This window comes from Athene noctua, chromosome 17 (genome assembly GCF_965140245.1).
Source record: "Athene noctua chromosome 17, bAthNoc1.hap1.1, whole genome shotgun sequence".
Classification (NCBI taxonomy): Eukaryota; Metazoa; Chordata; class Aves; order Strigiformes; family Strigidae; genus Athene; species Athene noctua.
In genome coordinates, this window is record NC_134053.1 from 13,008,878 (window position 1) to 13,080,966 (window position 72,089).

Consider the following 72,089-nt stretch of genomic DNA (forward strand, 5'->3'; position numbering starts at 1 on the left):
CCACGGCTGCCCCAAGGAGGGCACGGGGCACTGATGGGGCAGAGAACAGCCCCACTTTTGCAGCATCAGACCCCAGACCGAGAACTCAGGGACTCCCCTACACCCCAGAGGGTTCCTCTGCCCCTGCCAGGCTGCACAAGCCCCTTCCGCCTGGAGATGGTGGCAAAGGGGGACCTTTCTCCAACTATTTCTATCCTTCAGCAAGAGCCAACGCAGCAGTTGAAGTCGTTGGTGTCTGACTTGTTTCTCATCTTATTCTAAGCTAGAAGTGAGCTCTCTTTGCCAGAAGGAAGCCACAGACAAGGCTGTATCTGCAGTGCCTGGCTGATTTTGGACAGCTTGGCGGGGCTGCCAGACATGCCAGATAGAAACCAGGTCATGCAAGCGGTGGAGCCAGGGCTTGGCAAGACTGCTTCTGCCCAGGGAGCTGTTGCATCTCCTCAAGAAGTCAGCTATGATCTGCACCTCCAGGAGCTCATAGACCACAGGGATGTCCCCTTGAGGCACTCACACCTGAAATCGAAGGGAATAGCGGTGCTAGCAATTCAGCAGGAGGAAGGAGGAAGGCTGTTTGTCAGAGACAGCACGCAGCCAGCCTGGATGAGATGGGAGCTCCTGGCTCCCACAGCTGTCTGAGCTCTGGGGAAGGTGCTACCACTGACAAGGATCTCTGAACCAAAGCTCCCAGCCCAGCTTAGTCCTGCTCAGATGCCACAGGCTACTGCTCCATGGGTGACAGCACAGGGAGCACCATGTGCTGGGAACATGCCCCCCTGCTCTATCCTAAATGGCACCAAATACCAGATGATCTTTCTCACATGGGACACAGCTCAGTAAAGCAACCTTGTACTCACTAAAGTTGTAGTCCATCAAAAGTCAGTGTTTCAGTGCTGAGCTTTGCAATACTTGATGTGCAGTTCAATGGCTCAGCCTCTGGTCAGGGAAAGGACAACAGGGCCCTTGGTTCACAAAATTACAGCAAAATTCTACCCCTCCAAGCTGGTGAGAATCTTGAATCTCAGCCCCCAAAGTGCTGAAGAAGCCCAGGGGCTGCCAAGGCAGGCTGCGTGAGAGCTCTGGTAGTTCCATGGTTTTTAAGCAGCCCTTGAGGCTGTTTCAAGCACCTGTTATTGAGAACCCTGCGAGCAGCTCCTGAGCATAAGCTCTGCTCTCCCCTAAACAGCACACCCATGTAGCGGGTCTGGCCTACTCACTGGGCTTGGCCATCCCAGGGGGAGCAGGTTTATCAGCAGGACTGACAATAAAGATAATGGTGCTGGTGATGATTCCTTAAGCCAAATTGCTCACCGTGCACTGGGAGGGGACATCTGGTGCAAGACACCTACAAAGTTTCGTGGAATAAATACAACCTGATTCAATTTATAGAAACCATCTCTGCAGAAACATTAAAAACCAACAGTAGAGGACTAACAGGGAGGAAACAGGAGGAGCCAGGATATCTGAATTGCCTTTGCAGCGAGGATGCAGCCTGCTGGAGGCACCACCATATATAGAGCACGCGAAGGCCGCACACACACCCTCGCACATCGGTGGTACATCACGCGGTGGATGTAGCAGCTTTAGCACCACGAGGTGATACTGTCGCCTGTGTAGGCTCAGCACCCCGCTGACACAGCCCAGCAGCACCCCAGAACGAGTCACTGAAGCCCCATTTTACCCGTGAGGACAGTGCCCGGCCCCAGCTCACCACACTGCATGAAGCAAACCGAACGCAGCTCTTTTTGCTGGCACGGCCACGCAGAAACACAGCTCCCACTTCCTTCTGAGAAGTGGTACAAAGCAGGCAGTTGTGCACCAGGCCATCAGGAAGAGATTCCCACTGCATGTGAATGAGCAGCGCGTACAAGCAAGCCTCCTCCCTTCGAGACAGGAGCAGCGACCCTGCGCAGGAGGAGGGAGCCACACCTGCCTCATTCTTCTCTTCTGAAAAGCAGGTACAACAGTGTTTTATCTGCTGAAGGCACGCCATCCCCAGTCCTTCAACAGCAGCACTAAGCAAGATGCTCAGAAACAGAGGTGATTTCTAAATCTGCTTGGGCTGTTGCTAGCTATTTCAAGTTGGGCTGATTTGGCAGCATTTTTGGGGAGGCTTTTTTGTGTTTGAAGCTCTCTGTTTCCTTCAGCTGACACCCCCCCCCCCCCCCAGCCCCCCTTTCCTGTACACCCCAAGGAAAAGGCAAGGAAAATCTTTAAGGAAAATAACTTCCAAAGCTCTCGGAGATGAAAAGGTCTTAATAGATTAATTTTTAGGAGAGCATGGGATGCAGGGAGAAAAAGACTTTAGCTAGACAAACTATAGTGGAAAAATTGATCTATTAAAGCAGTGGATGCTATCAGAGAAGCGAGCAATTTCCTGCAAGCCAGCAAAGCCAGATGCATTTCTGCTAAAGCAGATCTGTCTTGACTTCTCCACAGCTTTCCCCTCTACCTGCCTGGCTCCTGGCAGCCCAGCTCGACAGCTCTAATGGTGCGATTCACTTTATTGACCTATTAGCTGCCACCTGCTTAGGACGCAGCCACGGCAGATTTGCCATTGTGTAAGCAGCAACAGCAGCGAACATAAAACCCTAAATAAATTTTCGGAGGCTGCGCAGCAGTATAATTAATCACAGGGTCTTTCACAAGGCAGCAGCAGCAGGCAGGCAGGGGAATGCAGAAGGCAAGGCTGCGGGAGCAGGGGGACATCAGGACCCCTTCTCCTGCCTGTCCCCACCCTGCCCTGCCAGAGATGACAAGGAGCCAAGGCAGGAGCTGAAGTCGGAGTCGAGGTCAAACTCCATTTCACTGCTCACTCATTTCATGAGTCCAAGCAAGTGATTGTCTCCCCAGTGTGCTTCGTTCGGGTACATCCTTGATCAGCAAATAAGGAGCACTCGCTGCCAGTGTTTGCAGAAGTGTAAAGTTAAGACTGCTCCAAGCCCACTCCCTGTCATGCTGAACTCGCATCTTCCCTTTCCCACATTACCTCTGAATCTGGCCCAGACCTGCTAACACATAGTGAGAGCAGAGAAGAGATGTCAAAGGAAGAAACAGAAGGAAAAGCTTTAAAACACCCTGATCTGGTTCCCTCCAGCTCTTCACTTGGCAAACGCACAGACCTCGGTTCTCCCTCCCTGCTGTATCTCACAGCCACTTCTTCTCTTGCTCTCCCTGCAGGTGTACCCGTCTGGGGTGCTGGTTCCTGCAGCCCACCCAATGGCTGAATTCCTGGACGAAGGCACAGGCTGACTTCTGGTGAAGTCTGATGACTGCTTGGGAAAAAAAATCAGGATGTCTCAGATTTCGCTGAGTTTAGGACACAGCACATCTCTGTGTCAGTGCGCTTTGCTGCCCAACGGCAATGCTCTCCCTCAACAGCCTGCCCCTTGGCTCCTCCACAGAGCAAATGACATAGCTTGGCCCTGGGAGAAACCTCATACCATCAGAAAGTCATCAAGGAGTCTTAGGGACACGGACTCACCAGGATGCCAGAAGTGGCAAGTTGGGAGCCAGCAGGAGTTCTCTGGAGGCAGCTGACAGACACCTCGGCTAAGCCCTCTGCTCCTGTCTTGCCCCCTCCCTAATCCGCGGACAGGGGTCAGCGTGAAGGTGTCCTCCTACTTCAGAGGGGCACTGCCCTCATCTGCAGGGACAGAGACAGGAACGGAGGGTTTATTCCCTGCTGTGAAACTGGAGTCAAACAAGACTAAAACACAAGTCCTAAAGGCTACGATGGAGCTGAAGTGTCAGCATCTACCCTGAGCCCCAGGATCAGCCCACCCGAGACGTGCCTCTTCCTCCCTTACTTCAGCCCCACTCCCTGCTCTCTCTGGACGGCTGCACCCCTCCTGCTCTGACCAGCTGCTGTCTCTCCCAGCAACACCAAAGCACTGCTGAGCAGGAGCCCTCCCTCTTTAGAAAGGGAAAAATATATATATACACACACCAGCCTTTGAGCCATGCTTTTAATATTTCATCTTGCTTTTTCTGCCAGGAGAAAGTAAATTCCTTATGCCAACAAGGCTGCAGCTGCACTACCACCTCTCTCTGCCTCAGACAGCCCCGGCTGCCAGCCCCTCCAGGCAGATGGCAAACGCAAGGCTCACATCCTCTCCACACAACCCCTGCCGCTCCCCACCCCTCAGCAGCGGTCAGGCGGTGGGTGGCCACAGAGCCCGCAGCACGGCAGGGACAGGGCACGGTGGGGCTGGGCAGGCCGCCTTGGAGCAACAACATTTAAGACAGACCCAAGTACTGCAGAGGAGCCCTGCACTGAGCTCCACAGAGCCACCCGGACGCCTCAACGGACCCACTCTTGTGCGAGAACTTGTTTGGGAAAGGTGACAGGTCAGCAGCCGCTAGGTCACACTGGATGACATCTGTCAATCACCACCGTCAGGTTCTGTCTTAAAGCCAGCTGCCATCCCACCCCCACACAAACTATCCATCAAGTATGATCTGTGTCAAGCCAGGTTTTATTTAAAATTTAATGTCTGTAAAGTATTTTGGCTTTAAATTATTCTGCAGACTCACTCGGTTCAGCAGCGCTTCCCCGTCTAGACAGAACAATCTTGTTGTCAGTGAAACAGATTCGCCCTGACATCCCTGTGGCACACAGTGATGCGGTTGCTATTTAGTAGAAAGGAAGAGAGCTAAAAAGCTCTTTCTCTTACAGTTTTGAAACGTGATTCCTGTCCATTCAATTTCAAACAAACACCTCAATAAATAATCCTGCTGCCTTTGATTTGATCTCTATCTCTTTGTTAGGAAGCGGCATGGATGGGGAAAGGGGGAATGGCTCAGCATCTGTGGGATCCGACATCTCCCAGGGCTGCTCGCAGAGTGACTGCCCCCCTGGAAGGGAGGGATTCCCTCCTGTCCTGCTCTGGCTTTTAAACCTGCCTGCTTTGGCTCTCTCCTCCAGGCTGCAGACCGAGGACTGGAATTTGGAAATCTCACGGTACCCCTCCGTGACACCGAGGTCCCTGCTCCTGAACACAGACCCGGTTCATCCTGCATGGCTGCAGGACAAGCCTCGGAGGACTGGCAGGAGATGCAGGGGAGGCTCAGCAGCCCTGAAGACACGTTAAACCAAATCAAAATACATTTTGTATACCAGCTTTGCTTCCAGGTCTCTGCCAGCATGAGAGACTACAAACACTTCCTTTATAATTAAAAAAGCACTTCTTCCCCTCGTGAATAACCTGCACCAAGGCAAAGGTAAATCAGAGCACGTGTTTGGCAGCACTTTGTGTCTAGCAAGCGCCGCTGTAGCCCGCAGTACTTGGAGAGGAAAAACAGCCTGATCAAACCAAAAATAATATTGTTCCCCTTTTGGTCTGCCAGTGACAGATCCTTGATGTCTGCAGTAAGAAGTAACAGATACCATTTGGGGATCTTTTCATCTCCTCTCCTGTTAACACAGCCACCTGCCCATCCAACCCACGGCATGGCAGCAGGGAGGAGATCTCTGCCTTGTGTGAGCCAACCCCCACTTGGGCATCAGCCAGGGGAAATGCACAGCCCCCAAAAATAAGCCCACAAAAAGCTGGACAGACATACACAATCACAGAGGAACAGGGGGCTCCTCCATCACAGCAAGCTGAAGGTCAAGAGCTCAGCCCCAAGGATGCCTCTTGAGGGTGCCTGTGGCAAGGTGGGGATGGAACTGAGTCTGAATACACCAACAGGCACATCTACTGGGTGGCAAAGGGCCATATAACACAGCTGATTTTGTTCTCCAAATGTCTACAGACCTCCAGGAGCTGCCCAGTTCAAAGCAGACTGTATCAGCACACCTGTATTAACATTCAATCCCATGCTAGAGCATCACACAGTAAATCAACTGCAAATGTATTTACTATACAGAGAAAGAGACACTTGCCTCTAAATATTCAAGCAGAAAAATGCCTCCGTATATTCAAACAGCAAAAATGAAATCGGGAAGCAAGAAGGACTTGCTCTTTGCACAGGCACTGCCATCCAGCAGCGCAATAGGAAGAGCTACACAAGAAAGGGAGCTGCTGCAGGCCGCCGCACACTGATTTCCCACCCTCCACGTGATTTATAACCTCGTGGATTCATCCCTGTTCTGATTTCCATGGCTGTATTAACCCACTCACAAGAGCGATCAGAAATTCACCTGCCCCAGGAGCAAACTGGCTCTGCCCCGCTGGGCAATCCTGCCTGCGTGCCTGCTTCTGCTGGTGCAGTCCTGGGTGTGCGAGCGCCAGCAAAGCTGCTCTGCTGGAGCCGCCACCAGTACGTCCACCACCAGCCAGGAACAGCGGTGCAGCAGACGGCCCGGGGATCCAGAGAGGCAAAGCAAGGCGGTGGAAGATTTCCAAGGCCAGGTTGGACGAGGCTTTGAGCAGCCTGATCTAGGGGAAGGTGTCCCTGCCCATGGCAGCAGAGTTGGAACTAGATGGTCTTTAATGTCCCTTCCAACCCAAACCACTCTGTGATTCACCATCCAAGAAACGGGCCACACAGAATCAAACCAAAGGCCTGACCGTACCGAGGAAAACAGCATCAGGAGAGTATAGGAAACAGCATATGGATAGTTGGCCTTCCCTGGGTACACTGAGATCATCTTACACAAGATTCTCTACTAGCACATCACCTGATGCCCACAGCTGGCTGGAAAGCATCCCTCCACAGCAAGGTCTGCCTTGTGTCTCCTCCTTTACCCCATATTATTATTTTACCAGCTCACTAGTTCAGCAAGAATGTTTTGCCCCAGGTCTGGGGGGTCAGCATTTGCTCTTTTGATCAAACCTGTATCTTGAGTATCTGTTGATGGAGAACTGAGCCAGCTTTCTGGGAAGGCATCTTCTGTCCTCACCCCCTCCACCTGTGCACACACCAGCTCCGTTGCTCTGTTGATGCCCACACACATAATAAATAGACTTGCAGCACCAGCAGTGTCCTCCTGGAAGGGAGAGTGTTAATGCATGGGCTGAACTGGGGGTGGGGGAGTGAAGTTCTGAAAAATGATGCACAGAACGCCTCATTATCACATCCTTAATAGCCCTGAAATCGCTCTGAGGGCCTCTGTCATTTCTCCTCCCCCTGGGTCACAAGGAGCCATTCCATCTGTCTCAGCAGCAGGGCCGGGTTTCCTCTCCGGAGCTGCTGGCCATCCAAGCAGACAGGGCACCTCAAGGCTTGCAGCCAGCATCTCCACACCGGGCGTTCCTCGGAGGAACCACCACACTGGCTCAGCTCAGCACATCCGCTCTAAATCAACTGAATCCAGGAGCAGCCACCGGCATTAGGCATCCAAATTTTACTCCTACACCCTGCTACTGCCTTCTGGAGGAAAGGCAGACCATGCCTCAGTTTCCCTGAAAGATCTCCCAACTACCTCGGTAAAGATCTTTTGATTTTCATTTTTGTTTTGCACTCTCAGAGCTTCCACCTGTATGTTCTGGGGAATTTCCAGCTAGTTCAGAGGTGCCAACAGCATTTCCAAGATCACCCAATATCTGAGCTACAGGTCTGCTCGGGCATATTTTTAAAGCACAAGTCAGTGCATCATCCTGGATGTCCTTATGGTCTCTCCATTGGGAGAGGGGTGTGGACACCAGCCTCCTGCCCTGGCCAGGTCTCCTTCACCACACACCGACCAGCTCAGCTCTCCATGGACAGCAGATGCTCTAGATGCAGCTTTGATCAAAAGAGAAATTTCTGGTTACCCAGACCTGGGGGCAAAACCTTCTCACTGAATTAATGAGCTGGTAAAATAATACTGTCGTGTAAAGGAGGCACAAGGCATTAGCAGGTCCTGTGTCAGCACAGAAGCATTTAGCTGCCACAGAACTAGTGGCCGCACCTCTAAGCATTGCATCTCAGTTCCACTTTTCATGACACCTGCGCTGAAGGCATTTGATGACTCCCAAGAAATGCCAAGTCAAGAAGCTTTTAAGAACTACTGAACTGCCTTTTTAAGAGGCAGGGGACATGTGCACCTAATCCAGTCTTAAAACTAATGATTTAATTTACCTTAGAAGAAGCAAGCCAGCATAAATTAATATCTCCCAGTAGTATAACATAAGCATGTTTTATCTGGAGATTATGTTGATTAAATCATCAAGTGCCATAATCTTCCCTTCCTACCTCAGTAAGATGGGGAAAGAAAAAAAACCCTAAAAATATAGATATAGCCTTCTAAGCCACAGGAGGGAACTGCACATTCATCTGCAAGCACTCTCCTCACTCAGTAAAGCATGCACACAAGACTCCCCACCCTGGAAGAGGCTGCTCCAGCTGGCGTGGTACTAAGAGGTAAAATGAAGCGACGTGTTCAGAATTGAAGAGACGCAAGGAGATGGAGGCTGGAGGAGCTTCGAGGCAATATAGGAGTTACACTTACGGGGTTTCACTGTGCAAATGTAACTGAAGAAATTACTAAAGACTGAATATCTGCTTTCGGGATATAAGACACCACAGCATTAGTCACACAAGCTGGAAATTCAAGTGGCTTAGATCCACCATGCTGGGACATAATGCCCTAGCAGAGGGGGAAAACACAGAAGCCCATTCAAAACATCTTTCTCCCACCTCCCTAATCTTATTTCTGCTTGTTCCTACCTCCTTTGCTCCACACTGAAGCGAAGGACTAAACCACATACCTTAATGAATCAACAAGACTTACCTTGACTTTTATCAACAGAGCTATCATCTGCTGAGGGTGGTTTTTCAGACAAAGCCCGTTCCTGTGGGACTCAGCTGCAAACACTCTTCTGCAGCTTTCTGCCAGGTAATCATGCACGGACACTTCACATTTAATGGCTTTGTCTGCTGGCTGTTTGGATTGCATGTGGAATGCTCTAGAGCCCTTGGGCTGGGCACTTCAGAAGCACAGCACCTTTTATTTAAAGCCAATTCACAACCACATTGGTGAGTTTGAAAGCTTCCCTGAAGAATGACAAAGAATCTTGTTAAGCTTGTGGCAGAAGAAGAGGGGTCTAAGGCCAACAACAACAAAAAAAAAAAAAAAAAAAAAATCCCTACATCAACAGAAATCTCTCCCTGAAAAAGCAAACTCTAAACGCTGTTTATACTGACCCCTGACACCAACAACAGGTCTCCAGCAAGCAGTCTTTATCTACAAGGCCAAGCCTCAAGGTAAGCAACCTCAACTCACCCTCCTAGCCCACTGTTATACAACTTGGCATTAGTGTTTACAACATAAGTGAATTTTGCAAAGGGAGGGCAATTAACAGATGTAGTTTTATCTTCTTATTGGAAAGCTGGGATGCAGCAAGCTTCTGCCAGCAGCGCTGAGCATGGGCTGCAGCAACTGCAGTCTCCTGCCTCAATTTCTTCATAAATGGAGTAATTACTCCACTGTTGTAAAAGCTTGGAAGCCTTCAGAGAAGAAACCGCATTATTTGGAAAATTATTTTAATACCAAAATGAAGTTACCAAGAGGAACTCCATGCCCAGTGTCTCATGCAGAAAACACATCTCCATTTAAATATCGTGTCCCTGCAAGGGAAAAAATAAAAAAGTATGCATGGTGTGAAGGAACCACAGTTTCAGGTTCTGTAAGGAGGCATTTTCTCAGAAAGTTTTTCTCAGAGAGACAGTGTGCTGACTTGCAGCCTTACAAATCTGAAAGAAGACGCAAGAGGTTTCCTGACATTGTTTTCATTATTCATTTCTGTAAACCTGCATGATGATTCACAGAGCAGAGGATGGTTGCGTTTCTTTCCTTGAACACCTTTCAAATTAAAACTCAGCCCCAAGCCCCTTTCTCACCTAGAAGCAAACCACCTAATCTCACTATATAAAACTGACTTCCCTAAAATGAATCAGGTGGAATAATGTAACGTCAGAGCCATTCTTCACATCCTTCTGATGTAATTTTACAGGAGAAACAACCTATTCTGACCCTCTCCCCTCTGCAAATGTCTCTGCCTTTCCAGGTGTGAACAGCATCTTCCTTCTGGGCTTTGGAACCTCTTCAGTTCAATTAACGGGGCCCCCAAAAGGCTGCGTGTCACCAAAATTGGGACTAGCCTCCTAACACCAATGTCGCATTAAGCAGCAGGCATTCTCTTTATTGCAGCGCTGGATGCACGGGGGATCGCTCCACCTATCGTGCATATTGAAAGACAGAGGCCCGCTTATTATATACATGAAAAAGATGAATATTTATATAATCACCGAGAAGTGCCCGCTTATTTCCAGGGACTCTAATGCATATGTTAAATACCTGCCTATTTCCAGGAACCCTATTGTATACATTGTGAGGCAGGCTGACTTGCTGATCCCGTCAGTACGAAGTGTACTGACCTGGAGAGGGGTTGCTCTTGGGCAGGCAGGCTTGCTTATCTTGTCGGTGTGGAGCTTATACCAATAAGGGTCCCTTTTGTATATTAACTAAATTGGTTTTGGTATCATGGGGACTTCATTACTTCTAAATGAAACATCTTCAAACATACAAATGCAGGACCCTCGTTCCAGGCAAGCCTGACACTTTGACAGCACCTTCACACATTTTCACTGAGCAAATGCACCATTACACAAAGTTTAATTTTTAGGATGGCTAGAAAATCTCTCCCTCTAGGTAAACATTAGACAAACATCTATAGGCTGCATGGAATTACATGTCAAGCCACTCGATAAAACCAACTTATCTGCCAGGAACAAGCCTGACAAATTTTTGGTACCAATGCCTTTCTCCATTGCACACAGAGTCCTCAAAGTCTAGAGGGAGGGAAGGGTTTCCACTCATTGATCATCCTCATCCTGCCAGCATCACATCCACTCGTGTCTCACCCACCCTGCTGAGACAGCTGCCTCTGGAAAGGAGGATTTTGAAAAGATATATGGAGAAAAGCGTTACAAAAAAAAGACACAGAGGTTGTTTTACTTCCACTCTCACAGCCTGGGCTTGAGGTGTGCTGGGAGAGCGAATGCTGTCTGCAAGCACCACCTTTACTCTGTCTCCTTCTCTCACAACAGCAGACAGCCCTGCAGGCAGCACAGACCGGGAGAGGATGCTCAGCTCCTTGGTGACACCAGCCATCAGACTCACATCAATCTGCTGCTGCTCACTCACAGCAGCTCACTCTTTCCTAAGGAGAAAATTTGGCTGAGGGACTTGCTCCTTACTTCAATGCTTCCGACAGACAAGACCTACAAGCATTTGCTTTTTTTTTTTTTTTTTTAATACATTCCCACTCTCCCCAAGCTGTGGGCAGAAAGACTTCACAGTGGATCAAAGCCCACAAACATCAGCCAGATCTTTTCTTCCATTTGCAAGCCTTTAGCTCTGTGATGCCCTGGTGTCGGGCAGAAGCCTGGGGTCCCCAGCAAGACTGAATGTAATTGCCTCTAGCTTGTGAGTTCCATCTTGGAGGGAGAGATCCTCCTTTCCAGGGGGGCTTGGGTCTTTTCTGAGCTGTCTCACACAAAACCCTTCTGCTAGAATCTTTACAGACACTGTTGTTCCATACTCAACATCCTGCACAAGCAAATGATTAATTATCCCCAGTGAGTTGCCATCTGTCAGCTGATCACTGACAGATCTGATTAACAGACCATCCCCATGTTCTCCACCTACTGCAAAGGAAAACACACTCTCTTCCAACGGTTTATGCTAACACATTTTTACTTAGGATTTGCAACCAGCTTCTCACAGTCAACTACCAACTGTAGCTGATTAGCAGTAACTCATTATCCAGCAATCCTCCGATCACCTGCTCTGGACTGAGCCTCAGCCTGTCCAGCTGGATGGAGAAGAAACAAGAGGGTAACGCTGAAAAAGAGATTATGTGCTGAGAGGTGTAGATGAAGTTCTGAGATAGCTGAAACCCTAAAGCAAAACCTTAAGGAAGATTAAGTTCCCCTAAAGTCCCAAGTATAAGCTGAGTTAAGGAAGAAGGGCATTTCTAGCTGAATAACAGACACAGCTCTCAGTCCTTGGCAGAACACTACACTCCTATGCCTCAGCCTCCCCAACTGAGTAATCAGGTTTGTTCTCATTTACTTCTCTATGTAGAAATGTTTGAGATTTGCATATCAAAACCACTATAGGGGTAAAATCACTGCCAAGACAGGCAACAGCAGGCACTGGATGTCCTTCACAGCACTGACCATGCAGGAAAGCAGGATGCTCTTGCACTGATGCTGGCTTCTCCCACCCATTCTGCTCAGCAGCAGTCAAGATTGCCACAGCGACAGGAGACAGAGAAGAAAAATATTTCTCTAGGACATATTTGGTCGCTTTTTAGTGGACTGACATAAGAGAGTTTATAAATACGTCAAGAGCATGTCGGTGTGAAATTGGAAACAAGATGGGATGGCAGCATGGCAAGAAAAATACATGGGGCGAGGAGATTAAACATGCAGGTTCACCTGAGTGAGGTGCAGATCAAGAGACCTGTGGGAGAACGCAGGATCTCAGCGCTAATCAACTCCATCAACTGAGCAAAGGAAACTCTTTTCACTAACACAAACAGCTTTGTGATTACTCGCCTCCGTGCTGTCATGGGGCCGGAGGATCCTCTGTCTCCAAACCGCCCACCGTCACGCACAGGCAGCACCCGGCCCAGCTGCAGCCTTCTGCTTTTCCTCGGGAGGGACAGACCACAGCACCCGCGGGCTGCTGCCTGCCACCACCACTGCTCCCGCAGCCAAGCCGTGTAACGAGACAGTGAACAGGGACAATAAGGTCATGCAGGAGACTGAGGTCTTCCCCAACACAATTTAAGAGGCTCATTAAACCAGTTAATAGTGCAGCGGCGGCACTGACACCATGCCATTGAGTTTCCAGTTTCCTTTGTAACAAGGTCCCGAGAGACTGGAGCATTTAGCTCCAGTGCTAAGTGGCATCTCAAGAGCCCGATCGAGTGAGCTTTGTTAGGAGCTAGAGAGGGCAGCTCGTCCTGGAAAAACAAAGAAGGCAACAACCCTGTTCTTGGAAGAGTGAGGCCCTCCCCGCCTCGGAGGAGGATGGCTGGCTGAGCACCCAGCAAGCAGGCCGGCACAGGTCACCCTCAGCACCCGTCCCTGCTGGGACATCGGTAGGCATTCGAGAGACAAACCTGCTCACCGCAGAACAACTCGGGGGAAGTGGGGCAAAAGCTAAACAAGCACTTTCAGATAAACACTAACTGCATTTTTGTGATTCTGTTGGTAGCCCCTTAGAAGCACATGCAGCTCATGGGAGCGAATGCTGCAGCGAGACACAAGCTACAGACAGGGACAGAGACCCAGACCTCCGCGGTGAGAGGCATCACACCCTGCGATCCCCAGTGACAAGCCAAGCACAGAACCTGCCTGGCCACACACCACATTCATCTGAGGCACCACAATGATTCCACAAGGTATTTAGCAATAAAAAGATCCAGCAGCAGTGAAAATGCTCACTATAACAATTTTCTTTTAAAAGTAGCAATGCCTCAGCATGTACATAAATATGCAACAGCAAGATTGAAACGGGGTGTTGTAACAAGGCACAGTCAGTTGCCTGAAAGAGAAGACAACTGCCTCTTCTGGGCTTGTGCCTCTGCTTAGTTGACTGGCTGTATCCATTAATTGGATCCCCATCACACAGGTGGGTAATGAACCCACCAGAAGCATCTTACTGCTCTGCCATTCAGCCCAGGAATAGGAGACACACAACAAAGAGCTGAGGCATAATTGACATGTAGTACCTGTCAGGCTTTCTGATGGGAAGGGAAAAATCCCTCTGCTCAGAGGCTTTGCAGATTGGTATCTTTAGTTACATGAAATGGCAAACAGGAACTGGCATACCTTGTGAAGGCTGCAGCCACTGTCTATGGCTGCTCACATCCATTACAAGGCAAGTCTATTGAAATGTTCCCCAAGGTCTTTAGCACTCAGGTAGCAGAGGACAGCCACATGCCAAAGACGCCGCGACAAGCCAGTCCAAAACACGTGCTGCTGCATCCTTCATGCTCCCTATGGCTCTCAAAGTACTTTCAGAGAAAATTAAACCCTTAGACTTCTTTAAGAAAGTCAACCTCAGAACAGAGAGGTGTCAAACCTTGCCAAACGCTCCAGAAACTCGTCATTAGGCTAATCCTAACCATTCCCCCCAAGAGCAGTTCAGCAGTCGCTGCACCTCCCTTGCCCAGACACACCACAGCAGCGGTCCAGGGAAGGGAGCGCCAACACTGCGGCTCTGCATCCCAGAATATCTGCTAATACTCATCTTCACAGTGCCTGGAAAGGACAAGCAAGCACCCGTATCGCCTCAGGTGGATGAAATACTCAGTGAGCAAAGACATGTGGCAGAACCACAATGAAGTAATATAATAAATTGCCAGCCAACTGTCCCTTCCTTGGGACAATGTTTTTCCATCTTCAGGCAGAGATCAGGGGACAGACACGTTATATCTGTATTTCATCCAGGCTTTCAAACTCTCCTCAAAATAGTAATTTCAATGAAAGAGGAAACAAATCAATAGTTTTGAGTTCTCTTAGGGGAGAAGACAACCAGTAGACTTCACCCCAGCTGGTAACTATCCTGCCGGCTTCGCCACATTAATTTCCCTTTCCTGAACTGCAAAATTTCGTACTTGGTACAAAATGAGACCTGATCAGTGCTCTAGTGATGAAATTCTATTACAGAGCACACATCCCTGGGTCCCAAGGTATGTGTGAAACTCTTCTGCCATGTCTTACAGTCTTCAGGAGTCTTAAAACCAAGGCATTTAGTATTTCCTAATTTCAATGGATGAGACTTTTTTAGCACCACAGAAACCCTTATGAGAATATTTGCCTCATGTGTGTATACTAATTTTGTGCAAGTGTATTATATGATTTTGTAACATTCAGAGTTTTCCCCATTACCTGATATCTCTGATGTACAAGGTTTGGAACACTGCTTCCTAATCACATTAGAAAAAAAAAAAACAAACAACAAAACATTCATGTGACTATTACATACTAACATTTGTTTTGTGAGCAAAAGGATTATTTCTTCTCCATAATAAGTAATTCTTCAGTACTTTGACACAATCAGCAGCTACCTTCAACTATTTGAATCAATAGAAATGAATTGACAGACAGCCACTACTTCCCTGAAAGATAAAAAGCCCTGCACCTACCTTTTAATTTTATGAGGCAAGCAGACACGGAGCTACATCCATGTGTCCTGAGCCAACCGGTCTCCAAACCCAGGTTCAGTCTGTTCACTTTGACACCTTTCAGTCACTGATTCCAAACAGGATTTAAACCACCAAGCAGAAACCTTAAGACATGTTTTAACCTTGATTTGCATTCGTATTTCCATTAAAGATCATTAGTTTTCATTAACTGGGCTAGCCATTAAAATAGCAGAAATCTGCAGGCAAACACCACTGTCAAAAGAATCCTAACTCAATAAAAATATGGAACACTAATAAAGTGAAATGAAAAATCTATGTTTCATCACTATTCTGATTTTCTTCCTCTCAAGATTTGGAGCAGAACACATGGATGCAAATTAGAACTAAATGAAAACTGACAAAGCTACCTTAGGCTTACGGGGCAACTGATACATTTCAGATTTAAGATTGATTAAATAAATTAGTAGCTGTTTGCAGTGGGTTAGATCTCTTGGTTCAAAGGCCGTAAAAATGACTGGCTTTGCTCAAAGCATTACTATTTTAGAACCAAAGGCTTAAGCAAATCTTCCTGTGTTGCTGTTCAGCATCTTGTTTACATGGAGTTTAGATACTCATCCTGCTTATCTATACACCATTGAAAACATTCTGTGTTTATATCCTTTGTAACTTAAATATTATTTAAATTTTGGTCTCAGGGTACAAGGTTTCCCTGAACCACTTTCCTCCTCCACCTATTTCTTAACATATCATAGGCAAAAAAACCCAAATCTTTTTGATTCTTAATGAAGTAATATAAACCCAAACAGTTCTTTATGCATACTTATTAACTGAAATCAATATTTTACAGAAAAGCATTCTTGCATAAAAAAGAGGTATCTAAGTAACCAGCATTGACTCCACTGTAAAACAATAGGTACTTTAAGTATTACAAGATATTTTGGCATCCCAAAAGTTTGAGCTGATGTTAGATGATAAAGGTGTTTCTCAAATTCAGCGTAACATTAAAACAGTGTAATTCTTTAACTGCATGAAATGTGAAGTTTCCATTAAAATGGGTTTTCAATAAAACGCAGAAAAACTGAAACATTCATTTTCTAAATACTTCAAAATACATTAAATTTTTAGTTTTAGAACTGGACAAACTAAAACTGGTAAAAGCAAGCCTCAGACACCCATTCAGACTTTAATTGTTTAGCATTTGCTATTTGCTTTTATGGAACAAGAACCCGAAAGGTGTTTTGTCTTTTTCTGAAAGAGGAAGAGCCCCAGTTATTCACAGGGGTCACAGCAATTTCTTGCTCTTTTAGTCTTTATTTTTGTAAGTTTCCCAGAAATGTACAAAAAATTGCAAACAATCAAGAATTCTGTCATTAAATGACTTTGTCTCTTTACAAAATTCCAGACAAAGCACATGGACTAAAAAAAGACATGTTCTTTTATTAGCATTCATCTCAGGAAAAAGCCTCTTTTGAAACGTTTCAGTACATCAAAAAGCCACTGGAAGCTGGTTCACTGATGTGGCTTCCCACCCATCTGAACATCTAATGGGGGGTGGATCTTTTTTATTTTGTACTTGATCAACATCACAGTCCATTTCTCAAGGCAATAAAAAAAAATGCTTAATACGAGTCAACAGCCAACTACAATTTAACCCTTAATAAAAGTCTATTTTTGGCAGAAGGTTCATCCTTCTTTAAAATTACTATAACCGTGAGTTAAAATAATTTCTTAGATTTACTTTAAATGCTGTTCATAATGAGGATTAAGCCTTTTCATAACTGCAGAAAAGTAATTTCTGTTCACCGAGGGTTTGAATTCTTCAAAAGACTGATGTTAGACAGGCAAATGACAGAAAAGCCAATTTTCTCTTAGAATTTAAGCAAGACCTTGTCCATCTCCTTGAGTAACTTGTCTCTATTTTTCCAACTAGTGGCAGGAAATCTTCATTTCTACAGCTGATGTCTATACTCTTAATCTCCACATACCTCATCCTTGCCACAACACATTTTGAGCATCCTTCTAGGATTAAAAAATGTACTGCCTTCCCCAAGTGCACAATAAGGCACTGCATTTTTATCATTTCCAGCCTTGTAAATGGCACAGGCTATTACAGACAGTCTGCTTGAAAAAAACAGGATACAATATTCATGTGCTTTGTTAGAGGAGGCACATCTACTTTTTATGGCAATCAACTAAGGCAAGAAAGACTTTCATTTCATTAGAATGAGAAAATAAGGATGAAGTAGCTTTAAAACAAAATACTTTCAGTGTAGTACTTAAATTTAGAGCAAATAAGGCTACTAACCCTCACATGGGACTGTAAAAGCAAATTATAGTTCCAAGGTTGATCCAGGGGCACTGGGGAAGCTGGCAGCAGGCAAGGAACTCTGGCACAAGGAAGTTGTACAAGCCTCAAACGTCCTTCTTGGAGATCCAAGATCAGCGTGAAGGAGTAAGAATTCGAGATCAAGTTTTGACAACTTCCATGCTGAAGCACTGTCCTCAATCAGTATGTTTACATGACTCATCTCCCCAGTCACCACAACAGTACACTTACATTTCTTCCTTCCCACCCTGACTGCTCACGTCTCATTCTTTCTGAGTTTATTTTCCATCACTACAACTTGCAGTCCAAGGCTACACTTGATTATCTGTACCAACACAAGATGACTCCTTGTAACAGTAACTTTCTCAGCAGTCGAGTGTCCACAGCAGGGTCAGAGGAGAGGGAAATGGCACAACAGCCCCACAGGTATCCGCTTCCAGAAGACTCTTCAAATTCTGATTAGGGTGTGAACTAGAAATGCAAGTCCCATCCCATCACCACCCCCCCCCAATGTAAGATCACAGCTGACAAAGACAGGCTTCTGGCTGAGAGCAGATATTCTTTCTCCCCTTCTGCCAAGGAACAGGGATGGTGAGCAGATGCTGTCGATCCAGATTAAGATGTGGTGCTGAAGCTATATAATTAAGCGTACACAGTGTGCACCTATACCACATGTGGCACTAGGAGCGCAGTTGCACTTCTTCAATTCTACCAATACCTTTAAATTTAACCCAAAACAGGTAACACTAAAGCAGCAGATAGATTACCTGCTGTTAGCAGGTTGGCAAAATAAGTCCCCAAAAATCAAACCAAAGCTTCCAGCTATTTCCACAAACACATATATTGATAAAACGATATACGTAAGAAATAAATCCTGCTATTTACTTAGCACTTTTTATTATAAGAGCTATGATGTTCATTTTAAGGCTCAGTGCCAAATCCTGTTTGGTACATCATCACCTTATTAAAAAACCTGTCACACGTGGAGAGAATGCTAAGTTATATTAAGTATGCTGTTAACTTGACAAAATACAGCCTGCTGCTTTCCACCTGACTAACACTGCAGCAAAGATGGCACATTTTCAAGGGGTGGGAAACAGACACCCTCTCCTTTCCTCACCAAAGCTCCAGATCCAGTTGAAACTCTAAAAACAGTATAAATATGTGTCTCAGCCACAAAGGCAACATATCAAACTCAGCCATAACACTCCACTCCAGATCCACATATATACATCAGTTATTAGGATGTGACTGCCACCCAACTGCAGTAAGTAAAAGAAATGGAAACAGTCATTTGAAATACTCCATTTATCCAGATATGAAGGAAGGGCTAGACTGATGCTGAACAAGAAGGCAGTTCAAAAGCAAAACCAAAAGATGCCTCAAAGTGACAGATATTGATAAAGGCAGAAATTACAACTTTTTGTCCAGTAATCAAAAGGAGTACAAAGTTCTTGTGCACAGAAGGCAATGATCTGACAGCGTGGCCAGTGCACTGTGCAGTTCATGCCAATGCAGTCACATATGGTATCAGTGGCTTCAGCCATCAGCAAAAGACTCGGAATAATAAAGGAATGCCAGAGTCAGATCTTTAAACATCTTGTAAGGGAGTATATTAGTACCATCACTTGAGCATTTTCACTTGTATGTCCTGGTTTCAGCTGGTATACAGTTAAATTTTCTTCTTAATAGCTAGAATAGTGCAGTGTTTTGGATTCAGGAGGGGATTTGATATGAGAAGAACGTTGATAATAGACTGATGTTTTTAGTTGTTGCTAAGAAATCAAAGATTTTTCAGCGTCCCATGTCCTGCTAGTACACAGGTGCACAAGAACCTGGAGGGGAGCACAGCTAATGGAATAATCCAGCAAACTGGCCAATTGAATATTCCATATCATACAGCATCATGCTCAGTATATAGATGAGGGTGGGCCAGGAAACTTGCTCTCTCTTTCCAGGATTGTGGTTTTGGGATCTTCTCTGGGATTGCTAGCTGGGAACAGACTGAGTGTCAGTCTGCAGGTGGTGAGCAATCGTGTTGTTTATTACTCATCTGTATTTTCCATTATTATAATTTTATTTCAATTACAGTTTTTATCTCAAACCATGGGTCTCCTTACCTTTAGCCCTCCAATTCACTCCCCCATCCCCAGGGTGGGAAGACGGTGAGCAGCTGTGTGGTGTCTGGCTGCTGGCTAGGTTCAAACCACAACACTCATGTTATCAGAGGGCAAGTGCAGAAACCCAGCGTTATCTCCATTAATTAAAATACCCTTCACGGCGAAACCTTTGCATGATATTTTAGGGAATGAAGGTTTCAGCTATACAGTAAAAATATGTCAATGCTGCTTACTACGCTGTATCAGGCTCCTTTGGAAGATACAACAGGTCCAGTATCTTCTGTCAGCAGGATTCCAGCATGAACTGTTACTCTAAGTGTCAGTGAAGAAATGAAAATTAACTTTCACCTTCCTACATGTATGAGTGGTTATACTCAGACAGATAGTTCATATAGTTGCACTATCTGCAAAGTCCACTTAATTAATCCTTTGGTTTATACTCATCCACCTATTTCAGGGAAGTACTTCAGCAAATAGATATACTCTTTGCTTGTTGGTTGAAGGGTTTTTTAATGTGAAGAGAAATGGAAGCTTCTGATTAACCACATGTAACTTAACTACATCAAAATCAACTGGATTTTCAGCAGTTTCTAAGCTGTTCACACTTCCCTAAAAAAAAAAAAAAAGCCTCAGTGCTCAATTCTTAAACAGTTCATCCAATAAAGCTGATGTCATAGACCAGGTATTACAGACGCATCTCTCGGCTGCAGCTGAAAGCTGGCAAGATTAATCTCCTTTTGCGCAACATCCCAAGCCTTGCAGGAAAACAAACCCAAAAAGAATGAATAACCTCAGGTCTTGACAAGCAAAGCTTCTTCCATTGGTCTGACTCAAACCATAAATGTTACGTTGTTTTCAACACACGAGTCCCATCTATGCACCATGAAACAATGATGAAAAAAGTATGATGCAGTCTTCTTAAACAGTCACCCAAAATATAGAGAAAGCATACAGAAGCTTGACGCAAAATCCAGAAAGAGTCCAGGGCAGTGCTTGGGTATCACTAAAGATTTAAGGACTACTGGGGATTATGTGGCCAGCCACAAACTGTCTCGTAAGAGGTCATGACAGTGTTCTCTGCTGCTAAGATGAGCAAACAGACTGCCATTCCCCATTAGAGGTTTGTCTATCAGTTAAAAAAAAAAACAAACAAACAACAAAACAAACAAAAACAAAACCAAGGAAGAGCATACAGTCATGCAGCTGATCGTCGACGAATCACAAAAACACCTCGCTGCAGCTGTCCCAGATATATTCTCATCTTTGTGCTGTCACTGGTTTTCCTCACCCAGATCTGCATGAAAGAAAAAAAAAAAAAAGGACAGGGAGATATATTGGGAGAAAAAGGGAAAATCCACAGTAAGCAATGCATAGACAAGTAAGTCCAGGTATTCTTATTAGCCAGATCTGAACATCTGTGTTACACAGGGTGCACAGATGATTTAACTTAAGCCCTTCTCCCTCCCCACATTAGGCATTTGGAACCTGAGTAGAAAATTAAATAAGGTTTCTAACTTTACCACCTGAACTTCCTGCTCAAAACAGTCATCAAGAAAAATTACTCTTTCCAAGCATCATCAGGAAAGCAAGTTTCCTTCTGCCACAGTTCGCAACAGAACTCTGGCATTAAGCTTTACCTAATCAAGAATAAGTCTCTCTAGACCCACAGATCATAAAACTATCTATCTTGGGATTTGCCCAGACTAGTAACTATTAGTCAAATGAAAAGCTTATTCTGATTTTGTTCAGTGAAGCATTTCTCACAATGTATTAAATAAATTGTATCTGAAGATAAAAGGGCCTCTTTTTTTAAACACCTGCATGGAAGAATTCACATAACTTGCCAATATACAGTATGTTTCAAAAGACAAATTGCTTCCATGGAGGCAGTCACGCAGAATTTTTAAAAAATAAAAATCACTTTGAAAAAGTTTAGACCCAAATACCTGTACTTTAAAAATCAAATCTGAGAAAAATTCCTCTGCATTTTATCATTCTAATGCATTTAAACATATTTAAATAAATTCATGGAAAATAAGAGTTATCCAGCTCTTAGTACTAGAGTATTTTAGGACACAAATCCAATACTGCCTACTGCAAAGGACTATAAAGTTAGCACTGGCATGAGATTTACCCAAAGCTTTATTTTCAGATACCATATTAGCTACAAGCTTGGCACAGTAGATTGATTTAACTCTATAATTTTAAATTGACTTTACTAGCAGAATCCCTCAACATAAAATGAATTTAACATTTGCCTGCGTTTGTACTTCAGTTATTTCTCTAGAGAAAATAGAATCCACCTTCACTGCTAATCACCTCTCCACTGTAACATTTCCAAGAATTTGGTATGTTTTACTATTCAAAAGAATTCTTAAATCTACAGACTGAGCAGCTGTACAGAGCAACAAACATGTACAGATCACATTCTATCACAGTATGATGGAATGGTATATTTGTTTTGCTATAGTTAACTGCTTTCCATTCCATTTGGAGGAAAATTAAAATTCAGTTTTAAGTGACCACAACAGTGAAATTACTTATTAACACTAAAATATGCCACACAGTTCAGAAAAATAAAAGCATCAAGATATATTCTGAACTTATAACTGATATTTTAGACCTTGCAATCAGAAGATAACATCTATTAAAAGAACTGAAGGAGATGGTGAATAGAAACAATCAAATCCATCTCTGAATGTCTATTATTCATACACCGTAAAGAAAAATAAGCTGCTTCCTCCTTTTTTCAACTTCCAACAAACTGAGATTGCTGAATAAACTCATGGGAATAAAAAAAAAAAAAGCCAAAACCCCCACCACTTTCCTGCAGGTACTGAAGTTTATTGTTGTCAAAAGGCAAATGATTGAATTGGTTCCATGCACTTGGCCAATGATTTCCACCAATGCAGTATCTGAGTCACAGTTTCCAAGGAAATCACATCAAAAGTAATAGAAATGTATTCTGTTTAGAATCACATCACCAAGTTCTAATGAATTTGGGCCTGGGAAGATATTTTTAGTTTGTTTTTTAAGGGGAATCATCATAGCTCAGACTGTGTCAGAGAGACCCATGGCCAATTACAAGATTCAAATCCAGTTTAAGAAAATTTAGACCTTTGTATGAACAAAGATGCCTCTGATACACTGCTAACTACTTTCTTTCACCAGCCACAAGACAGCAGCTGTATGCCCTATCTCTGATGTTTCTGAGTTGTCTTTTCACGTTGAGCATAAATGAAAATGCAGGTGGGGAGACACTGTGCAACCGTATTTGTTAAGTTCTTTTGAATAACTTGACTTCCTTCAGAAATGCTATCATCCTTTGATTCCACAATTAGACACCTCAGATATAGGTCTGCCTTCTAGCTTCTAAATTCAAGCATGAACCAGTAAGATCATAGTTTGGCAATCATGTTTTTGAACCTGTGATGGAATCGCAGGTTGTACTCCTAAGAGAACACCTTCTCACTTCAGTATTCTGTTAAGTATTGATCTTCCTTAGCTTTATATTGTTGCAATGAAATATCTACAGGGCAGACAACTACCATGCCTCCTTCCCAGTCTCTCTCAAAACCCACCACAAAACTAAAACAAAGCCTATTGTTTCCCTTTAAAGGGGAACTCATGCAATTATAATTAATGGATTGCATTTCCTTCGTGTTTCAGATAAAGTGCTCCCAAAACACTGAGTTTTAATGTTTCAAGTTAACAGTAATAACTTTAATCAAATTAGCAGTACTATATTTTTAACGCATCTGTTAGCATACTACTACTACTTCATCTAAATAACCAACCGTGGAGCATAACAACTGTTACTGCAAGGAGAACAGTTGTGATACAAAGCATATCCCATATGCAACTCATTTGGTTGAAAATAAAATATTTTCCCTTAGCTGCCAAAACAAATTGAAGTTATTTTATTGGCTGATTGAAGAGAAGTGCATTCAAGTCTATCATTTCCTTTCTTGCAGTGTCTGGAATCTGCAAGCAAAGAATAAACTGCTCCCTTTGCCCAACTGATGCACTGCTTGAGTACTAAGCTTATTTTGCAGCAAGATTCACATCAATCTCAGGCACCCATCTCTCTTCATCTGCTTCTCTAAGCCTTAATCATTAGCCACAAGGAAATTGTCTTAGACAAATGGACTCACCTGCCCCATCTCTCAAGTAGGTGATGAATGCTGACAGCTTACTCCACAACACTTGTACTCAGGTTAGCAGGAATCATTCTCTCCCCTTATAACAACTAAATTTGGTGTCAAAATTTTTCCTCATCCTCTTCTGAATTCCCAATGGGATTTTTTTTTTTTTAATTTTGCATTAATAACAACTGTATGTATGTTCTTGAAATAATGGAAGTGGAACTTACAAATGCAGTGCCAATGAGATGCAACATGTCAGTTCTCCCCATCTTTCCTGCCTGCCAAACTACTACTGGCAAAATGTAGGATCTTTCCTTAGAAACACAGTAAGTCTTTTCCCATCTCAGATCTATCTCAAGAAGGGATCTCTCAACTCAGTTCTATCTTGGATTCACTTCTTTAGACACATGACAACTACATCTTTTCTGAAAGTAACACTGATTTTCTCTTAGTCCTTACTAGACAGGCATCTACCTGCCTACACTGACCCGCAGCTTTCCTTCCCCACTCCCTTGAAAAACAAAGCAGCCACTACCTCATTGGCGCCCACAGAACTGATCACACAGCTGATCTTAGTGTTCTCTTTAGACTCCAGGTAAATAGCCTGGCTCTTGTGGTACCTGCAAAAATAAAATAAAAAAAAAGGAAACACAGGTTAAACACAGGAAACACAGGTATTCCTAAAAAAAAAAGGAAACACAGGTTAGCTGTCCAAAGTCTGAGAAAAGAAACAGTAAGACTGATATAAAGCTAGGATTCTGCAAGCATTTGGATAGAACAAACACAGAGTGTCTTTTTTCTTTCCACACCACTTTACCCATCTTCACCAACATACCAGGTGGTCTAATTCTACACGCTCATACACACACATTTTGCATTTAAATGGTGCTTCAGCGCACATGAAGCTCTCAACTCACATCCAATTCTGTAAGCAGATTACTGAACATAGATTTCACATCTGAAAGAGGGAGGGGCAGAGCACCAAGCCATAAGATGGGAGAACACTGATTGACAATAAAACCATGTTTCAACAGTTAAACTAGCCTTTCACATTTCAGACACAGGATGGATTTTAGAAGGCAACTCCTTATTACGTCTGATAAAATGACAGAGCAAATCAGATACTCAAAAGTTATTCACATTCTCCAACACAAAATTACTAGTGCAACAACAAAAGTGAATCAGTGCAGTCTATGTATTGTGTAAAGAGACCTCAAATTTCTAATACTGTCTTATTTTGTGAAAATACCTAAAACAGTAACTAAGAAGCTGTATCTATGCCTGCCATAAGGAAGCTGTGTCTAAGCATATCCATTTTCTTCCCCTTTTAGATCACATTTTAGTCACGCTATATATTTTTCTTAGTGCATTTTGTATAAAACAAAGTAAAAACTTCAGAACTCGTAACTCTGAATAGCTTAATTTCATGGTCTCGCCTTCTTCACAGACAATGTTTCTGATAAGTGCTGCAAAGTATGCTAGACAAAATCCCCTAGTTTCTGCTTATTCTGCCTAGGAGAGTTCCATGGCCAGAACTACTTATACTGAAGCAGATTATTTTTAAGTAAATAATCTTAATCAAGAGAGCAGCAAAATGCTTTATAGTTATAAAAACATAACTATATTTCCATAACTATATTTTACTCTAATCGTGATGTGCTTCAGATTCAGCTGGGCAATGCAAGTTGCAGCATCACTGTACAGAGATTCCCTCAGTAACTACTCAGCATGCAACTCCCTGCAGTCTGATTGGCTGACAGCCATTTGTCAAAACGCATGGATTTGCATAATCCTTACAGTTATTTCTACAATAACCATACTGTAAATATGGAAGTCTTCCAATAGTTTATTCCACAATCTCTTCCTACTGGCTCATGTACTCAGAATTTTCACACTGCTTGCCAGTAACAAGAATGATAGTGTCAGCTTTCAGCTTTCCAAACATACTAATTACAAATGGGCTGGGTGAAGTAATAAAAAAACCCCAAATCCTGCAACCTTTAGACACTTGTGCCTGACTATTATTTTCTCCCTCATTTTAACAGAAAGGATGTCAGCAGATTCCAGGGCAATGCAATAACAGCAATGATCTGAGTCAAAAAAATCTGTTTACTGATCATTAATTGATATAAAGGAACAGTATAGGCTACTACAAACCAGACCTCATGAAGACAAGACATAAAAATCCCAGTCCAGCAGTGTCCTACCATGCTATGCTGTGACTGCTTAAGCAAGGAGAATTGATCTTGATACAATCAGTGCACAAGCTTCCAAGTACAGAAGATACCACTGCAAATGACAATTCTCAAGTGATATCTGTGCCTACACAGATAACAAAATAATTTTTCCACTCAAAGCTGTTTCGTCCTATGTTTGATTATCAGTGAATCCCAAAGCTAAGGACACACATGAAGCAGGCTTCAGCCCCTGGATTCCACATCACAAGTTTCTGTCCATCAGTAAATCTATGTTAACTGTGCACAGAAAAGTCAAGGTAGCAAGTTAGTTCAGCACTTTTTTATTGAAGAGTTTTCTCAGCTGTCTCTCTGCGTACATGGAGCATGAGACAAGTCAGCTGAAGGCACAGTAGCCTGGTACATCTGTATGTGTTCACTTCTCAGACTTTTGCCAAATTTATATACCCACAGGGGAACAGAGGGGTAGAACTGAGGAAAATATTTCAGATGAAAAGCACAATGGAATTTAAATTGTCTTTCAAGAGAAGGAAAGTGCCAAACAACTCTTGTAGTAGGTAAACTATACCATAACACTGACAAGTGAGGCAAGCAGAAATAATTCCACTTTCTGCTACAAAATATTTTGCTGAAAGGCCAAGATTTTTCAACTTAATCTCCATCAGAAAATTGAAAGAAATCGCTCTGCGTTATTGTATGCAGACAAAGCTAAAAGCAAAAAGATGGTTGTTTTACAGGGAACTGTATTTTAGGATCTTACAGGGGGCATGAAGTAAATTGATTGAGGATAAAAAAAATGAAGTCTAATTCCACATCCATCCGAAACACTCTATACAAAGTCTCCACTTTGGAGACATGTTTGTGAAATGTCTCTGCAGGACCTTAGGGAGTCCATTACTAGCCTTGAACATTCACTATTTTGAGATAATGGTCCTTCATGGCTGCTGTCAGGAAACAGAGAAAGTAGTCACTCCTGAGCTGTCAGTTTTACTATTTCTGGTACATGCCAGCAGCTACAGCCTTAATACACCTTAGAAAAAATTACCCTCCTACTATCAAGAGTTACTTCATTATTTTAAAATAACAGCTACTTTGCACAAGTACTATTACTATCAATCAAAAAAATCTAAGCAGGATTATTACAGCCAAAAAACGTAGAATACTTATCTTAAAACAGCACAAGAACAAGGAAGACAGGAAAGGCAACAGCTGGAAATCCTGACAGTGAGACCCCCATGACAATTGAATTCAGCAAGATAAAAATATCTGTTAGTGTTTTATGTCCCAACTGGATACCTTTTAGAGAGAGCTTGTGCTTTTGAGATATTCATCTGGGCTCATGGAAGCTCTCCCAGGTTTAAATTTGGTGGAAGCTTGGGAACTTCACTTTTTTTTAAATTTTACTTATGCAACACTTTACAGTACTCCACATGCTTAAAAATTCTGAAGAACAGTTTATTCATCCAAATATATCCTAGAGGATAGTCACTCTATACAAAAAATACGAAAACAAAAAAAGAACTTCATGAATTTGTGAAATTTCTGCTTTACACTTCACAGAAGTTTAAGCTCCCGGCAGCAGCTTTTATCAGAGCTGCATGCACTGAACCCTCGATGAAACTTCACTGTCAGAAGACCAGCAGAAGGAAAAACTGACCAACTGTACAAGATGGCTGTTGTGTAGAAAACAATCTTCAAGCCTATCATTTGCCTTGATAAAATTAAAACCTCATCACTTGTTATTTTGAGCAACCAGAACACCAAAGTAGGCTACAAATAAGCATATGACTTGCAAATTGCTTTCTGCTCAAGAAGTACTAGATTGCCCCCTTGATTATCCAGTTTTGCATGTCTCGCGGATTAAGTTTAAGACCTACTAAGATTTCTCTGCAAAATTTAATATTTTCCTTGCGTTTTGTGAGGCTTGCACAGCTATATGCCCATAAAACTTAACAGAGCTAAATCCAATCAGTAATTCTGAAGTTGCTTCTCCCGTGTGGGTTTGATCTTTAAAGGTTATTTGGATTTGTTATTAGAAACATTTTTCATTCTGCTTTTCTGGTGCACAACATTTCTTCTGCCACCTTGTGGAACAATGGGCTGGAGTTGTACAAAACTGAACACCAGGACTGTGAATACCACTGATGCCACCACACCCACAACCACAGAGTATCTGTACCCCAGCTGACCGGCTTCACAGCTACATCACACTGTGTCTGCTGGTGGCTCTCTTACCTAACATTAGGTTTGACAAAAATGTTTCCCAAGTGTCACAGTGTGTGCTACCGACTCCACAGAGAAGATTTAAGACTCCTTTTATTCGAGCCAGTAGTTACTCCTGAAAGTATGTCTAAACACTCCCTTATCATTTCTGATTTACCAAAGTCACAATGATTAGCCCTTGGAGGAAGTGGCCAACCTCAGCCCAAGAACATTTTGTCCTCAAATTCTTTTATCAAAGCAATTTCTCTCTGCAGTCTTTGACTCCTCACTACACACAGACTGATTAAACCAGAAATTTACCAGGACTTACCATCTCTTATCATAGTAGAGTTTTCCATCTTCTATCCGGGCTTCAAACCGCTGTGCTGGAGACTCTGCGGGTGTGGCTGGGAGGTGTTCGGGAGAGGAGGGAGAGGCTGAGGAGAGAGAGACTCTATTTAAAGACCAGCATGTGTCCACCACACAGTAGCACACCTGACTGCAAAACTGCAATTAGTAAATTCATATTAAGCTGAAATAATGAGCACAGGAAGCTACAAACTCAAATTTCCATCAGAAAAATATTCTCTATTGGGATGAATAATTCAACCCCTGCCTTGAATATACAAGTGATAATATTCACTGAAATACAACATTTATCTGAAAAAATGTGATAGGCAGGTGATAGACAATGTGTGCTTGATTTTAATTCTAATCTAAAATAGTTATATAAGGTCAGAATTACTTAGACAAGTTCATATCACTCTTGACTTGAAATAAAGCATAGACACATTTAGAGAGCTGAAGACATAAAACCCTAAGTTCTCAATCCCTCCATCTACCTGACAAGCAGGCAAGCTGCCCAGATGCACCTGAATATAACGGAAAAACCTTTACATAGTTAGATTGTCCCCTGCCCAAATGTTTCAGCCACCAAAGATGCATATGCGCCCCTTCCCATCCCTGACAAACTTCAGAACATACTAAGAGCCTTCACACAGCACCCATTCACCACAGTAGCTACACAAAGAACAGCAATTACACAGTCAAAACAATTATCCAGTCAAATTACACAGTTGGCAATTATACAGTGAAACAGTCTACAGTATAATTCTCTGTTCAAAACAGCATGACTGTGAACAAGTTCCAAAACTCACCTGGTCTCTTGGGTGATTTAAGCTAAATGGAAAGAGAGCAAAAAAATGTTAAGAGATCTGACATGAGCCAGAGGTCTGCAGTAATAATTTCAGATAGTCTTACTTTCCATACTCTAAATGCTTCTTTTTTTGAATGTACTGTTAAGTGGCATAACATGTAACCAGAACAGCATGCTATAAGCAGCCAAAGGTATAGATAGTGAGTATGATGGTACAAAAGATCTACAAACTGAACCTCAGAGCATTTAGATAATCCACTGAAACAACTCAAAACCAAAGCCATCTAACAGACTGTATTTCTGAACACAAACCAACACACAAATACAGGAGATAAATCATTCAAGACACCTCAAAAGCGGGAACAAAACACAGGCTCCACTACCATCCTCAAATGCCTTAATGAACAGCCTCTATTACAAGAAATTAGGCAAGCCTTGAAGTGTTTAGCAAGAAAGCAATAGGTTATATTCTTTCTAGGTGTGATTAAACATACACACTGCACCCTATCCAGTTTGAAGTATTGCTGGGGAGCAAGAAAAAACCCCTAAAACACCACCCCACACTAAGGCAGCCTGTGATCTCACAGACAAACATTTTAACATCTGTTCAGCCATGCGGAAGAAAATCCTTAAGACTGGTTCAGACAAAAGGTAACATTTTTAGATGACAGTCATTTCAATTAGGTTATTTAAACCTATTAAAATAAAAGGGAGGAGACACCTTTTGCTAAATCTTTTATTCTGTTACTTCAGAAAGCCTATTGGGATGAAAAAGTCCCACATCTCAGAAAGGAGTATTAGAGAGCTCTGTTCTCTTCAGAGGAAAGCATTAGCTTTCTCTTTAAAACAAAGAAATACAAATCAAGAAATAATCCCTACCTTATTCAGTGTTCTCAGGTCCTCCATTATTTGCTCATCAGTCAACAAATAATTTAGCTGAGGTATCCAGAATTAAGGTTCCCATAAGCTCTTGACAAGTAAAGCTAAAAATTAAAGGTCAATGACATTTCACTTGACTAAATGTAAGTCAAGAGGTTTCTGCAAAGTTGCATAAGATTTTAATAAGTGTCATACTTGAGCTTTTTTCATCACAAATTAATAGAAGTCCATCTCTGCAGAGCCTCAAATTTAGCAGCAAATAGAGTGCAAAATCATTTTAACTTATTCAGACACAACCATCAATGAAAAACCTTTAGTGCATTGACATTTACTTCAGAGAGGCATCAAGCACTAGCATTTTCAGTGGTTTTCATCCTGCATTGCTGTAGAGAATAATCTGGAAGCTGAAACAGACTTACTTCAGATTTCATACAATCAAGCTGAATCCCACCCAAATAAAGAAAAAGAAACTCATCTGCAACTCTGTAAGCAGGAATAGAGAGATAAGGAGGGGAAAGCCCCACAAAAAAACCATCAAAAAAGAACCAGAAAATGAAGTCAGAGGCACAAAACACATCCTTGTGTGGATGAGGATAAATAAGAGCCTACCACTCCCCTGAAACAAACCCAAAATCTCAGAACACAGAAGTTCATGTATTATAGGCTTCTTAGATCTCTACTGTTATTTTGTGTAGTTTCACAACCTTCCCACTTCCCTTTTCTACTGCTCCTCTGTCACTTCCACACAAGAAACACCTAAGTACACAGAAAGAAAACAATACCCAAAGCAGTAGACCCTTTCTCCAGCTTTAAGCTAGAGTGTTTCTCCAAAACAGCTGCTAAGTCAAAAATATTCAAAGTATAAAACTAAAGTTAACAATTGCTAGGCTGCATTTTAAGGATTTTGGTTCTGATGGACTTTAATCCCCTCCCCAGTGAGGAAAGGCAGATAGTTTCATACTCTGGCTGCTGTATCATGTTCAATTAGCAGGTCATGTTCACTATGAAACTCATTTATTTTGGATGAGATAGGGGCACTAATAAATATATATTTTTTTCATGAAAGAGTGAACTGCATCTCCAACCAGAAAGAGGTTAATTAAAACTGGAGATGCCTGTGACCATCCCACATGAACTCTAGAAGTTCAATGTTTGATATTGCCTTCAGAAAATGTGAGTCATTCAGAAGTCGTAAGATAAGTTTTTTTAATCTGATTTAAGCCATACAAGTTTGGAATCTAATAATAAGCCTCTGCAAAGCAAATATCATTGCCTTCCTTTCCAGGTGAATTCAATATACAAAAAGTGTCTATCATCACAGAGAGCTAAAAACATTTCCAGAAGCCAGAGAACATTTTAATTAAAAGAAACATGCAACAAGGCAGAAGAGAAGGATTACATATATATGTTTTTTCTCTCTCTCTTGATATATAAAAACAAAATGGATTTTCATAATTTTTTTTATTCAAAGAACAAATCTAGCACTCCTTGCTTTTGCTATGCATCTCTCTAGATTAGAGATCTGAAGCCTTTATCAGAAATGGAAAAACTAGTTTGATATGACAAATATGATCTTTCCGGCAAATGTTTTGTCACATCTTGAAATGAGAAAAGCCTTGGCTCATATAAAAAGCCTTTTTCTATCTATGGAATCAATTACCTCAGCATTTATATATAATGTTCTTTTAAAGTTTTTCCTTTGTGAAAAAAACTGTCTGAAGAATTCAAACTATTCTCACTGACAAAAAAAAAAAGTAGTAAGTCATCTCACAACACTGTGAAGTTTAAGTTAGAATACCAAAGGATCTCTAAAGACTAGTTGTTATATTAGTTTATCACACATTATACATGACAAATCGTGCTTCAGTATTTCTGAGACTAAAATCTGATCCTAGCACCTCATTTCATTTTCCTTCCTGTACAACACAGCATAAATGCAGGTAGCCTGCTGGCTTCAAATAGCCCTCCAGTGACTCTGTAAAAGGATATCAGGGGCAGGTTTCCTCCTCTTGTCTGGGATAGGAACTGGATCATTTGGTCGTCGCCTCAGTTTCCTTGTCATAATAGGCTTCACTTCCATTGAATCTGTAATGAAGTTGGAGAGCTGATAAGATCAGGGGTAAAGGAGTAAGAAGCAGCAGCTTTCTACACAAGGAAAATAATCTTTCCTCTTTCATACAGAAAATTGGATTTTTTTTTTTTTCGGTGATAGCTTACAGCATGCAAGCTGGAACTGCTGACAGCGAATACAAGTTCTCTTTCATACTAGGTCAGTGTTCAGTAACAGCGTTGCAATGCCATGGTTACGGCTTTCCTTGGCTGGAAGTGGCACAGTTGGTTTGGGGGCATTTTACAGCTTCTTCAGGTACAGATAACAAGCACAAGGATGCTACAAGGATTCAGGGCAAATTTATTTAATGTTAATGTTATCTGCTTTTAAACAGACCATTTAAAGGCAAAGTTCATGGAGTTCTTTGCTAACAAAACTTGGGATAGTTAATAGCATATAAAACATCAGCTACAAATGCTCTTTTTCTTGTCTTCAAGCTGGAAAAATAACTTTGTCAAAAAGGATAGAGATAATTACTGCATTCACGTCTGATACAAGTCTGCTGGAATAATTTTAAACATAAATAGTATTTAAATGCAGATTATCTAAAAATGTTTCAAATTATGATTAGTGAAATGAACCTAATTAATAACACGCAGAGCAGCAGTTGACAGGAAATAAATTGTAGCATATGAAAAGTATGAAAAAAAATGTTAAAAATTGAAACAAAAGTCTCATCACCAAGTAATTATCTGAAATTAGTTTGTCCAAATGTCTACAGGTAGTCTTAACCAAGCTACTTAAACTCTCACAAATCACTCCTTAATTTATGAAGATATCTTGAATTGGCAACCAAGAGACCACATCTTACATGCTAAACACATCATCTCACCTCTCTATGTGCCGAGAATTATTTGCTGATCTTTAAGTACACCTGAATCACATCCTAGGTAGCACCTCAGTCTATGAAGCTTCTTTGGCTCCCTCTAGATGCTAAAACCGTGAGCAGCTATGCATGTTCAAAATATGCCAAATTGCTTTTCCCCTTATCTCAAGGGTGAACAAGGATAACCATGCTGCACATCAAGGGAAGAAATATTATGATAAAAGCTTTACAAAAGAAAAAAAACACAACAAAGCACCAACCCAGCGAAGGATGCTTTATGCGTAAGTGAAAGGCAAGCTTATCTCTGGGATTCAAAGCTGAATTTGAAAAACACTGAACATTAATAGCCCTGCAGACACTGAAAATGTAACTTACTGCACTGAATTGAGCCATTCTTACCATTTGTTAAGACCAATTTACAAGAGCCACAGAAGAGGGGTCTGAAGCACTTAAGGGGATATGCAGCCAAGTTGAGGCTTTTTTTTTTTTTAAATTAGTTTCAAATGAGTTGCCACAGAATTGTTACCTATATTGCTTAAAATGTGAATAAGGCAGAGATACCAATTTTCTCTTTATCTTAGCACCCTGTATCTTAAAATTGTGACAAGTCATCTGAAAGTCAGCACCAAACAAGTTTTTTTTTAAAAAAAAAACAAACAGTTTGAGCATCTTACATTCACTGTTAAGCATTTGAAGATTCTTGACAGACTAATGAAAACTTTATAAAGGAAGTTTTGAAGGGCTGCTAAAGCACCAACAGACTGAACCTGAAACACAGTCTTGCATGAGGCTTAATAGTTAATAATCACACTATACAGTGCTCCAGAACAGGAGGCAACTATTGCAACTTAATGAAACTGCAGTGCTCCCAACGCTCACAGACAAGCCTGTTCATCAGGTTGCTAACTCGCATCCTTGCATACACTGAACTTCGATACGTTTTAAAAACTGTTGAGTCCACGTCAGTTTCAGTATTCTTATTTCTTAGCCTCTAGCACATGTTCCCTACAAAAATCTGTTACTTCTAAAGAAATCACATTGCACTTATGCTAGTCTGGAAGGAAGGAGATAAGGGAGGGCTAACACACACAGAACAGATCTCTTCTCCACAGTTACTTACATGCCTTCCCTAGAGCTGTATTTGATCAAACCGCTCATCTCTTCAGGACACACAGCAATGGGGGGGACACATTTCCCTGAAGAGGATTAATCTGGCCCCCAAATCAGATTACTAAATACTTTTTACCCCTCCTCAGTCTCCTTTTAACTCTGCAAATCCATATCCTGATGTTAACAGCTGTCTCTGATAGAGAATTTGGACTCCTTCAGATTCCTAAAACACTGGCATGCAGATTTCCAACGGTAAGGTCTAGTCAGATCCAGATCCACTAACGAAAATCTGCTTACAAGATTAGCACTGTATCTCAATTTAGTAGTGAACAGTCACAGACATAGGACAACAGTAGGAAAGTTAAGACACAGTTTGTAAGATCAGACTAGACTTCATAATTTAAAAAAAAAAAAAGATCAGGGAAACAGCACAGCTCAAGCTCTTTTCCAGACCAGATGAGCCCTAACACTTTGTACAAAGTCAAGAGCACTTCTGAATATGTCCATACAGGTTCTAATTCTCACTACTGAAAACAAATTATTAGCTTACATAACTTCTGTAGATACTACGCAAGAAACATACAAAAGGTCTAACCCATGGTCAGGCCTCAGCAACACAACCAACATAATCTCTCCATAAAGTGAAGGAGTTGCTCTTAAAAAGAGAATCAAATCAGAATTTTGGTTCAATATCACAGCAACACAACTCGTGAAGGTTAATTACCCCTCTACTTAGCTCCACTGTGTCAACTACTGCAAAAAGCACCGCCAAGGCACCAAGGTTACCAACTGGTCTCATGAAAGAAATCTGTTCATTTAATGTCCATTTTCCAGAGTCTGGACACAAGTGTAGTTCACAAATATCCTTCCGGCTTGAAGTAGCTTATTTCAACCTTGATTGTTTGCCTTTCTTCAATTTCTTGACCACTTCTTATTGGAGAAAAGAGGACAGTTTGCAGCCTGGCACCTCCAGTTAGGTCAACATTGTGGCATACCCCAGTAGTTTTGTTGCCAGATCATATTAACTAAAGCAGCCCTGCATACAAGAAAGCCTATCCACTTTGCTGCTTCACTGGCACTATTTTGATTCACCTGTTAATAATTCAGGTCACTGAATTTTATTATGAACTGCCTTCTCCATTAAAAGACCACCAATTTGCGTTCTACATCTATTGGCATTTGGAAAGCTTTAAAGCCTTCATACTAGCTCTCTGTATAAACCAGCACTGCTACCTTTTTTTTCCCTAAGCAACAGCAGAGTGGATCAGATGAATGCCTCTGTTGTTCTTACCTCCTGTTAATTCCATGGTAAGCTTTTCATTCTCAATCATCTTTTTTTTCTCTTCCAACTCTGCAATCAAATTTTCCTTAAGCTCAATTTTCTTATCTTCAAACTCCTTTGCTGCTGCCTTCTTTTCCTTGACGTAATTTTTTTCCACCTGATCTGTCTAATGCAAACCAAAAGAACAAAAAGGTTAATTAAGGAACCAATGACTCAAGTTAATGAGATCAAAACAGCTTCTTAAAACTGCTGTACTGATTAGCTTTGCAGTTCAAAACTGTAGCTAGTTCTAGAAATTATCAATATTCATAATCAACAGAAAAACACGCAAAAATTACTAAGTAAGCAGTACTATACTGGCAAAAGAATTAATTTAAAAAAACCCCCACCACATTTTAATGTAGCATCAAGTCTCTAACAAGATCAAATCTATAGCAGTGAGCCCTTCAGATTTATAAACAGCACAATCATTTATCACCTTAAACAACCTTTTTAAATAAACCAAATCCACAGCCAGCATACAACAGTCCAAGAGCAAATACTTCCTTTAATTCTAGTGACAAAGTCCAGAAGTTACTTGTTACAGTAGGCTGTACTACACCTCAAGTGTAACAATGCTATCTAGAGGAAGATTTCTTTAAGCCTCCTGGGAAAACAAGCACAAGTACTAGTTGATGAAACAGGAGGTTAATATCTCTTCTATCCAGTTAACATATATTTTGATAAATGAAGTGTACTTACTTCCAGCTGGAGAAACAGCTCTGAAAAACAAGAAAGACAATTTATTATCTTCGACGATGCACAAAATCACTTCCCTTACATTTTAAGTCACTGCATATTGCAGCTAAGAGAGGCAGTGAACCAAAGAGTGTATGTACTCATCCAACCTCCACTTACTTTGCAGTTTTACACAGAAAATAAAGGAACTATGAAAAATTCCACAAAAACACATTGCTAATTGAAGTTTTCTACAGATTGTCAAGCAGATTTGCAAAGCTTACCCAGCAATATTATTCAGTATAGCTACTATTCCCAGCAGTACTAAGCATGTAGTCCATCTTCTTCCAGTTTAATTACAATCAATTAATACTAGATATAAACTTGAAACATGCAGCTGAATGTATGGCTGGCAAAAATTCAGTTTAATCCAACTTCATGAATTTCAGCAATGACTGGTTCAGAAATAATTCTGCAGCTGTTTGAAGATTTATCTACTCAACTCGCATGTGTCTGATCTCAAGCTGTTTACACCTGAGAACACAAGCAAGGAAATCATTATGTATCACTGAAGGTTAAGCTCTAACACATGGCTATGACTAGTTCAAGTCAGACCTATGGATGAGACAAATGGATTTACGGGTGTGAAATAATCCTGCTACTGATTTTTGCACAATTCCTAACAACTTGAAATTAAGTAGGATGGAAGCCTTCCTTGTTTCCTGGAGGACATAATGCCCCAAAAGTTTTTACTCAAGATAGTGGTAATAAAAGCAAACTAAGGCATCTAATCAGTCCTCAAGTCACCATATTTCACCAGCCTATTAAGCTTTGGCAATACCTGAAATAGTAAACTTCTGCAAAGATCACAGGCTTCAAATACGTTTTGGAGAAGACTATAGTAGCAGCACTGTACTAATGTGCCTTTTTTAAAACAAATTTTAAGAAACAACAAAATAGATAACAAAGAGGATAATAGCACAATAAAAATCAAACCTTTTGTTTGCAAAGGGCTCTACCAATTGAGCATGGTAACAGTACTATGAAGGTAATCAAATACAAGTAAATCTAAACTCTTGCTTTAGTATCTGTGAATTCTAAAAAAAAAAACCAAACCCAAAACCACAACACCCCACCAAAACCCCAAACCAACCCAAAAAACAGCCCCCAAAACCCCAAAATGAAACCCAAACAAAAAAAACGCCTAAAACCTCAAAATAGGAAGGATAAACGTCAAAGATCATTCTTCCTGTAGTACTAGACAGATGGAATTCTTTTATCATAAAATTGAAAGTTATCACCATCTGCCCTCCTGTGGAAGAAATATGTTGCTGCAGCACTGGTCTTTGCCAGAAATACAAGTTTACAGTTGCTTTAATTTTATCAAAACAGCATAATATTGCTAGAATACAGCTCTAGTGTACATGAAATTCATCTCAGAAGACATATTCCTGTTAACAAGAAGTAGTTCAACTCACTTAATTTCCTCAAGGAAATCCTTTACCCTCCCAAGCGCTTTTAGAAAGACAATTTACACTATTCAAAGGTATTCAAACGTTAGCCGTCATACAACTGGCACTGCCTCTTTGTCATATTTCCCAGAGTAACAGCCCAGGAATTAGAGAATTCATCCAACTTTTCTAAAGGACGGACAGCTACATTTCCTATTTCTGCATAATAGCTTCTATAAAAGGCCTGGCTTCAGCATCCAAGATAACAACCTACTGGAAAGAGAACAAACAATAAAGAGGGAGGGCAAGCAAACAGATCTGATTTCCAAGCCATTTCTCTGACACAATAAAGGCTCCCCAGAAGGGCTGAGAACTAGGCACTTTATAAAAATTAATTTGGGCCTTCGCTCCTGAAACAGAGCGGAACACAAAGTACAGGCAGCCCATTCAGTGTCACAGCTATACAGAATAACAGTTCCACCAGCAAACTCTCTGTATTGATTATTCCAGAGCACAAAACAGATCTTTGGGAAAGCATGTAGTCCTAACTTTCCACTCCTGTAAACTGAAAGAAATCATGCACCTGAAGGTTTCAGAGAAGTTGCACAAAACAAGAGGCCAAAGAGGGAGACTGTCTGTTAGGCATGGTGCCACATAAAAATGATTTTTTTTTCCCCTTGCACTGTTTCACACAAATGAAGACTAAAACTGTTTATTGGTGCTTAGTAAACAGTCAGCACACAATGCTGATGGAGAAAAAAAAATAAATCAAGATAGATCCCATCATGCTTTGTGCACTCTCAAAAAACCTACACTATACCCTTGGAAGCAGAATCACCCCTCCCTTACTTCAACAAGTTCCTTTTCTTTAAAGGGCAGAATTACCATTATTTTTCTTCAGATGTTATAGAAACCATGAATTTAAATTGTATGCAGCATCTCAGAAAGAAATTCAGCTTACCTGCATTTCGTATCCTTTCTTTGTACTGCTGGTCCAACTTCTTCATTCTTTTCTGATACTCCTGAAGAGTACCTAGTTGGAATAAATTGTAGATTCCCACTAGATTTTTTTTTTCCAAGTATTATGGAGCCATACACCACTTGAAACACAAATACTAGCATTTGAAATAAGAAAACTACAGTTCTAGTTTGCTTATTTTGATAAGCACATTCCCTGTTTTTTCAGAAAGTGGCCTACTACTTTTAAGAAATGCTTTAGTACACAGAAGCTTAACTGCAAGTGTTTAGAGGGAAAAAGGATGGAAGTGGCTGACATTTTTCACTCAGCAGCATGACTGAGAGCCAACATTCAGTGAAGGATGCTGCTTATATCTTTCAAACCCCTCATCCTTCTATGACCTTTGGAAAGTGCTGAAAAAACAAAGCTACCCCCTTCAAAGCTTACCTTCCTGCAATTGTTGTAATTGCCTCTTAAGAGATGCCAGTTTATCCTGATACATCCTGCAAAGATAAAGAGCATGCAACTTTGTTTTGAGAAACAAGCATACATAGCTTATTTCACCATCTGCTTGGGTTACAACATGTTTATATGGAATTAAACACTTTTCTGAAGAACTTAAGGAAACAAATAAATGACAACTAAAAGAATATTATTCAAATGAAAGGTTAGCATTCTAAAACCCCTGCCAGTCCATTGGTTTTAAAATGCACCCAAACCAATTATTTTGGGAGCAGTTCAGGGTAAAATAAGATTTTTTTTAAAAAAAATGTTGAAATCTAAAATGACATTTAGATTTACCGATGCCAAAAACTTCACAACATAATCACTCTGTCACTTTGTCAAGCCTTAATATTTTTGTATTAGTTCCCTACTTCTAAAACAGAAGGCATTTCCTCACATAGATCTTGACATTATTAAAAAAACCCCAAAGTGTATTCCTGGTGCTACTGCAAACTTGCATTTCCTTTACCACAAGCCAAGTCCTCCCGACCAGTATAAAAACATATCTCTGACAGTAAGCAAGAACACAAAATACTACAAACCAACCTAAACATCAAGGGAAATTATTTCAAGTCTCCAGACAGTCCATCTTCTTGGACAGGACTAGCATTCTATTGTTTAAGGGATTTTAATAGGCATCTTGCTTTTTGCTTGGCTTACATAAAATAGATCCTTCATTTAAAGGATCTGTCCACAGTAGGATTCATTTGCAGCAAAACTGAGCTGCTCCCAGAAACTCACACATATTTCTTTGTCCAAAACAGTAGTAGCACTTAGTTTCTTGCATACAGAACAGAGAAAGTAACTAAGAAATACAAGTATATGGACTTATTACCTATTACATTGGGCTAGGCACTTAGAAACTCCAATCTCGACCCAAAACATTGCAAAGTTTTATGCAAAAAAGGGGAAAAACAAATAAACAGATCATTACCTTACTTTTGATTAGAATGGGTTACTTACTGTTCTTTCATTTCTACAAAGTCCTCTTCCTCATGCTTTGCCAGGTCAGTTTCACTGGCATCCTCAGTGTCTAAATGAGGTAAAGAATGACTCGTTAAAACTAAGTATTTTTAAAACCCCGAAGTAGTAAGTTATTTAAAAACAAAGAAATAAAATCCCCACACCTCAGGTAATTTAACCTCAAATACACAACCAGACAGACCTTTGGAGAGCTGAATTCAGAAGCAAACCAACCCAACCCATGTTTTTCCTTAACTCCAAGTTACCCTGTGGAAAACCTCTGGTAGTTTTGCAACTAAGCTTACATCAAGTCTAAACAAATTCAACTTAAGACAGCCTGGCAATTTCTTCCCAGGTTAAGATATCAAGTCCTACAGTAACACTTACACATAAAAGGTGTGACAGAAACAGTCTAAAGACTTTGAAAAATGTTTCAGACTTCTTGCGATAGTTTTGCCCCTGATATGTGAAAGATAATGACTGAAACAGCTGTAACTGGTTCTGACCTTGACCTGAACAAAAGTAGTATGACTAGAGGCTGTTAGGTTTTACCACAAAGGTCTCACTAAAGATAACAAAGCTACTTGCTGTGATCTGAACTTGACTTCTCAGCTACACATCACACAGAAGTACTTCAACATATATACATAAGAGAGACCAGCACTACCATAGTCCCAACTTTATGAACAGATAATATAAACTAGAAACAAATTAAAACAGTATGGGACTGCTAGTTTTCTGCTGTGCCTTTTCAAGCTCCTATTTATAAGACACAAGTAGACAAGAACTAATTACCTTTACTCCCCAAGGAGAGGTCAGTGTCTCTGGGCCTGAGCCGTGGTAGGCAGGGTACAGCTGTAAAGCCTTAACTACAACTACACTCCCTACACATGGACAGAGGCATCAGTCCTTTCAAACAAATCTTTCTGAGATTTTTCTTAAACTATGAATAAATGGTTTAAGCTTACAGGTATTAAGACAAAATTCAATACACCAAAGATAAAACGCAAAGTTTTAGAAAAATACTTAGAAGCCTAGGTCACCAGAAGGGACTTCCATACTCGGTTTACTCATATGCAGACACAGAGAGCCCCCCACTGACCAGTACGCTGTTATCCTTCATAAGGATATGTCTTGGCTTTGGCACCTCATTCATGAACATACCAAACGTGATGAGAGGATTCTGGCTGACAGAGCAACAGGCACTGTTGAAAAGTCGTTCTTCATCTCACTCATTTATTATTGTATGCATCCTATACCCCAAGATACTCTGGGTTTTACTTCCACGCCCTCTTCTCCACTGCTTTCCTGGTTCTTCTACAAACCCTCTCTTTCCTCTAACATCTTCTTGCACTCCCTTACTTCTGACCACGCTTTCTTCTCCCTTAACTGCCTCCTTCCCTCTTCACACCACATTAATACACTGGATTTCTCCATTACTTTTACCCTGTTGTCCCATACACTCAATCTCACCTCTTCAGTGCTCTCTCCTCTCTCACTGACCCTTCTTCACCTGGGAAACCACTTCTACCTCGCCATCGGCTTCACTCTTTTCGTCTTCCACAGGGAACCCCAGCACTCTAACAGGCTTTTGCTTTCTTTGCGTTTTCTTTCGGTTCCAGACCACTACTCCACTAAGCCCGACCCAATCTTTTCTTCCCCAAACACTCTCCTCCATCTCCTCAGCACTCCTGTCCAGAGCAGTCCTCTTCTTCAACCTGCCACCAAGGGGAATGTCCCCGCCCCCCGAGCCCCCGTTTCTCCGCCCTGCCCCAGTCCTCACTCTCCCACACCGCCCCAGAGCGCCAAGGCCCCCCTCCGGCCCCTCTCCAGCCCGCTCCGGCCCAGCCCGCCACGCTACCAACCCTCATCGGAGTCGCGGGCCCGAGCGCTCCGCTCGCCGTCCTCCTCCTCCGCGCTCTCCAGCTCCTCCTCCTCGTAGTACTCGGGGCCGGGGGGCATGGCGGTGGCGGGCGCCCCAGGCGGAGCAGGGGCCGGCGGCGTGGCAGACACCAACCCGGCCGCGCTCATAGCGACGGGACGCAGCCGCCGCGGGCCCGCGCCTCCGCCCGGCGCTCGGCAACGGCGCCAGGACCCGCGTCGCCCCTTCCGCTTCCGGGCGGCCGCCGCACTGCCAGAGCGCCTCGGCCCGGCGAACGCGGCGGGCACCTAAAGGGGGCCCTTGGGCGGGGACTGCAGACGGACCGCGGGTTCGAGTCCCGGCCCCACCGGCAGCGTGGGCTGCGGCCTAAACCGTGCTCGCTGGAGGCTTTCTCTGCCAGGCTTTGCTCTTCAGGGCGCATACGAGGGGGAAAGGGGGCTTTTCCTGGACCTTCAGAGCCGCGTTCTCCCTTTTTGCCACCAGGATGACCCCATCTGCCACGAAACGTCTGTATGGCAGGACACAGACACACAGCGGTGCTGTGCTCAGCGGGCGTGGAGCAGGACCTTGCAGTTACGACATACCCCTCTCCATATTTTTTTTTTTTTTTAAATACAGAAATTAATTCCTTGTTCCTCTACACTCTCACCAAAGCACCACCACGGTACTGTGATCTCACATTCACGCAGGTGAAGCAGCTGCTCCATGCCAGAAAATAGCAGCTTTCATAGAGCAAACATCCGAATCCATTGTGAGTGCCTCGGATCTGCTGGGTGCAGGCTCTTCTCCTGACTAGACGCTGCTACAAAATTAAGGACTAAAATACAGGATCCTGCAGTGACATTCACGTGCAGAAATCATGAAAACCAGGATCCTACTCCACATGAAAATGCCTCCCACTGACATTTTAGGCTAAATCTCTCATTTAGCCCATTTCTGCAACTCTCAAGTCACCTAGGAAGAACTAGTCTCATTGCCTCCAGCAGGGCCACACTAAAGCTTACCTTAACAGTTGTGAGGTGCATTTCTCAAATGCACAGCTTATTGACTCACTGAGATACTATAAACACACTACCAAGGGAAAGGAAATAGTATAGGTTTCATCTAAAGGAGGACTGAACTCTAAAACACCGCAGCACTTTTTCAAACTCGCTGAACCGGGTGTTCAGCTGCCAAGAGGAGCACCAGGTCATGCTCTTTGTTCTGAAAAGAATTGTAATAATGCAGCATTACGCACTTTGCTTTCCTGTAGTTCACCCCGAAGATCTGTTTGCCCTGACTGAAAATTTTTAACTCGGAACACCCATGCAAAGTATGCCCGATACTTCTTTACATAAGTAAATATTACCTTTTACAGGAGATGAGGCTGAGACACAGCTAAAAGTCAACACTATGGAGAGAAGTTCCAAGCTTACTAGTGTCCCATTTGAGAGCATCTGATTTGGTGCATGGGAGATACAATGCCAGAGCTGCTTGCCACCTCTCTGTTGCCAAGTACTGCAGGGTGGTAGGGGTTATCTGCATCTTGGAAATCAAGACTTCCACCTTTCTCTTTACTCCGGGCAGTGGTAGCTGGCAGGGCTGCCTGTGGGCACAAGGCAAACAGGAAAGGGTGTGGTGGCAGCTGCCACATCGCATGAGCTGACTGGGTGCCCACGCTGCACCCAGTGCCCATGGGTTTGTCCTCTCCCCGTGGACTTGCACCTGGCTTGAATTGTTTAAATAACTTTTCCAAAGTCATATAGTCGCAGAATTAAAAATAGAGCTGGGGCCAGCTAAAGCCCTTTCTCAGAACTAATCAGAGCCCCTTTAAAGCTTTAAAACCACTATTATCCCCCATTCTTCCCCATTTCCTGTCTGCACCTCTTGCATCTGTCCACATATTTGGCCCACCAGCTCCTCTGCGAGCCTGGCTTGTACTGCTGTGGATAGCAAAGTAGTTGCAAGTGTGCCTGAACTAAGGCTGCCCTTCCAAGGTTAAATTATCCTGCATTACACTGCCTCAGCACTTTCTGATGGAAGCCGATTTATCCTTTAAGAGCAGCCTGTCTTTCACACATCACACAAAGGGCAGGTGCATTTACTAATGAGGGCACACAAGAACCCTTTGAACAGGAGCTGTGTGCAGCCAATGGCTAAGAACCTGCATACAACTGCTGATGCAAAATTTTTTAGCTCATTCTGTGGTCAAAACTGGAATCGCACTTGCTGTTGCTCCCTCTGTACTAATTCCTCATGTTTAATATTAGCCTTCTGGAGACACCCTCTACTGTCATCTCTCAGGCATTCAGTGGGAACCCAAGGGAGGAGGTTCAGCTTTAAGGAATGCCATGTTCCTCTTACAAATGCAGAAACGTAACTGTCTACACCCCAAGGAGCTATCAGGGAAAGTTTAAAATTCTCAGTCAAGCTATTGTTCTTGGCTTGTTTTCACCAAGGCTGTTTTTCTCATCAAAAATAATTTATTATTTTATATACATTCACTCAGTTTGAAGAAAAAATTCTGCCTCCTTTGTCAACATCAGCTATTCAGAGTAGCTGTCACAGAAGTCACGGTCACTACGTTTTTCTTTCCATTTGGAAGAAATTGAGGAAAAAAAAAGTTATGAAATCAGCTTATGAACAGCGATCACGGTAACTCGTTTATTGTATGAGTTAGATGACTGCAATGAGAAAACCTGTAATATAGTACCTTGGCCTTTGAAGAACAGAATGCATACCAACACCCTTAGCCTCGAACACATGGCTTTCAAGTTTCTGTACCTTTGTTTTCAAAGGGCTGTATGATAATGGTCCTAGAAGAAAGCCCAGGAGGAGAATAGCTGTTAGAAACAAGTTAGTAGAACGAGGTTGCATGAGGTACTGGCAGAAGATAAACTTCTGCTTCTTCAGTTTTGTTTAGCAAAATGGTAATTAAAAAACCCTATCCAAAAATAAGCCCCTGTGAGCCTCTACAGAGGTAGAGTGTTTGCCTCTATATTCTGAGGCTGCAGAGAACCACAAAGTGTGGCAGAAACTGCATGAAATCACCTTACCCTGTCTCTGCTCTGAGCTCTTCCTAATCGAGTCATCTTAACCGCTGCTAAAGCTCCTTATTCTCCTTCACGGCCTTTTCTCCTTAAGGCACACTACCGTTAAGCCAGACCTTCTCTTTTTTAGTTACTAGGAATCTCCTCCTGCTCTGACCTGCCCCAGGACGCGCAGTCAGTGCCCAGGCTCCCCCAACCCTCACAGCAGGTACTTAAAGACTAAGCTGCTTTTTTACTGCGCCCTCACTTGCCTGAGGCTACTGCGGGCCCGGCCCCTCACCACCTCAGGCCGCTTCAGGCCCCGACTCCCGCCCCCCGAGCCCGCTATGGGCCCCAACACCGCCCACCCCAGGCCCTCCGGGAGCGGGGTGCACTCCGCTTCCGAGGGGCGGCCCCGCCCCGCCGTTACCGGCGGCCGCCGGCCTGGGACCTCCCCGGGCACTCGTCTTCCGGCGGGGCCGCGCAGGCGGCTGAATCGAGCGCCGATGCTTCGGGGGGGGAGATCGATGAGGCAGCGCCGCTCCGCTGCCCGGCCTAAGCCGCCAGGCTGAGTAGCCGATGCCGGCTTCCTACCGCCCGCCCGCCGCGGGCAGGCTGTGGAGCCGATCGCCGAGCGGCCGCGCGATTGGCCGCGCCTGGCAGGGGGAGCCGCACCTCGGGCGGCGGCGGGGCCGTGGCAGGAAGCGGCGGGGACGGGGACGGGCCGGCGGACACCCTCCTTCCCTCCTCCCGCCTTCCTCCCGGGCGCCGCGGACGTGGCCCGCTGCCGCCGGCCGGCACCAGGTGAGGCGCGGCGGTGGGAGCCGCGGCCGTGAGGCGAGGTGGCGGCGGGCACCGGCTGAGGGGGTGCGCGCGCGCTGGCTTCGCCTCTGACAGGCGGGTCCCGCCGGGGCGGGGAGGAGGGCAGCGCCGGCCTTGGCAGCAATTTTGGGGGCTAAAAAAAAGCACTTTGTTGCTGTCCCGGCGGCGCGGGGCGCTCGCTGTCTGGCCGGGAGCGGGGGGGGGGGGGGGGGTGTGTGTCCCGCGGACGCCTCAGGGCGAAGCTCCCCAGAGGCGCGCCCCCGGCGGGGCCCGCCCGCTCCGCCGGAGCTGCTCGGGGCCGGGATAGCTGCCTCCGGGCTTCGAGCAAAGGGGGTGTTGGGGGGTGTGCGAGTCCCCCGGCCAGCTGCGCTCGCCCTGAGGCGGCTGTGGTGCTGGGAATGCCCGCTGAGGGGCAATGGGTGGCGGGGGAGCAGCTTCCCAGCAGCTCGTGGTGGTATTTGTAGGATTTCTGACACGCAGCTCCCTTGCGTGGTGAGCTGCACCGAGTTTGCTGGCCGCGCTCGAGCAGCTCTGTGGGAAGTTAGAGCTACAGGACAGCAGCTGCGGCGCATCCCAGTAACTTGTGCGGAGGGGGAAATGCCTCCGCCGGAGAGTGAAGAGAGGAGGGAAAGCCACTGCGTTTCTTTCACCTGCAAGCTAGGGACACTGTCACAGCTCGGATAAACGGCGTTTGTCCATTCAGATTACCCCTCAGATCTGTTTCTGAGGAAGTAATTTGAACGGCATTAGTACTGGCCTAGTGAAATTCAAGTGAAAAGGGGAGGTTGGTTACTGTCAGCTTTCTTTAAACTGAGTTGGAAGTAATTACGTAGGTCTGAGCAGATGTATCTGTCCTTTTAATGACATCAAGAAATGATTTACTGTAGGTGCTGAATGTCATCTAGCAGTACTCATATTTGCGTGGGAAGGCGAAAGAAGGAGGACACTAGGCAAGTATGAAGCCCTTAGAATTTTGTTTTATATATATATCTCCTTGTGTCTTTTCTCCCCTGCCCCCTCCCCCCCCCCCTTTTTTTTTTCTTCCAGGAATGTAAGTGGAATTAATTCCATAATCCTATATGATACTTCTAAAATTTAGTAGCCACTGTGTTGCCCTGGTAGCATTCAGGTCCTAGGTCACTTACTCAGTCTGGGCAGGATTGAGCAGCTTGGTGCCGGATTTGCTGTCCACAACCAGGGTGCCCTCCTCAGGACTGTGCTCTGGCAGTTGAGCACTGATCCTGTAGGTGTGTGGAGTGCTTGGGCTCAGCACACGGTCTAGTGGCAGCTGCCATGTTTGTTTAAAAACAGCAAAACAGGTGGTGCTGGTATGGCCTCCCTGCTGTGCCGAACCCTCCTGGCAGGAGGACTTGCCCAGGCTGTGGGAGAGCTGCGCTCAGTTCCGCTTTCTGTCCCGGAGGATTTCAAATCACGTTGCCTGCCGTATGGGATAGTGATGTAAGTAGGAAGATGAAAGCAGTTCAGGGTTATGGATCGATGGGGGACATTCCTCACCTCTCCTGCAGAAGCTGTTCTGCAGTACACAACCTGATTAAAAGTTAACTGGGTAAGAGCACAGCAGGGGTATGGGACTGTTGACTGCAGTTTATGGTGCTCGTGTTTGGTTGAGGATAACTGGGCTTCAGTCTGTTCTCCAAGGTCTGCTTATGTATTTTCAACAAATGTTTAGAATGCTACAATGATTAGAGTGATACAGCTCATTTTGCTAGTGGTTATTAGTTTAATGTCTTATACTAGATTTATTAGAGTACCTGTGTTGGTATTTCTGCATTGATAGTGGATTGTTTGTGGGCAGAAATAATACACCATGCTTGTTTCTCTTTTTTTATGTCTTTAAAACCGTGTTACTTCTGGCTAGTTAATTCAGAGTTCTCAGGGAGTAATGTAACAATATAGGGAGTGTTTTAAATGTAAATACCTGTTCGCAAACTCTCTTTTAACATTGAAATTCATACAAATATCTGACAATCCTTTCATGGACTCACAGTGAGGCTGCAGACTGTTCATATCTACGTTAATGTATATTTTTTTCAAGTTTTGTCAAATCAAGATTTCTTACTTACCCGGTAACTCATCATATAAGTTCCTCTGACATCTGATTTCAGGAAAACTTGAGCTAGGTTGTTTCCATCTTCCTTCCCAATATGAGGGTTTCCAGATTGCAGACTAATTCTTCTGTACATGTGTTACAGTGACTCTCTGTACTTCCCTTTTGATTTGTTACATTTATTATCTGTTAAGAAGGCTCCTGCAAGTCAAAACTTTTAAAGATATTTTTACTTAGTGTATTCTAAATATGGATCTTTTATCAGCAGGCTTTTGCTGTTAAATTTATTTTTTGTAATGTGTTGCAGAATGGGGTGGTCTTTCAACAGAACTGGGCTCTGGCCCTTCCAACTATTCAGTTGTCCTGCCTGTAAGACAAAACCCTGTTTTTATGTAGCTAGCCTGGAGTTTGCTGGGCTGACACAGGCTACTCAGGAAACGGAGTGGCTGGGGAGGAGAGGGGTAGCAGTGTTAGTGAAGTTTGCTGCACAATGGGTGGAATCAGTGAGTTTGGACCCGAAACACAGGCGAGTTGTTTTCTCCATTTACAGGTTTTCGTTCCAGGTTGTTCTGCAGCCTCCTGAAATGCTGCAACATTCCAGTTACGAGAAGTGGCAGGGAGGAGGTGTTTGTGAAACACTTTCAATTTTATTTGTTGGTTTTACAGGAAAAAAACTTAAGCGTCTAAGGCTAATGTTTTTAAATAGAAAACAGACCTTTTGTTTTAAGACAGAGTTCAGATTCCTTTCACAGAGCCTCTCTATGGTTCAGTCACAGTATTTACAGCAAGCTGAGTTTGCTAACAGTTCAATTTTGGTATCGAAGATATTCAAGAAGTAGTTTTTTATAAAATTCAGCACATGCTTATCTTTTTTTAATAGATCTACTTTTACACAACAGGGAAAGAAAATTAAAGTAGTAAACCCAAAAGAGTGTTTTATTTTATGCTTATTATTTTCAAACTACTTCCTTATTTGAAGGCCATTGATTAAACCAGAATGATTTGATTGCCTTTGGCTTAGTGCTGTGTAATAAATGTTATGCAATTGCATTGCACCTGCTTGTTCATTAGTTCTTTAAAGGGTAGCTCAGTGAATTTTCCTGACACTGTCTTGTTATTGCTCTCTGAAATCACTATAGTAGGTTTATTTTAATTTTTTGAAAGAAACATATTTTGGAAAGTATCGATGTGATAAATCTAGGGTTCCTTAGATATTTTGGGCAAAACTCTCTTCCTATTTTTACATATGTAGCACACATTCTGACTTTTCATTTTGATCTGCTGGCTGTATTACAGCACACGAAGCACTATCATATGGTGTGCACACTTAAAATCATCATTGGTATTGCATGCCAGGAACTGTAATCTATGTGAACCTCAGTTCCTAATTAATGAGGAGGAAAGTTGAAACAGAAATTAAAGTAAATTAATTGGGTGTAGTCATCCATCTCCTGAGCTACTGAAGGATGTTGGAAATCTGAGTGCCCTCCTAGTTATTTATGATACTATGATAGTTTCTGTTGAATCTTTATAAAAAAACCACTTCACAGTGTTAAAGGGCAGTGCTTCTAACACAACATGTTGTCCTTATTCTGCAGAATATAGAAAATTCTGTTTAATATATTGAATAGCTTCATGAATATTTAATTTTTATTTAATGTTGGAAATGTGAAAAATACATATTTGTAAAGATCAGTAAGTTTTACCCTCAGATTGAGGAATCTGGAGTGCTATTAGTAATTTTTCTTTAAAGAAGTTGTTTAAGTGAATTCAAAGAAATTGTTGAACTTAGATTGTCTAGGTGACTTGGGTAAGCAGTTTCTTTTTGAGAATGGCTAAGAGTGCGTTTGATTTGAGCAGTTTGGAAGTTTTCTTGTTTATAAACTCATCCTTGTGTTTGTGTTGGCTTACTGGACTTTCCCTTTGTGTAAGAAATTGTTAGCTTAATTTGTAAGGGCAGGGAAATTTCAAATTTAATATAGGGAGCTTACAAAACAAGTTTGTCTGAGTTGTTAATGAAGTAAAGCACTTATGCCCTTGAACAGGTAATAGCTTGATGTTGATGTAATTACTATTTTTTCCCCACCCTGAATATTAGGTCAAAATGGACTCTGGTTTGTTTCGAATTTAATGAAACCAATAGTTATGTGGGAACGCGCAGTTGCATGCCTTCCTACTTAGCTACAAAAGACTTTCAAATAAGGTCGTTCTCACAGTTTGTTCAGTGTATTAATTTCAGACAGTCTTTCTGAATATTAGTGTAATTAGGCATGGTTGGATCATGGGGGTTAGTTGGGCAAAGCTGGAGAATGCATCTCATTCAGATGAACTGATCATCATCAGGTTGCCTTTAAAGTTTTTGGCTAGTGAATTCCTCCCTATTTGCACTCCCTTCTGCTGTTACTCTCCTAGTTATGGTACTGGGGTACCTGAGAGACCAAGTAATTCCTCAAAAGAAGGGCAAATGGTGACCTTGTTTTCAAGCCTTCATGACTTTGCTTGGGTACAAGCAGTTTTTATGCTGCAGGTTGCACTGTCTTTGGGAAGAGGAAGAAAGCTCTTTGTACCTAGTCTAAGAAATTGTCACTTTAAGAGTGGAGATGTTAACCCCAAAGTCCTGCAAAAACTCCCATCTAGGAAACTGTACACTGCCTACTGTGTTTCCCTAAATGCCTAAAATGCATACATGGGTTTATTTTGGTTTTTTACTTTTCTCACAAACTACTCTGCAGAATTACTGTGATGCCGAACATGGCAGATGCTGTGTTCCAGAGTAACTGCTTTTCAGAACTGAGAGGAATGAATCTTGTATGTATGCATGTATTTTCACATATGTTAAGGAGTTTAGGATGAAAGGTGTTATGGCTACCAGATACTCTTATCATTTTGTAAGCAAGATATCTTTATTAGATTGGAATTGATGAATGTGTGCCAAATTTTGTGCATAGTGAGTCTGCTTCTGGAGAGATGCAAATAGTGTGCTTGCTTCCTACATTAAAACTCTTTTTTCCCCTTAATTTTAAGTAAGTGATCTGTAATTCTCTTGCACAGAATCTGGCATAAAACTGAGCAGATTTATTTAGGGTTGCCCTTGAACGTTGTGTTTAAGCCAGATTTACAAGAATATAGTCACTGATGATTCATGTTGAGATGATGTTTTTCTTCCTTGTAATGGAACATATGGGACTACGTAGCATATGGTACCACTGAAAATTGTTAAACGCGGAGCACTGATTTATTACACAGCAAAAAGAGTTTGAATTTTAGTCTAACACTGAGCAGAAAGCTTTGTAAACAGCTCTGGCTGCTGGTTTGTATTGGATGCACTACTCTGTTGTAGTGGTAATTCTTTTAAATGAAGACAGCATTCTTCCGAAAGTTGTGTATGTGCCTATTGCACTGGAGTGAATATATGAATGTTGCTGGATGTTACGTTAAAAGGAGATGATTTTTTTTTTTTAAAAGACTGTCTGAAACAGTCTTTGAATGTATTGCCTCAGCAGCTCTGCCTTCAAAGTTCACCTAGCCTTTTACCCATCCAGAGGGATGTTTATTTTCTTACGGTTCAGTCTCACTCTATGGGATGACAACTTAAAAACTGAAATCCTTTCTGTCTTACATGGGAAGTAGAGGTATTAAGAATGCGTAAATATATAGTTTTCTTCCAGACTTACTAGGCAAAGCATCTTCCTTCAGTGTTGTTGTATTGTTTTTTTTTTCCTTTGTATGACTTCTGGAGGGTTTTTTTGGTGATGCAGGTGGGGGAAGAAAACATACACCTTGATCCTTTCAGTACAAAAGGGAAAGTAAACTGAAGTGCAGTTACAGGGAACATAAATTCCAGTTGTGTATTTCCTTGTGCTCTCCTGCATTTGTTAACTATTCATATTTTAGATTATTATAATCTCTTCAGAGCAGGCATCACTTCTGCTGTGGCTTTGTAGGTCTTACTGCAGTGTAATTGAAGCTCAAAGGTGCTGTAGTAATATAGATAATAAATAGTTGGTCATTGATTAAGCTTTTTCAAAAATGATTTAAGCAATAAGCAGGAACCTTCATTTAAACCTTAGAACGGTGTTTGTGTGTGTCTTTATTTTTTCTAATGAAAAACTTGACTCTGTAAACATTAAAGTACTGGTTAAAACAGACTTTATGCCAAAATTAGTACTGCTTTTGTTAGGCCAAAGATACTTAATATCTGTAAGAAAGATTGTATGTACTCTCTCAACTTTGTAAATTTTTTGCATAAAAATCAGATGAGTCTTACTTACTACTTACCTGATTTATGACAATCTGCCTTTCAGTTCAGGGTTTCTTGTGTGCTTCTTTCTCCTTATTTTGATGGGTTCAGTTAAAGTTTAAGTATGCTGTATCCTTAAGAAGAAAAAAAAACCACCATCATTAAAAACTGATGTTATTTAATAAAAGGAAGTCGTATCCATCATTGAGGGAATTAACTAATGACCTCTTGTTACCATCGCCTTCAGGATCTTAGATCCTCCCTTCGCTTGCCTCATTCTTAGTCATAGATTGGAAAAGGAAAACAGGCTTTTTTTTTCCTCCTCCCAACTCTTAAGCAGTTTCTCAACTTCAGATGAACTGATCGTTGACCTAAACCATATGAATAAACTGATGTCAAGAAAATACTCCCTTTCCACTTGCAGAACGTACTACTGTTATTAAAACTTACATAGCATGTCAATTAACTCTAGTTCCCAGTTTTAACATGTACATCGAATATTTAAAAAAAAGTATTAGCCTCAAACGAATTTTAATTTATAACATTATTAATCTTAACATTGGTTGTGGTTTCAGTTTTAACTCTAAGCTTCTTTCAAAAGAGGGGAAAAACATTTCTTATCTGGAAAGTATGCGAATGGCAGAGCAGATAAGATAATTGAGACCTAAATGTGAGCTGGGATGGAAACAGTCTGTTAAGAGTCAGGTCTCATCCTCTTTGCTACAGTCAGGCGGTGCTTTAATGCATACTAATGCAATGAGTTTTGTCATCCTGGGGAGAATACAGTGAATGTTGACTCTGCTGCTGCTTTTGCATTAAGAGGCATGAGCCTTTAGCTGAGGTGTTAGAGGCTCGTGTTTTCATAGTCATGAGGTTTTTGTCATTTGGGTAGGAGACAGCCAAAAATAGGATTATTGCTCTCCTGTCTGTAACCACATTTTGCTCCTAAAGTGAAGAATAGAAGTAAAAATTGTTCCAACTTGTTCTGCTCAGGCAGTTGCTTCTCAAAATTTCTTGTGTGCGTTTCTGCATGATGTCTTTTCTCTGTGGAGGATCCCCACGGAAGATAACAAGCTTTCAATTTGCAGCTCTTCCCATAGACTAAAAGCTCCTGTTGTGGTTGTAAAGTTTGTGTGTTCAGAGGGCCCAGGTGGGTGGGAGGTAGTAGTACTGGTATCTAAAACCAGAATAAATAGGTAACTACTGGAATCACTTTTTTACTTCACAAAGTCTTATTTTTACTTAGTTTACTTTAACTCTGCTTTTGCAGCTTTAAACTTTGTATTTTAGGATTGCCTTAGTAGAAAGTATGTAATTTCAAATTAAGTTAGACTCTGACAGAAGCAGACATGAGAGGGTTTTTTGTTACAAAATCAGTGTTGCGTTTGGTATTTTGCCTGCTACAGCAGATGTCAGAAGCCGTAATCCAGGAAAGGACCTTGTTCTTCGTAGCACCATATGAACATGACATGAATCAAAATATTCCTAATTTCTGCACTTGAGAGCCGCAGAAACTGCAGATAAATGTGTGACATACGGTAGGAGCAGTTCGCATCCTAAAGGCTGACTGAATGTTAATTTGGACAAGTGCTCCAAGTTTCAGGTGTGTAGGGGACCTTTTCTATGTTTCAGGTTTCCAGCTGTATGTTGGTGAAATTTCTGCCAGTTTGACCGTGATCATTTAGTGCCTTAGAATGAAGTAACTGAAAGTTGATGACTAAGGCTTGTTTATTTTCTTTTTCCTGGCTACCTGAGTATTTTAGAACAACATTGTTTATATTTTTGAGCGGTCTTACTGTTTCTTGGTATGCAGAGCCCAAACCAGCCAGAGGTGGTCAAATGAGATTGTGGTCTGATGAGTTCCACAGCTTGTGTTGGATCCAGGCTTTGGAGACATCTTGTCCAGAGGGACAAGAACTCCTGTCTGCTGACATTCAGGCTGGTGACTAGAGCCCCAGGCTACCAATGAAGTTCTGCTGGTGTTTAAGGTCAACTCCTTGCAAATATTTTAGGAAGGCTTATATTCAAATGCTATTTATAAGACCAGACTAATTTCTTTCTTCATAATGATGGCCTTTTGGCTGATGACAGGGCTGGAATCTGGAAGATCTGGATTCTGTATGCCACTAGTCAGCTGTGTATCCACTGGGAAGTCGTTTGCTAGCTTTTTGCCTCCGTATTTTATCTGTATTTAAATTTAAAAAAAAAAAAAAGGTTGACTAATACCTGCCTCACAAGACTATGGGAGCACAGCTAGTAGCCTCATGCTGTGAGATCTTTGGAAAACACTACAGGAATGTTCAAGGGGCTTATTATGGTTAAGGTCCTCGCAATGAGAGAACTGGTTAAGCCTGGGTTATTGTTAGACCATTCATTAAGGAGTCTTAATAGCTGTAGCTATGATAGTAGCTGTTCCTGGCTTCACCTTCAATTACCCTGGGTAGATACAGCCTGCTGCAATACTGGAGCACTGCAGTGCTCTGGAGTAGAACTAGAGCATATGCGTTAATGTTTGAGTCTGCCTTGAGCGCTTCATTTCTATTTCACGGCTGGTTTTGCATGCAGGTCATGCTGTAGCCTAAGTGAATTTTGGCAGTTTAACATCGTGATGATTACTTATTCTGCCACTAGTAAGCCCTTAGCACCTTCTTGCCAAAAGAAATACTGAGCTGAATTTTTCCTGTGTATCTGCCTAATTTTTAATCTGCCGTGTTTTCACTTTGTGAATTGAACAACACATATAAAAAGTATCAGGCAACAGAAATTTTAGTACTTAGTATTAAAGGATGTAAACCAACTATTAAAAACCTCTTAAGACTTGGTCATCTTCAAGCTCAGGTTGTCTTTTGACATCCTGTGAAACTTTTGTGTGAATGCTCATGTTGTTGTTTTTAAAAATTCATCTGATGGTATGTTTATAAGATTTTATCCCTCTGGCCAGCATTATAATAAACAACTATGCAAGAAAAGGAGAAAAACCCATTTTAGGGAAGACTGGGCTATCAGGGTTTTTTCCAAAATTAAATAATCTTGTCAGTCATTAGCAATGGTAACTTATTAAACTTTAATAACTTTAATAAAATGCAGCAGTGTCACACTCATGTACTTGAAAGTCAAGATACAATCTTGACAACTGGATCTAAATCCAGACATTTTTATTTGCTTTTGGAGTTTCATCTCTTCATAAGCTGTTTTATGTCTGGACAGATTTGCAAGGTAGTGACTGAAAGAAAACTACAAACCTGGATTCTTGTTGAAACACAGGGCTTGAGGAAGTAGGGATTAGAGGTTTGGGAGCATGAAATGGATTGTGAATTTTAAATCATGAGTCTGTGAATTAATATGAATTTTAAGCTGATATTGCTGCTGAATTAAAACCAACTATTACTGTAGCCTCTCCTTGCTCCCACTGACTTGTGTGGGTACAAACCTCTGTGCTACCAGAGTGTGGTATGGATTAGGAAACTGATCCAGCTGCAAAATAACCATGTGTAGCAACACCAGTGGTCTGGGGTAGGAAAAAACAGATGGGGAACGAGGATGAGGATGTTACTGAAAGGGAGAACCTTCCCCCTAGGGAAGTAGGGGCAGTACTGCTAAATTATACTGTGAGTTATCTTTAAAAAAAAAACCAAAACCAAAAACAAACATAAAAAGCCCAACCCAAACCTGTACCACTGTTAAGTTTAAGTTAATGAGTAAATTAGTGAGTTTCGCTTTCTGTTTCCTGTGTGTTAGATGGATCCAGAAGCATCTGTGGTGTCTCGGGCTTGCAGGCTGCTGGGGAGGACTTGAATTAGAATTAACTTGCCCTCCTTTCACTGTATTTTACCTTGTTTTCTGCAGTGCTTTTTTAGGAAAGTTTGGTGCTTTGTATTACTTGCACCTGCTTTTTTTTAAAAAAAAATGTCTTCGTTCATATATGTGATAAAACCAGGGAAAGGGTTTTTTGAAAGGCTGACATACTTTGTTGCGTTGTTCAGTATTTCACAGCCTATATAGAAAAATATCCCTGCTTTAAGGAGTGGGGGGGAAACCCCAAGCAAAATGCATGTCTCCTAGGCAATGGGAATATTGACTGTAAGATGATGTCATGTAAGCAAACAGGTATTGCCAAACACAATGTTTTATTTCATACTTGAGGTATACATTGGCTTTTTAAAATGTCAGGTCATGGCCCCATATGACAGGAGTCATGTGAAGGTGAAAAGTTATTTCTTGATATTAAGTCCTATTTGTTCTTGAAGTATGAGAATTACTTGCAGTATAGAATGAAGAACCTAAAGTTAGAAAAGGAAACACCAGTGCATTTTAATTTTCTTCAGATAGATTGTTTCATTAATACGAATGAAGAAAGTTTCTGTTTGTTTGCTTATTTTCTTGAGGAACGTCTTTAGTTTAGGTAAGCAGTACAGCACAACAGAAATCTTTCTGAGCACTGCCAACCCCACCTGGCTTCCAAAACCATCCAGGGGATTTGTGGTGAATGTGTCAAGAAAAAATATCTCAGTGAAAGAACATTTGGCTTCTGGTGACAGGGCCTCCCCATCCAATGAGCATTTGCAGCTGTTGTCGGCGAAGTTGTGGGTAAGAGTCTCAAGGGTGTATAGAGAGGAAGTCAAAGAACTTTCATATATATGATCTCTGTCTTCCCGGTTCTCTTAAACAAAAAGGACAGCTTAATTTGTGTCATCATTCATAAATGAAGAACTCTTGTGCAGTTCAGCTGAATGATGAGCATCTGGATGAAACTCCCTCTGTATCCTGTGCTTTTGTATTCCTGCAGCTCGAGAGCTGTGTAGGAGATGGTGTATGTGAAGAGTTATCGTTCTCATCTCGGGTGCCTGGCAGAAGGAACTTCCTAGTGCTGACTGCTAACATCGCAGAACCACAAGTGTTTGCTACTGCTATTAGTAGAAGGGGGATGTAGGGTGGAATCTACCTCCCCCCAGCTGAGGATTGGTTTAAGAAAACTGTTGCAAAGCTCAGGCTGACTTAGTGCTTCCAGTCACCAGGGGTCTGTCTGGGTCGGGGCAAGCAATTAGGAGGAGCTGTGGTGGTTGGTTTGGTTTGTTTTTTAAAAACCAGGGTATTTAAAGGTAGGCTTTTGCACTTTGGTGGTTAACTGGTGCCTAGGGAGCTGCATTTACATGCAAAAGGGAAGATTTTGGTTACTGTTTGGGTATGTGGCATGCCCTGCCCAGGCTGCTGTGCCCAACAGTTGGTATTCTCTTAGGAGGTGGGTTAATATGAGCTATATGACCTGGAGACACCTCCTGGTCTAAGTGGGTTTTTAATTGGTCTTTTTAGTGTCAGGGTACCAGTAGAGCACGTTTTTTTGAATAACTGTCACATGATTTATTCTGGCTTTGTTTCTCAGGGGAAAACTGTATGCAATTTTTCTGTTAGCTAATTTGTGCATGCTGCCTCCTTGTTGGAGAGGGCAATCAGAGGAGAACACTTTGCCTTTTTACTGGAAGCTTGCAAAAATTTTGGAGGATCTTTTCTGCTTTTGTATATTACTCTGATGTACAGAACCAACTTGTGAGTGGGACATCAGCGCAACTGAATTTTATCTTATCCTAGGTTTCCTTTGTTTTTTACCCTTCACCCGCTATTGTTGTCCTTTATGTTTTATGTAAAAAAGTGAAGATCAAATATACCTAAAATGTTCTCCTTAAAAGGTTACATGTTCAGGAGGGTTTGGTCCCTCTGTTGGGATAGCAGCAAGATAAAGGAACATGCTGATGTTCTACAGTGAAATTAGAATTTATTTTTTTTAATGAGGCATCTGGGTGAAGTGGGCAAACCTCAGAAATGAAAATTGCTTTTCTATTTTATGACCAGTCAAAATATTTTGGAATTAAAAGCAAAATTAAAGTTGAGTATTTTTTTAACCACTTCTTCTAAGAGCTTATTTTATATAATTACTGGGGTGTGACTTTAAATTCTGGGCAGGACTTTGTGGCTTGCTAGCATCAAGTTCAGCTTCTGATGTTGCAATGAAGAAGGAAGTGAGTGTGTGTGTGCTTGGGGAGGGGGAGAAGGAAGCACTTCTGCCTAGCCGCAGAAGGTGGGAATTGCAGCTGGCCGGTTATTTTTAGCTTTTAACTATCTCATTGTGAATGTGAATCTTTTTTTTTTTTGTTCTTTTAATCAGAATGTTTAGTAAATGAATCTGTCAGTAATTGTTCTGAAGAATTTTTTTCCTACCAAAATGCACTAAACATGTGATGACTTCTTCACCCCAATTTTATTAATTAAACCTTTAACTCTTTTTAAACCTCCAAAGCTGCAGGACTTGGTGTGATGCATTTCATGAGTATCTCTATCTGGCTGCTGATTTTTGCAGTTGTGCATCCATAGCAAAGAATGGACTACAAGGGAAGGTGGGAATGTATGGATCAGCCTCTGGAGAAACACAGAAACTTCATTAAAGGAAAAAAGTAAAATAAAGGATTTGATTTTGCTCCCTCCTTGAAAAAACATCCAACAATGTGGTCATAAGCACTTTTTTATGGGTAGGAGGGAGAGGCAAAAGATACCATCAGTTTCCATCAGTGTGTTTTCCAGTCACTTGCTGTAGTGGTGATTCATTTTTGTTCAGTTGTTCATCCTGGCCTGAAGAGACATATAGAATGTTTCCATTTTAAGCTCTTAAGCATAATGGATGAATAAACTTGCCTTTCCTATGTTGATTTTTGCCACAGTGGGTGAGCTTTCCTTCCTGGGATCAGTCTGTTTTGCTGCACTGGCCTAAAATACCCACCCTCTGAAAGCTCCTGGTGTGCTATCGCAACACCGATGGAAGAAAATGTTCTAACCATTTTGCTTCAGGGTTACTGATCTTAAAACACACTGTTAAAAATAACAAGTTTTCTAAACGCATACAGCTTTCCTGGCTCCCTGCCTCTTCCCCCCCCATATTAGATGCTATTGAAGGCTACCAAACCTCAGCAATGCCCACGTCAAGTGGAGAGCCATGTGCATTTGCTGCTGCATTAATAGTGTTTATTCCAGGGTTTCTTAAAGAAAATTAAGGAAGTTTTTCATAGATGGAAGCCTTCTGCCTGCCATGGTAAGTACCACACAAACAGCAATAGTGCACCCATTGTTTTTCTGCACCAGGTAGTTCAGCTTCTGGTAACAAGAGAAAGCCTGGGGATCCTGAGTTGTTTCCTGGTCTTGGGTTAGACTGCTAGCTGCACAAATTGTGTTGCTGCTCTTTGTCAGGAATAACTGTGAAACCATCAGCTCATTTCAGAAATAAAACAGTGTTTGGAGTACTGTCCGTATCTGCTGACTTGTCACAACAGCTCTTAAAACCAGTGATGATCAGAAGAGATGAAAAGCTTTCTGTGTGCAGGGGAAGGTACCCTGCTGTGAATTTGGAAGTGAAAGAGCAGAGGTGGATAAGGCTCATGGTAACCTTTTAATAAAACAGTGGTGCTGTCAGGACAATGAAATGCTGCCATATTGGGGTACCAAGGCATATAGTTTCTGTCCTCATTTACTCTTAAACAACGTGTTTTGAAATTATTTTTATACTGCTTTAATGCTGACTCAGTTTGGCTGTGGAAGTCTGAAGACTTCTGATCTAGAGCAGGGTTTCCTCTGTCAGCAGAACAGGTGTACCCTAGATACCAGTTTTTTCTCTGTTACCAAAGCATGACTTACGTTGATCTTGAAGGATCTGCTGCTCTTGCTGTTGTCTTCTCCAAAGACCATTTCATTCACTGAGCCCATGTTAGGCTCAGCTGACCTTTGCAAATATGTTTGCAGTGGCTCTTTCACATTTTCTGCTTAAGAAGCTCCACTGAATCTACAGTGTCTGATACTAAATAATAAAGACCTGATGGTAAATGCTTTCAATTACTGGTTGCATAAATGAACTCTGGAAGTAAGTACAGGGCTAAGAGGCATTTCTAGGCCAATAGAGGCAGAAGTGTATGTAACAGTAGCTAAATTCCTTGTAGCTTTTCCAGAATCTTTATATAGAAATCTGGGCATATTCCACTGTTTTCAGAAGCAGCTTCAAAATTTTATCCTCCTTCCTAAATTACATGCCAAATTACGCATTTACTGAATTGAATCAGGAAACCTCTGGTGGTCCAAATGGAAATCTTGAACACATAATTAAGGCTGCCAAATCTATCTGCTGAAGCGTGTAACTTACAGCAGGTAGTTAAGGAGCTCTGCTGTCTGGGTTGGGACTGACTTGAACCTGGATCCCAGACCCCCAAAACTTCCAAGGACAAATGCATACCAGAAAACAAAAAAAAAAATTCCATGAAATATTTTTTAGTAACTTCAGAGCATTGGAACATTTGCTGGCCTGTAATTAATTTCAATTGTGATATATTTTGATTGGCTGTCAAAAATGTGTTTTAGATGAATTTGATGTGCTTCTCTTTGTGTGCTGGTCATATTGTTCCTCATCCTTAAAGTGCTTGTGCTCTGTCTGTCCCTGTTTTGGAAGGCAGTACAGCCTTTTGAAGGACGCTTTGGTTTCTGTGTAGCCTTTAAAATCTACGAGGTTTGTTTAGCATTTGTCTTGGGTTACCCTTTGAGATTTACAGGGCATTTTGTGTTTGTTTTGACTCTTAATTTATCTCATTTTCTCAGTAAGTCCACTTTCTCCTGGCTGTGGGTGATTGAATGGGAGGATTAGGATGTGCTCAGTGTGTTTTGGAGTGCTGCGCTTCAGAGTGCACACTTGGGTTCTTTTTCCCTTAGTCTTTGTGTTGAATATATGATCGAAAGGGCTGAAAATTAATGCAATAATAGAAATTAAATAAATGGTTAAATGTTCTAATTGTTCAGACATGAAATGGCTTTACTGCTTGTACTTTCCTTAGTGTTTCTAGGGTATTGGCCCATCTTTGGTGTCAAAATACTCTTAATAGTTCTGCTCTTGCGTAGTGGTGGAGCTTCCTCTGTTCAGCTCCTATACCAATTTTTCAGCTTGATACTGACATTTCAGTTGTAGGCTTGGAAGCTATTTTACACTCTGCAGATGTAAACATCACTGGTCATATTTACAGTATACTGGTTGGTTAATAAATATACACGTGGCAAGCTGTGGGATGATTGCCTGCTGTGTTATTCTTAACGTGCCATGGAAATGATTCTGTCTTCCTGAGTAACACTCATATAGCAATAATGTATGCAAACTGTTTTTTAAAACACTGTTTTAAAATGCCAGTAGTCACATTCAGATGTTGAGCAGAGGTATAAATGATGCAATGTTGAGAGTTGGTGGTCTTTAAATTGAATAATTTATGCAAGTGTACTTCGGGGCTTTCTAAGAAGCATTTTGAAGCTGTATGTGTTCTATGTGTGTATAGTGGGGTAGCAGAATCATACTCTAGAAAAAGGCCAGTTTAAATCTACTTACTGATTCAATACCAGCACAGATAAAATCTTTGGATCCTCTCTTCATTCAGACTAGGTGAATGTAGAGCTGCAGCTTAAGATTCCTGATGCCTTTTAGTGTAATTTAGCCTAGAATTACAGGTGCACAGTGTTGTATTGAAAACTTTAATGCTGAGCTCTTTCTGCATCCTACAAGGGCACCTCAGGGATATGCTATGCTTTGTGAGCACTGTCAGCTGAAGGTTAAACTGGGTCAGCCAGATCACTGCATGGATTCTGCAGGTGTTCTTCAGGTGGAACATCCGGCGGTGGCTGACATCATGTGCCTGTTCAGAGATACTGCCGAATCATAAGCCTTCTCGCTTCTGGAAAATCAGGTCATCTAGTTCTTGTGAGTGAGGGGAGCAGCAGTGGTGTACTTTTCTCCATCAAACAGTTAAGCTCCTTAGAAGACACAGTTTTAGTCTTTATGAAGAGGGAAATAAGGCAGAGTGGTGCAAGCAAACCTTTTATGCGTAATCATGCTTACGTTATACATGCTTCTTGTACTAGTACAGACTCTTATGCCCAGTTGGTACTTTACTAAAAAGGTGAAACATCACAAACGTGTGATGGCTGTTTTTTCTGAGCATGTTTCCTGGAATGCTACCTGTGAGCTTTTTGTCAGATTCCTAGAGGTCTGTTTGACAAATTTCTTTTGTTTCATGTTTCAGTAGAGCTTCCTGTAGCATAACTTAAAATATATTAAGGCAGACTTTTGCCATTGTATGCATAGGCCTGCCCATCTAATGTACTTTCCTGTTACTTCAGGGAATTCGGATTTGCAGTTTTTGGAAAGCAGGAGGGACCTGGTATTTGAATGGATTTACATGTGTAGAAGTTTTGGTTATAATATTCAGGTTTTGTGTCTTCATCTTATCTATGTGGCACTGATTGCAGCTAGAAGCAAGATATTGGATGTATTAATATGATTGTGTTGACATCTTTTGATGCTGCTTTGCAGTTGAAGGTCACATGACATCTGAAAAGAGGAGAAATACAGATAAAATTTGTATGGTTCAGCACTAAAATCATCTCTAGATTGCTGCATTGTGGGCCTGTGCCTTACTTTGTTGTGCTGAAGTACCAGATAACTACAGTTGGTAACAAACCCTTAATTTATTGTTAAGTATTTGCAAAGAATTCCAGCTACTTCACATCAGGCTATGTGTGAAAATCCCCATATTGGAAATCTTAAAGAGAATTCAGTGGCCAGAAAAAGGATAAAATCAGGTTACATCTGATGCTGGCAAGGGAGTTCTGTGAGTGCTGGGGAAAACTGTGTGTTACAGTCAGCTTTATTAGCTGGTACAGCAGACTTGCTTATGCCACTGATTTCAGAATACGCAGCTTCTCTAATGAAGTGAAAGTTTCCAGTTGCTTCTTTGAACTTGCTCTTAAGATACTGCTATGGTAATTAAGCACTTGTCAACTGCCAAGTACTAAGTATTAGTAGTTATCTTTGTCCTTGTTGACATACTACAGCTAATTTATTACAATAGCATTAAAGACTATTCAAATGTAGTGCCACATTTAGTGAAGCTATGTAGGATTATATATAGAAGTTCATGCTTGGAGAAATCCATTGTCAGTATAAATATTGCAGATAAACGGGGTGGTGGGTGTCTCATTTTACAGGTGTCTTGTCTTGAGAGCTAATGACTGGTCTGTGATTGTACAGGCAGCCAGTATGAATCTGGGAATTAATTCTCAGTAAGACCAAACTCCCTCTCACAGACTGAGACAGCAAATAGATTTTTGGATTCAAATATTAGGGCTTGTAACTCTTTTTGCCATTACTTTCATAGTGAAAAATAGTGGTCTTGTGTAAGCAACTGTCTTTCCAAGTAGTCCAACCTGATGGGATAGGGTGTTGCTGGTTTGTGGTGGATTTAAGTCCATTCTATTGATAGATGAGAATGTAACTTTCAGGTATTCAAAAGTGAGGTGGAATTTCTCTTTTGTCCTACTGGATTTTTATCAAGAGTTCCGGTAATTCAAGAAGGCCATCTTGTACTCTCTGAAGGTGAGACTACTACTATTCAGTAATTCTAGGAGCCTGAGGGCTTATCTGGAAGTGTTATTAGTTTGCTACTTGCACACAGATGTTTGAGCTCTTGTTATCGTATTAGAAGTCAAAACCAAAAACGTATCATAGCTGGAAGTACACAACCGATGCTCCAAGACTGCGTGAATCTTCATAGAAATCCTGCATCTTCCCAGTTTCCTTGCAGCTGTATTGACTGTGGAGTAAAAATGTTGAAAATGGTCAAAACAGTATAAAATATCTTCATAAAAGTTTAGCTTAGATCTTGAATTTATGCCTAGCAAAAGATGTGTCTCCTCAGTACCTACTAAAGTAGAAACTAAATTTGCATTGCCAGTGAAGTTGGATTCCTTCATCAGAGGGTTGTCTGGCAATTTGACCTGACTTTTAAAATCCGTATTGTTCTGACCAACCTCAAACCCAGAACTCAGGTAAATTTATATTTTGCACATCGCAGTCCCTCTCTTAGAGAAGGTAGTGGCAGGCTGATTGGAAGGTTGAGAGGCGAACGTAACCAGGATGCTTTTAAGTTCAGGACAAATCAGGGTTTACTCCTGAGGCCAGTCTGGAGGCTGTTGCAGCTGTGGATGTGTCGTGGGGCTGTCAGGCACCTGAGGGGAGGAACAGAATGAACCGGCTCTGCAGTGTGAAGGATCTCGCTGTCAGCAGAGTCAGTGCGAAGTGTCGCCGTGATAGGGGCCATCTGGAGATGGAGGGAAGGAGTATGCCTGTAGAAAACGAGGCATTTCTAATGTAGTATTTTGCAGTGGAGAGAAATCGAAAGGTGGGAAGGAGTTTGATCCATCATAGTTTTAGATAAAACAGCGGCTGGGGGCAGGGAGCTGTGCTTAAAGATTGGGGAGGGACAGATGTGGTAAGAGATTACACAGTTAATGATGCAGCACTTGAAAATGCAAGCAAGTGCTATGGGGTGTTGAAGTTTTGTGTGTTTACTTTCTTCCTTCAAAATATTCTCAAATTAATTCATTTAAGTTAGTTTCTCTTTCTTCCAGTCTCTTCTGTCCTTCAATGTATCTTGATAAAATTTGTTACAAATTAAACTGGGGAATATTGTCCCAAAATAATTTTTCTAATTGTAATCTCTTCTGTGAAATCTGCAGGCAGTATGTCAAATATAATGTGCATTTATTGATAGAAGTTATTTCTTCTCATTTGTGTGGGTGCATACATAGTCAGATCACTGCTTCAATCAGTGGCTGCCTAACTGGTTCCTAGAAAATCTAGGGGAATTTCCTACTGTGACTCATCTTAGAAGTAGCAGATGCTATATGCTCTCAAATTGTTTATGATAGTTTCTGGAGTCTCAGTAAATACACTTAAGTTTTGGGGACTCAGAAATATACTGGAATCTTAGTGATTGCACACTGCTACTGTTTATCCCTTTTCAATGAGGGCACAAGTGAAATCTTCATAAAGGATGCCTTCTTCCATTTCTGTACTTTAGCACTACTGTGAAAATGTGTTTTTACTTTGAAATTTCATTTTCACCCTGCTGACACCAGGGAATGGCTCTAGTTTTAATAGATCTGAGACACCTTCCCTGGTTGTTTTCCCTGTTTTTTGTTTTTTGTTTTTTTTTTCTTTAATACAGCCTTTAACCCCAGGGGTTAAAGTGACTCTTGAGCCATATGCCTCTCACAAGCAATTCGAATACAGGTCGCTTATCAGAAGTAGATCATGTCACTGGCAATGGGTCTGTGCTGCTGTGGAGTTTCTGGGTAGCTGCAAATCTCAGATAGAGAAGTGAGCCTGCAATTGCTGTGCAATTGCCAGCAGACTCACAATTTAAGTGCCTCTGAAGAGCTGAAGATGATGTTATGGGTGTAGCTTCATGTTCAGTGTGGTCATGTTAGGGTGTGCAGCAGCACAAGGAGGATGCGATTAAAGATGTCATGGAACTGCGCCCAGCTGGGGTGTCCGCTGTAACTGGCATTTCTCTGCAAACTGGGAATTAAAGAGAAAAGGAGCTGCTTTGGCTGGACGTGATGGGAATGCCTGACCTGGAACCCAGCTCTTCCCATTCTGCCATCTGAAGAGGCAGAGAGAGAGGAAGGTGGAGATGGAGGGTACAGAGATGGTTTGAAAGGGTATCTAAGGGAGTGGCGCTCCTGCTGGCGGAATGTGCAAGATACAGAGCCCTCCCTGGCTTGCAGAGTCTAAGAATCAGTTCTTGTTCTGGCACTGTCCGTATAAAACCAGCCTGCTGCTTCAGAAGCTGACGTGCCTGTTTCTTCCAGTGTGGAGGTCTGGATTCCCATGCAGGGAGAGATCTTGCCTGGAAGCAGACAAGGTGCTCCAGAGAAGCCCCAGGGTGTCAGGGGAGTGCTGTCATGGCCAGACCCACTTTCAATTCCAAGAGCCATAAGGCTTGCCCTGTTCTGCGGTTAAGTGATGATTGGCTTGCTGAGGGTAAAATATAAAGCTTTGGGAAGCAGCTGAATGGCAGGCAGCTGGCTGTTAGGATCTGTGGTGATGCCCTTACCCAGCTCCTTTGTGTAGTAGAAGCTGTAAGACGCGGAGACACGTGGCCATCTCATGCTTGGGGAATATTCCTTGAATTTGCTCTGTTGGTTGTCCAGGATGTGTGGTGTTTGTCTTCCTGCCATGTTTTATTTTATATTATAACTTTATAATATATTATAGCTTTATATTATAATAATGTGTTATATTTTAATATATAAAATATCTCTTTTAATGCGGGGCTTGTCTGGTTGGGAAGGTTGCCCATCCTTGTATTGGTAGCTGATATGGAAGTGAACAGAAGAATACTGCTAGGCTTTCTCAGTCACTGACATTAGGTGCAGTGTTGTTGGGGCAGCCAGCTCCTTTGTTCAGAAGCACTAAATGAGCAGCGTGCACCTTATCTTCTTGGGCACACAGTGAAATATCTAAGGAAGGATGGAATTGGTACTTGAGGTTTTCATGGGAAAAGGGCAAGTCCTTTAAGTTCTTTTCGCAGTACCAGTCATACTGACTGGTGCCTCCTCTAGATTGCAGAAATGGGCTTTTCGTGTAGTTATGGTAGAGTGAGCAAGTAACAGTTCTCAGTGGAAAACTGCAATGTTGCATTTGTAACAAGAAGCCAATTTTGCAAAGCTAGACACAGTCGGTGGTTCCCAGCACATTATTGCTGTGGTAAGTGGAGCAGGGAGGGGTGCTTTGTCCCAGCTGTGCCGTGGAAAAGGGGAAGCCTGGAGCTGAACCTTGCTGCTGCATTGCACTTCCTTAGCAGAGCAAGATGAGGAGAAGGCGGTTCCTCTGTTCAGCTTCATGTATGTTTAATAGAGAGTTTAAGCACAGTATAGGTTTGCTCTGTAAGCTCTTCATACTCTCTCATTCTTTGCAAAAGTTTGTTTCTGACCAAGGAAAGATGTAGTTGTGTTATTTCAACAGTGTTTGCACGTAGAGTAATTTCAAACAGTTTGATGCTTCAGTGTTCAAATTTGCAAGATAACTTCTGTGATTATTTATTTCAGTGGCTTTTTTTTTTTTTTCCCCCCAAGTCTCAGGATACTGAAATTTGGCTAGGTTAGAAATGTTCAGCTCTGATGTATGTTGTTTGTACGCAAATATTTGGTGTTTTTCTCCTGTAGTTACTTCCAAAAGTGTTGATTTCTTCAATATTAGGAATATTATGAAGAGGAAATCACAAAACTGTATAGTTATTTGATATAAAAGGGCTGATCAGAAGAGTTCACTGCAGTTTCCCCTGAAGGGTTTCTCCTTGGAGGGAACTGCTTTAAAATTGTAAGATACGTGTAAAATTCATGGTAGCTCTGGTAATCCTTGTAAGGCCTTTGTTCTTGTCATATTAGATTTAGTTATGCTTTTATACTATGTATAGATTAGTAGGATTACCCAGAAAGTTTTTCCCTAGTCTTCCTTCCTAGAGTATCCTTTTGTAGTGGGAGGAGTGGCGAGATGCTCCTGTACAGTAGTGACTCTAGTTGTAGTTCAGCAAGTATAGTTGACTTTCTGAAGTCCCCTGAGCATCTTTAGGATTTTGGACTGACATGACCATACAGTAAAATATTGAACTATCATGAATTTATTAGTTAACGCCAGAATTTTTAATTATTTTAATCAGTAGTAATATCCCCCAGTCTTCAAAAGAACATACTTAATTCATAGAGCTTCTCAGAAAGCCAGGCTTAAAATTAACCAGAACAAAATAATGGGTCTTCCAGGCTCACCTGTAATTGAGAAGCTGTCCCTGATTAAAAATACTCATCACTTAGATGCTGTAGTGTGTAGAAAATATAGAATTCTCTTTTAATATTTCAGTCGGCTTGTAATTTCTTGCCAAATCTATAAATAATATATATAGTAAAATAATTGAAGAACTGTAGTCTTCTGGCTAAGGTATGGGATTGGATTATTTCATAGTTTTGCTACTAGTATTCCCTTAAGTTCATTATGCCTTAGATGCTGAATCCTTAAAATAGGACTGTTAATTTGTCCATGAGACACCAAGAGCTAAAATAGTGCTGGAGACTTCCAAAAACTCATAATTCTTTGATTTATTCATAAAGCAGGGAGCATAACTCCTGAAAATTTGATCAGATGCCAGTTCTTTCGGTAGCCTCTCAACTCAGAAACCTTTTAATAGCTGTGCTCACATCTCTGAAGACTGTTAGGCTTAATTAATGTTTAAGACTCTCGAACAGAACATATCGTGAAAAGGGAAGGTTTTTTTAAGGGAGCATAGGGAGGCAGGCAGGGGTTTTGCTTCAGGGAATGGGAAGGCAAAGGACATACCAGCATTTGAATTGACTAAGTTTGTGTCTATTGTCTCACTTAAAAATATCCTGTTTGGTTTTTTTAGAGAATTACTGTTGTTTGGTGTGTTGAGTTGACAGGCATGTGTGCAAAATCCTTCACATAGACTTTTTTATTAAATATCTAAAGGTAATTTTAGTATATATATATATATATAAAAAAAAAAATAGAATGGCTGTATATACCACCCTGCCCCCCAAGTCTTTCTTGGTGTATGACTAAGCCTGATAAAATGGTCATGAAAATGTTCACGGTCAGGCAAAATATTTAAATTTCTCCCACCTGCAAAACAAAATAATATTTGTATTCTTTCAAGGGTCAAGTGTGGGGACCCCTTTTCTGGGAAACTGAACATCTTTTTCTTGTGCGTAAACCCGTTATGGATCCTAAAATGAGTGTTTCTCACAAACACTGACGTTTTCCTGCACAAATATCTTCAGTGCAATGCAGAACATAAGCAGTAGAAAAACTTTATCCTGTGGGCATGTTCAGTGCTTCTGCTGCTGTAGTAAGGTTGTGTGATAGTCTATCAGTAGAAGATTGTTTTCATGTATTGAAAACTTGCTTAACACATGTATCAAAAAACCTGAAACCTTGTTTCCCTGCTCTTCTTCCTCAAAACATACATCCCCAAAGTCTTAATTATTAATGGTAAAATATTAAATGGAAAAGAAACTGCAATCACAAGATAGGAATGGTTGCATAGATGTTTGTAGAAATTTACCTGGGCAAGGAAGATTGGATTATTTGTGAATAATTTGTCCTAATATTGTAAAAGATGTATTTTTGTAATTTTCTTAGATCACTGTATCTCACATAGCTACATTTCTTAGAGGAATTTAAAGGGAGTATCCATACCCAAACAGATGAAGGACCAGCATCATGAGCAAAGAGGAGAATGAAATGTGGGAAAACAGGTATTTTACCCAGCACTTGTGATGGGAAAAGGACTTAGGTCTGTCTTAATAGAAAGCAAAACTGGAATAGACTGACATAAGTGGCGGACCTTTTCTGATTTAAGTCCAACAGCATTGCCTGCAGGGGAAAATACTCTTGGCAAAGACATTACTAGTGGTGAAAGCTTTACCGTAGCAGTTAAGCTTAGTTGTTTTCAGATAAAAACCTGATGTATTATTTAATCTCCATTCAGGCTTTTTTTTCCACCTGGTTAAAAAGGTAACAAGTAGGGCATCAAGATCATTTGGTGAGTGAACTTTAGATATTTTATTCAGCAAAAAGACCATTTTGGTTTCTGTTAGAAAAGTTGAATGGCTTAATTGCATGAGATTTAAGATTATTTTATGATACTTAAATTCAAAGAGTGCATTGTTTACTGTTGCTGCCAAGGCAAGATTAGCAAAAAAATGTAGTGGAGGATTTTTTTAATAGAAAATGGGGAATTTCTGTCAAAAACCAGGCTCTGTAGTGTAGACTGGAAGGATGTTCAGCCATGTCTGGTTGTCTTGATCTTTTTTGTTTTTTTCTGCAAAGACAGCCTTTCTACAGCAGAGGACATAAATAAGCAACTGTGTACCTAGGGCCTTGCTTACCTGGTAATGTTAACTTGTAGCCATTTTATCTCACTATCCATCCAAATGAACAAAGCTTTAAGTGGTCAAGTGATGGCTAAATACTGTCTCTTGAAATCCCTAGGCCATGGCTGCTCAGGCAGCTGTGTTTTAATCCAGAAGAAGGGTAGAGCTAGATCTGTTTGGTTTGTATATGCAGGGAACCTTGTGACGTGTCTGCTCTTAGTTGAGCAAAGCCGGTGCTGGAGAATGAGGTGACCCAGGGTGCTGCAGTGTGGACCTGTCCCTGCTGGGTGTAGCTGCTCCAACACGCCTCAGTCTCTCGCCCTTAGCACTGTGCTGCAGCTCCTTTCGGCTCTGTTCCAAACCAAGCATCAGTTGGAAGAAAGTTGATTAGATCAGATTAGGAAATCGTGGAGCACTGGGATGCTAAATGGCAATATTTCTGTTGGTTTAGTTTTGGTGATGGTCAAATGTAACTGTTTGCCAGTGGGGACCAGTAAATAAGGACTAGTACTGAGCTGCAGCCTTGTAGGTGACAGGATCCATGGAATTCTGGCTGGTGCGTTAACTTTTGCTCAATATTTTGATTAGTGTGTTATCCATAGTAACCAAACTTCAAATAATAACTCTTATTCCCAGAACATCCTTGGAATAAGTTTGACTGCTCCAAGGAGCTTTAGAAAGTGTAACTGGAATTTGTCTGTTAGACAAAAACAAATCTACAGAAGGAAAAAGTGACTTTTCCTTTCCTCGCATATGTAAAAGCTGTTGCCCCAGGAATTTGCCACAGAAGTAATGAATGAAAAGACTCTTGATCTATTTCTGATCTTCAGCTATTATTCACTCTCAACATTGTTGGAATACACTGAAGAAATGTATCAAACAGAACTATAATATTTGTCAAGGTTAATTTCTTAGCAGAAACAATAAAGGTGGTTTGAAACAGTTTTCATTACTAGTTAGGTTAACAACAGGTTTGAAGTCAGATGGTATGAGCAGGTGTGTTTTTTCAAGGAAAGAATGAACTGAGGAGATGATAGAAGGAATAAACATGCTGGATTGCAGTGGGAGTCTGACAGGGATTTATTGTTAAACTCTGGGTCAAGAAGAGAGAAAGCCTGAAGTAAATCTATAGGGAAATGGTTATAGCATGTGGGTGCTAGGAGCAGGAGGACTGGGTGTGCATGATGAACTTGTATTTTATCGTGAAGGATGCTCAACTTGATCTGTGCAGATGGGAACAAAAGCCCATTGAGTTGGCAAAAATAAATGACCTATCTACAAGGGAGATGCTTCTGGGTTTTTGCTTTGACACTGCTCTTGGGCAGTCTCCGCTTGTCTTCTGACTGCAGTGGAAGTGTTCTCTGTTTTCCACTGCAATTATCTGAGCTTTTAGTTCTGAGCCTTGCATTCAGTATCCTGAATCAGTGAATTCATTATCTGAGATTCTTTTGTTTCTGTATTCAGTACAGAAACACATTAATATTTTCATGTCCATCTATCCGAATTAGGTATTGTATTTTTAAGTTGAAACTTGTTACATTTTGCCTACATTCCTTGCTCTACCCCTCCTTAGGGGGGAGAAGAAAGGACAGCCTTGTCATATGCTCTTTTTTACGTTTTGTTTAATGCATCATTACCCCTTCTATTTATCCCCCGTGTAAGCTGGCTATATTTTCAGTTACCTTCACGTTGATGTCTTCCCTTAAATCTTATGCTTTTTTTTTTTCTTTTTCTGCTTTATTTCTGCACCCTTTTTCATGTATTTGATGTGGGATATTGTATTTGGATAATATGATATCCTTGATCCTTAATTTCTGTTGTGACATTAGTACTTTAGGCATGGCTTTCTGTCATTGTATTTCTGTCATTGTATTTATGCATCCCAATACTCCATTTGCCTTTTTGACTGCCTCTGCACACTGAACAGATGTTTTCAGAGAGCTGGCTACAGCAACCCCCAGGTCTTTTTCCTGTGTGGTTACAATTAATTTAAAATTCAGCAGTGTGTGTGAGTAGCTGAAAATATTACTACTACTGTATGCTACCCTACTTTTGTAACAAATGCATTTCATCAGCCACTATTCTGCTTCTGACTTCTCTCAAGTCTGAGCCACTCAAGGTGGACCTAGCTGTGTTTGTTTTTAACATAATGATGTCATCACCTCTGCTATGAGTGAATGTTATCTACAAGATGACTGAAACCTATTTGATGGTATTAAAAATAATATATAAAAATCTGT

At 41.8% G+C, this 72,089-nt stretch overlaps 2 protein-coding genes across 2 annotated transcripts in view; one reads left to right on the plus strand and one right to left on the minus strand.

Annotated features, from left to right (window-relative positions):
* Positions 1-17,931: 17,931 nt before the first annotated feature.
* SUDS3 (SDS3 homolog, SIN3A corepressor complex component) lies at positions 17,932-42,419 on the minus strand. The gene is made up of 12 exons (XM_074920727.1): positions 41,899-42,419; positions 40,034-40,103; positions 39,014-39,069; positions 38,570-38,641; positions 36,182-36,201; positions 35,450-35,606; positions 32,102-32,197; positions 30,113-30,174; positions 29,235-29,256; positions 28,409-28,514; positions 24,216-24,300; positions 17,932-20,829 (listed from the first exon to the last, which is right to left on the minus strand). The coding sequence occupies exons 1-12, from the start codon at positions 42,062-42,064 to the stop codon at positions 20,731-20,733; spliced, it is 1,011 nt and encodes a 336-aa protein (XP_074776828.1). The 5' UTR covers positions 42,065-42,419; the 3' UTR covers positions 17,932-20,730.
* A 3,205-nt stretch (positions 42,420-45,624) lies between these two features.
* Positions 45,625-72,089, plus strand: part of TAOK3 (TAO kinase 3) — a 92,546-nt gene continuing 66,081 nt past the window's right edge. The window contains exons 1-2 of the mRNA XM_074920708.1: positions 45,625-45,727; positions 46,633-46,695. The gene's annotated coding sequence lies outside the window, so the exon portion shown is untranslated. The remainder of the gene's footprint in view (positions 45,728-46,632; positions 46,696-72,089) is intronic.

Bases quoted from the DNA above. Each gene is read 5' to 3' on its own strand.
- SUDS3 (XM_074920727.1), bottom strand. From the start codon at position 42,064: ATGAGCGCGGCCGGGTTGGTGTCTGCCACGCCGCCGGCCCCTGCTCCG. The intron at 35,607-36,181 runs GTAAGTACACTT...GGTTTGCATTAG, and splicing joins AGCTGTTTCTCCAGCTGGAA to ACAGATCAGGTGGAAAAAAA. The intron at 28,515-29,234 runs GTGAGTTTTGGA...CTCTCTCCTCAG, and splicing joins TAAATCACCCAAGAGACCAG to CCTCTCCCTCCTCTCCCGAA.